Genomic DNA, 69809 nt, shown 5'->3' with positions numbered 1-69809 from the left:
GCTTGTCTTATGGACTTATCTGCCAATTGTAATGAGAACAAGGCAGGTTGTACCTCAATGATCCCCAACTTCTCCATTACAGAGAGTGGCATTAGATTTATCCCTGACCCAAGATCACATAGAGCTTTTTCAAAGCTCATGGTGCCAATGGAGCAAGGTATTAAGAACTTGCCAGGATCTTGTTTCTTTTGAGGTAGAGTTCTCTGAATCCAAGTATCTAGTTCACTAATGAGCAAGGGAGATTCACTTTCCCAAGTCTCATTACCAAACAGCTTGGCATTCAGCTTCATGATAGCTCCTAAGTATTGAGCAACCTGCTCTCCAGTTACATCTTCATTCTCTTCAGAGGATGAATATTCTTCAGAGCTCATGAATGGCAGAAGGAGATTTAAAGGAATCTCTATGGTCTCTAGATGAGCCTCAGATTCCTCAGAATCCTTAATAGGAAACTCCTTCTTGCTTGAGGGACGTCCCAGGAGGTCTTCCTCACTAGGATTTTCGTCCTCCTCCTCCCTTGTGCATTCGGTCACTTTGATTAAATCAATGGCCTTGCATTCTCCTTTTGGATTCTCTTCTGTATTGCTTGGGAGAACACTGGGAGGAGTTTCAATAACTTTCTTACTCAGCTGGCCTACTTGTGCCTCCAGATTTCTAATGGAGGATCTTGTTTCATTCATGAAACTAAAAGTGGCCTTTGACAGATCAGAGACTATATTGGCTAAATTAGAATTGTTTTGTTCAGAATTCTCTGTCTGTTGCTGAGAAGATGATGGATATGGCTTACTATTATTTAGCCTATTGCGTCCACCATTGTTAAAACCTTGTTGAGGTTTTTGTTGATCCTTCCATGAGAAATTTGGAGGATTTCTCCATGATGAGTTATAGGTGTTTCCATAAGGTTCACCTAAGTAATTAACCTCTGCTATGGCAGGGTTTTCAGGATCATAAGCTTCTTCAGAAGCTACCTCTCTAGTACTGTTGGATGCATGTTGCAATCCATTTAGATTCTGAGAGATCATGTTGACCTGTTGAGTCAACATTTTGTTCTGAGCCAATATGGCATTCAGAGTATCAATTTCAAGAACTCCTTTCTTCTGAGGTACCCCGTTATTCACAGAATTCCTCTCAGATGTGTACATGAACTGGTTGTTTGCAACCATGTCAATGAGTTCTTGAGCCTCTTCAGGCGTTTTCTTCAGGTGAATAGATCCACCTGCTGAATGGTCCAATGACATTTTCGAAAATTCAGAGAGACCATAATAGAATATATCTAATATGGTCCATTCTGAAAACATGTCAGATGGACATCTCTTGGTCAGCTGCTTGTATCTTTCCCAGGCTTCATAGAGGGATTCACCATCTTTTTGTTTGAAGGTTTGAACATCCACTCTCAGCTTGCTCAGCTTTTGAGGAGGAAATAACTTATCTAAGAATGCAGTGACAAGCTTATCCCATGAGTCCAGGCTATCCTTGGGTTGTGAATCCAACCATACTCTAGCTCTGTCTCTTACAGCAAAAGGGAAAAGCAAGAGTCTGTAGACTTCAGGATTAACTCCATTTGTCTTTACAGTGTCACAGATCTGCAAGAACTCAGTTAAAAACTGGTAAGGATCTTCAGATGGAAGTCCATAAAACTTGCAGTTTTGTTGCATTAAAGCAACTAGTTGAGGCTTAAGCTCAAAGTTATTGGCTCCAATGGCAGGAATGGAGATGCTTCTTCCATCAAACTTGGACGTTGGCTTTGTGAAGTCTCCAAGCATTCTCCTTGCATTATTATTATTATTTTCTTCTGCCATCTCTTTCTCTTGTTCGAAAATTTCTAGAAGGTCTCTTCTGGATTGTTGTAATTCAGCTTCTTTTAATTTTCTCTTCAGAGTCCTTTCAGGTTCTGGATCAATTTCAACAAGAGTGCCTTTATCCCTGTTCCTGCTCATATGAAAGAGAAGAAAACAAGAAAAGGAGAGGAATCCTCTATGTCACAGTATAGAGATTCCTTTATGTTAGTAGAAAAAGAAAGGGGGTAGAAGAATGAAGAAGGGGGTTCGGTTTTTAGATGGAAAGAGGTGAAGAGAAGTGTTAGTAATTAATTAATTAAATAGAAGAAGAAAAGAAGAGGGAATATTCGAAAATAATTTTAAAAAAAGAGTTAGTGATTTTCGAAAATTAGAGATAAATGTAATTGACCGTGGAAAGCTCCAATTCACGCGCACGCATCAGGCACGCGTGCACGTCGCTCATCGCAGCCATCTCCTTTAATTCTTGTGCTACAGAGACTCCATCAAATCTAACTAAATGCTACCTAAAATAAACAGTATTGCACAAAACTCAAAATAGCATCCATAGTGGCTAAAATATAATTAATTCTTAATTAAACTCAACAAATTAGATGCAAATTCACTAGGAAAAGATAGATAAGATGCTCACGCATCAATCGTAACAGCAAAGGCATCTTTCTTTATCAACGCAAATACACACTCGACCTCCTCAAGGATTTTGGCATGTTAGAATCTAAACCTGCTTCAACTCTTATGTGTTATAACACTCAGATCACCAAAGATTCAGGGAAAAGATTAGAAGACACATCCAAGTACCGACAACTCATTGGACGACTCATCTATCTAATAAATAGCAGACCTGACATCTCCTTCGTAGTTGGAAAGCTTAGCCAATACCTCAATTGTCCCACTGATTCTCACTTCAAAGCAAGCATACACCTTCTCATATATCTCAAGTTATCTCTAGCAGCTGGCCTTTTCTTCAGCTCAAATTTTGATCTTTCACTCTCTGGCTACACGGACTTAGACTGGGCCACATGCTTAGACACATGATGCTCGGTCTTTGACCAATGTTTCTATCTTGGTACCTCCCTTCTTTCATGGAAAAGCAAAAAGCAAGCTACGGTGGCTCGCTTATCTTCGGAAGCTGAATACCGGGCCATGGCTTTAGGCACGGTTGAAGGACAGTGGCTCTTGTACTTGCTCAAGGACCTCATAATTGACCATTCCAAGCTATTTACCTTGTACTACGACAATCAATCCACCCTCCATATCACAGCCAATCCGGTCTTCCATGAACACACTAACCACATTGAAGTCGATTATCACATCATAAGAGAAAAAGCTCAAGCTGGCATCCTCAAACTCCTACCCATCTCCTCCTCTAATCAAACCACTGATATTTTCACTAAAACTTTGGCTCTTGGACCTTTTAGCGATGCATATTCCAAGCTTGGACTAGTGAACATTCACTCTTCAGCTTGCGGAGAGATGTAAGAGGATGTATTATTGTTGCGTAAGTTAAACATTAGTTTAGTTACAAGTAGTAGTGACTCTTCAGCTAAGCTAGTTATAAAATATAAAGAAGCAAAGAGAAGTTCGTTAGCTTTATGTGTATATAAACCTTTTTTATTTTTCTCTGTAAAGTATGGTTTATTATTATTGAATTATGACTTTCGTTTTCTCTTTCTGATTCTCTCTATAACAGCTATCTCTCTCTTCTCTCTCTCTCATCTCTTTTCTCTTGGATCACAACTCCCCAAACTTTTACATTTAGGATAAAATTAAAACAAGTTCTAGATGTTGAGGGTAAGATATATATTTATTTTTAACTAAATTATTTATGATAAAAAAAAGTAAAAGAAATTATTTAAAATTGAAAAATGATAAATTTTGTGATAAATTGATCTAGCTAAATTAATTTAATAATAATTAGTTTCTGATTTAATCATAGTTATACACAATTTAAGGTGCAAAAGAGACTATTTAAGAGCTATAGAGGTCATTTAATTGTTTAGTTGATGGAAAAATGGAAAGATTAGAAACGGGAGAGAAAGGAGAAGGAAGTTAGAGGGAAAATTATTATATTTTGTGTTAATGTTAAAATTAGTCTATAAAATGTTATGCATAAATTAATTTGATCTATTTATAGTTGTAAGTTTTAGTTACACTTCATAATCGTCAAAAAATGACTGCGATTTAGATATGTTGTCATATAAATTATATATATTATTACACATTAGCATAAGTTTGAGTCTAAATAATTAACTAATTAATGAGTATTACTATATATATAAGTTTTTTTGGCATACAAATCATATAAGTCACTTACATAACACGCGCATAAAATTACGTTGTTTCTCTTTGTATTCCGTATTCTTTCTCATTCTCTTCATTTTTTTTCGCGTATTTCATTTTCATCGTGTGTTTTTTTAATTATTGTTGTTATTGCTACATTTTTTCTTTCCTAGTCTCCTCCTCTTTCTATTGATTTTGCAACATTATGTATTTTTTTTGTTTGATTTTTTTTCTCCCAAGAAGAATTATGAGAATATGAAATAAGAAGATGAAGAACAAGAACCACCAGAAGATGAGGAGGAGAAAGAGGAAGAGTTTTGAATTATGCAGAACTTATCAACACACATACACCAAAAGTTCTTAAACAATACACTCAAATATCTTCGTGTTACAACCAAATATCTTTGTGTTACACCCAAATTTGCTGCAAATATAGAAAAATATTTCTTCTAATGCTGCATTTTTTTCTTCTTCTTTTTTTCCTTATTTCTTTCTTTCTTTTAGTTAAATAAATATAAGTTTATTCTTTTTTTAAGTAATTTTGCAGCATTATGTTTTTTTTTCTTCTTTGTTTGATTTTTTTGTTTTTATTCTTATTAAAAGAGTAAAATAAGAAGAAACTTGAGAAGGTAAATTAAAAAGAAAAAGATGAATAAAAAAAGAAGATGGTGATGATGATAAAAAAAAGAAGAAGCAGCAGAAGATGAGGAGGAGGAAGAGGAAGATTTTTGAATTATGCAAAACTTATCAGCACACATATACCGAAAATTCTTAAACAATACACTCAAATATCTTTATGTTACACCCAGATATCTTTGTGTTACACCCAAAATTGATGCAAATACAGAAAAATATTTTCTCTAATGCTGCATTTTTTTCTTCTTCTTTTTTCCCTTATTTCTTTCTTTCTTTTAGTTGAATGAATGTAAGTTTATCATTTTTCAAGTAATTTTGCAGTATTATGTGTTTCTTCTTCTTCTTTGTTTGATTTTTGTTTTTATTTTTGTTAAAATAGTAAAACAAGAAAAAACTTGAGAAGATAAATGATGAGCAGATAATTTATACGCTTTTTGGCATTGTTTTTAGGTAGTTTTTAGTAAGTTCAAGCTACTTTTAGGGATGTTTTCATTAGTTTTTATATTAAATTCACATTTCTGGACTTTACTATGAGTTTGTGTGTTTTTCTGTAATTTCAGGTAATTTCTGGCCGAAATTGAGGGACTTGAGCAAAACTCTGAAAAAGGCTGACAAAAGGACTGCTGATGCTGTTGGAATCTGACCTCTCTGCACTCGAAATGGATTTTCTGGAGCTATAGAACTCCAAATGGCACGTTCTCAACGGCGTTGGAAAGTAGACATCCAGAGCTTTCCAGCAATATATAATAGTCCATACTTTATTCGGAAATTGACGACGTAAAGTGGCGCTCAACGCCAAGTACATGCTGCTGTCTAGAGTTAAACGCCAGAAACACGTCATAACCCGGAGTTGAACGCCAGAAACACGCTATAACTCGGCGTTCAACTCAAAGAAAAGCCTCAGCTCGTGGATAGATCAAGCTCAACCCAAGCATACACCAAGTGGGCCCCGGAAGTGGATTTATGCATCAATTACTTACTCATGTAAACCCTAGTAGCTAGTCTAGTATATATAGGACATTTAACTATTGTATTAGACGTCTTTTGACCACGTTTCATCTTTGGTCTCAGCTTTGTTTTATTTTTCATCTTAGGAGGTCATTGAGCACGTTTTAGAGGGCTGGCCATTCGGCCATGCCTGAACCTTTCACTTATGTATTTTCAACGGTGGAGTTTCTGCACACCATAGATTAAGGGTATGGAGCTCTGCTGTACCTCAAGTTTCAATACAATTACCATTACTTTATATTCAATTCTCTTTTATTCTTATTCCAAGATATACGTTGTACTTCAAATTGATGAATGTGATGATCCGTGACACTCATCATCATTCTCACCTATGAACGCGCGTGACTGACAACCACTTCCGTTATACTTTAGGCCGGGCGCATATCTCTTAGATTCCCCAACAGAATTTTCGTGGTATAAGCTAGATAGATGGCGGCATTCATGGGGATCCAGAAAGTCTAACCTTGTCTGTGGTATTCCGAGTAGGATCCCGAGAATCCGGAAAGTCTAACCTTGTCTGTGGTATTCCGAGTAGGATTCCGGTATTGAATGACTGTGACGAGCTTCAAACTCCTGAAGGCTGGGCGTTAGTGACAGACGCAAAAGAATCAAGGGATTCTATTCCAACCTGATTGAGAACCGACAGATGATTAGCCGTGCCGTGACAGAGCATTTGGACCATTTTCACTGAGAGGATGGGATGTAGCCATCAACAAGGGTGATGCCTCCAGACGATTAGCCATGCAGTGACAGCGCATAGGACCATTTTCCCGAGGGGATGAAAAGTTGCCATTGAAGAAGGTGATGCCCTACATACAGCTTGCCATGGAAAGGAGTAAGAAGGATTGGATGAATGTAATAAGAAAGTAGAGATTCGAGAGGATTCTAGCATCTCCACACGCCTATCTGAAATTCCCACCATTAATTTACATAAGTATTTCTATCCTATTTTATTTTCTGTTTATTATTAATTTTCTAACTCATCATAAATAAATTTAATCTGCCTAACTGACAAATACAAGGTGACCATAGCTTGCTTCATACCAGCAATCTCTGTGGGATCGACCCTTACTCACGTAAGGTATTACTTGGATGACCCAGTACACTTGCTGGTTAAGTTGAACGGAGTTGTGTCCACACATAGCCAATAGCCATTAAATAAATCTCATGCAAATATAAAGAGGGTCACAATTTCGTCCACCGAGTTTTTGGCGTCGTTGCCGGGGATTGTTCGAGTATGGACAACTGAAGGTTCATCTTGTTGCTCAGATTAGGTAATTTTCTTCTTATTTTCTTTTCAAAAATCTTTCTCAAAATTTTTCTTTTATTTTTCGTTTTTCCAAACTTTATTTTCGAAAAAAATTAATAAAAATCCAAAAAAAAAAATTAGAAAATCATAAAAACCAAAAATATTTTGTGTTTCTTGTTTGAGTCTTGAGTCAATTTTTAAGTTTGGTGTCAATTGCATACTTTTAAAATTTTTTTCTTGCATTTTTCGAAAAATCCATGCATTCATAGTCTTCTTCATGATCTTCAAGATGTTCTTGACAAGTCTTCTTGTTTGATCTTGATGTTTTCTTGTTTTGTGTTGTTTGTTGTTTTTCATGTGCATTTTTCTTTTGTTAGAGTCCATGCATTAAAGATTTCTAAGTTTGGTGTCTTGCATGTTTTCTTTGCATCAAAAATTTTTTCAAAAACATGTTCTTGATGTTCATCATAATCTTCAAAGTGTTCTTGGTGTTCATCTTGACATTCATAGTGTTCTTGCATGCATCTTGTGTTTTGATTCATAATTTTTATGTTGTGAGTCATTTTTATGTTTTTCTCTCTCATCATCAAAAATTCAAAAAAAATCAAAAAAATATATTTTCCTTATTTCCCTCCAAATTTTCGAAAATTTGAGTTGACTTAGTCAAAAATTTTCAAAATTAGTTGTTTCTTACAAGTCAAGACAAATTTTCAATTTTAAAAATCTTATCTTTTCAAAATCTTTTTCAAAAATTATATCTTTTTCATTTTTTTTATTTTTCGAAAAATTCAAAAATCTTTTTCTTATCTTTATATCATATTTTCAAAATTACACTAACAATTAATGTGATTGATTCAAAAATTTGAAGTTTGTTACTTTCTTGTTAAGAAATGTTCAATCTTTAAAGTTCTAGAATCATATCTTTTAGTTTCTTGTTAGTTAAGTAATTTTAAAAATTAAATCTTTTTCAAACATATCTTTTTATCTTTTATCTTATCTTTTTTATTTTATCTTTTATCATATCTTTTTAAAAAAAATTATCTTTTTCAAAATTTGATTTTAAAATATCTTATCTAACTTCTTATCTTCCTATCTTTTCAAATTTGATTTTAATATCTTTTTCAACTAACTATTTGACTTTTTGTTTGTTTCTTATCTTTTTCAAAACCACCTAACTACTTTTTCCTCTTCAATTTTCGAAAATATCTCACCCTTTTTCAAAATTCTTTTTAATTAATTAATTAGTTTTAATTTAAATTTAATCTTATTTCTTATCTCTAATTTTCGAAAATTTCTAACCCTTTTTAAAAAAAAATTATTTTCGAATTTTCTATCTCTTCTCTCTTATTCTATTTAATTATTTATTTACTAACACTTCTCTTCACCTCTCTTCACCTAAATATCCGAACCCACTCTTCTACATTCTTCTCCCCTTTCTTCTTCTACTAACATAAAGGAATCTCTATACTGTGACATAGAGGATTCCTCTTCTTTTCTTGTTTTCTTCTCTTTCATATGAGCAGGAACAAGGAAAAAGGCACTCTTGTTGAAATTGATCCAGAACCTGAAAAGACTCTGAAGAGAAAATTAAGAGAAGCTAAGTTACAATAATCTAAAGGTAACCTTTCAGAAACATTAGAACAAGAGAATGAGATGGCAGCCGAAAATAATAATAATGCAAGGAGAATGCTTGGTGACTTCACAAAGCCAACGTCCAAATTTGATGGAAGAAGCATCTCCATTCCTGCCATTGGAGCCAATAATTTTGAGCTTAAGCCTCAACTAGTTGCTTTAATGCAACAGAACTGCAAGTTTTATGGACTTCCATCTGAAGATCCTTACAGTTTTTAACTGAGTTCTTGCAGATTTGTGAGACTGTTAAGACGAATGGAGTTGATCCTAAAGTCTACAGACTCATGCTTTTCCCTTTTGCTGTAAGAGACAGAGCTAGAATATGGTTGGATTCACAACCTAAGGATAGCCTGGACTCTTGGGATAAGCTGGTCACAGCCTTCTTGGATAAATTCTTTCCTCCTCAAAAGCTGAGCAAGCTTAGAGTGGATGTTCAGACCTTCAAACAAAAAGATGGTGAATCCCTCTATGAAGCTTGGGAAAGATACAAGCAGCTGACCAAAAGATGTCCATCTGACATGTTTTCAGAATGGACCATATTAGATATATTCTATTATGGTCTATCTGAATTTTCGAAAATGTCATTGGATCATTCTGTAGGTGGATCAATTTACCTAAAGAAAACGCCTGCAGAAGCTCAAGAACTAATTGACATGGTTGCAAATAACCAGTTCATGTACACTTCTGAGAGGAATTCTGTGAATAATGGGACGCCTCAGAGGAAGGGAGTTCTTGAGATTGATGCTCTGAATGCCATATTGGCTCAGAACAAAGTGTTGACTCAGCAAGTCAACATGATCTCTCAAAGTCTGAATGGATGGCAAAATGCATCCAACAGTACTAAAGAGGCAGCTTCTGAAGAAGCTTATGATCCTGAGAACCCTGCAATGGCAGAGGTCAATTACATGGGTGAACCTTATGGAAACACCTATAATTCATCATGGAGAAATCATCCAAATTTCTCATGGAAGGATCAACAAAAGCCTCAACAAGGCTTTAACAATGGTGGACGCAATAGGCTAAGCAATAGCAAGCCTTTTCCATCATCTTCTCAGCAACAGACAGAGAATTCTGAACAAAATACTTCTAATTTAGCCAATCTAGTCTCTGATCTGTCAAAGGCCACTTTCAGTTTCATGAGTGAAACAAGATCCTCCATCAGAAATCTGGAGGCACAAGTGGGCCAGCTGAGTAAGAAAGTCATTGAAACTCCTCCCAGTATTCTCCCAAGCAATACAGAAGAGAATCCAAAAGGAGAGTGCAAGGCCATTGATGTGATCAATATGGCCGAATGCACAAGGGAGGAGAAGGACGAAAATCCTAGTGAGGAAGACCTCCTGGGACGTTTCTCAAGCAAGAAGGAGTTTCCTATTAAGGATCCAAAGGAATCTGAGGCTCATATAGAGACCATAGAAATCCCATTAAATCTTCTTTTGCCATTCATGAGCTCTAAAGACTATTCTTCCTCTGAAGAGGATGAAGATGTGACTGGAGAGCAAGTTGCTCAATATTTAGGAGCTATCATGAAGCTGAATGCCAAGTTGTTTGGTAATGAGACTTGGAAAAGTGAACCTCCTTTGCTCATTAGTGAACTAGATACCTGGATTCAGCAAATTTTACCTCAAAAGAGACAAGATCCTGGCAAGTTCTTAATACCTTGTACCATAGGCACCATGACCTTTGAAAAAGCTCTATGTGATCTAAGGTCAGGGATAAATCTTATGCCACTCTCTGTAATGGAGAAGCTGGGGATCATTGAGGTACAACCTGCCTTGTTCTCATTACAACTAGCAGACAAATCATTGAGACAAGCTTATGGAATAGTAGAGGACGTGTTAGTAAAGGTTGAAGGCCTTTACATCCCTGCTGATTTCATAATCTTAGACACTAGGAAGGAAGAGGATGAATGCATCATCCTTGGAAGACCTTTCCTAGCCACAGCAGGAGCTGTGATAGATGTCAACAGAGGTGAATTGGTCCTTCAATTGAATGGGAACTACCTTGTGTTTAAGGCACATGGCCAACCCTCTGTGACAAAAGAGAGTAAGCACAAAGAACTTCTCTCAGTTCAGAGTCAAGAAGAGCCCCCACAGCCAAACTCTAAGTTTGGTGTTGGGAGGCCACAACCAAACACTAAGTTTGGTGTTAAGACCCCATATCCAAACTCTAAGTTTGGTGTTGGGACTATACAACATTGACCTGATCACCTTTGTGGCTCCATGAGAGCCCACTGTCAAGCTATTGACATTAAAGAAGCGCTTGTTGGGAGGCAATCCAATTTTATTTATCTCATTTTTATTTTATTTTATTGTTATTTTGTGTTTTATTAGGTACATGATCATATGGAGTCACGAAAAAAATATAAAAATTAAAAATAAAATCAAAAATAGCAGAAGAAAAATCACACCCTGGAGGAAGCACAGACTGGCGTTCAACGCCAGTAAGGAGCATCTGGCTGGCGTTCAACGCCAGAACAGAGCATGAATCTGGCGTTGAATGCCAGAAACAAGCAACATTCTGGCGTTTGAACGCCAGGAATGTGCCTTAAGAAAAGCTGGCGCTGAACGCCAGTAACAAGCATGGAACTGGCGTTCAACGCCAGAAACATGCTACATATGGGCGTTGAACGCCCAGAACATGCTTTACACGGGCGTTGAACGCCCAGAACGTGCATCACCTCGGCGTTTAAATGCCAGAATGGTATGCAAAGGCATTTTACATGCCTATTTGGTGCAGGGATGGAATTCCTTGACACCTCAGGATCTGTGGACCCCACAGGATCACCTCAGGATCTGTGGACCCCACATGATTCCCACCTTACCTCCTAATCCTATTTACACTCTCCCCCATATCACATTTCCCAAAACCCTTCACCAATCACCTCAATCTCTCTTCCCCATCACCTATTCACCACTCACATCCATCCACTCTTCCCCATAAACCCCACCTACCTCCAAAAATTCAAAAATCTTTCCCACCCAAACCCACCCTAAAATGGCCGAACCTACCCTCTCCCCTTTCCCTATATAAACCCTTCCATTCCACTTCATTTTCACACAACACCCTCTTCTATACCTTGGCCGAAACCCACCCTCCCTCTTCTCCTCAATATTTTCTTCTTCTTCTTCTTCTCTTCTTTCTTCTCTTGCTCGAGGGCGAGCAATATTTTAAGTTTGGTGTGGTAAAAGCATAAGCTTTTTGTTTTTCCATTACCATCAATGGCACCTAAGGCCAGAGAATCCTCTAGAAAAGGAAAAGGGAAGACAAGAGCTTCCACCTCCGAGTCATGGGAGATGGAAAGATTCATCTCCAAAAGCCATCAAGACCACTTCTATGATGTTGTGGCAAAGAAGAAGGTGATCCCTGAGGTCCCTTTCAAGCTCAAGAAAAATGAGTATCCGGAAATCCGACATGAGATCCGAAGAAGAGGTTGGAAAGTCCTAACCAACCCCATGCAACAAGTCGGAATATTAATGGTTCAAGAGTTCTATGCCAATGCATGGATCACTAGGAACCATGATCAAAGTATGAACCCGAGTCCAAAGAATTATCTCACAATGGTTCGGGGGAAATACTTAGATTTTAGTCCGGAAAATGTGAGGCTGGCGTTCCACTTGCCCATGATGCAAGGAGATGAACGCCCCTACACTAGAAGGGTCAAATTTAATCAAAGGTTGGACCAAGTCCTAATGGACATATGTGTGGAAGGAGCTCAATGGAAAAGAGACTCCAAAGGCAAGCCAGTTCAACTAAGAAGACTGGACCTCAAGCCTGTGGCTAGAGGATGGTTGGAGTTCATTCAACGCTCCATCATTCCCACTAGCAACCGATCTGAAGTTACTGTGGATCGGGCCATCATGATTCATAGCATCATGATTGGAGAGGAAGTAGAAGTTCATGAAGTCATCTCCAATGAATTCTACAAAATAGCCGAAAAGCCCTCCACCATGGCAAGGCTAGCTTTTCCTCACCTTATTTGCCATCTATGTTACTCAGCTGGAGTTATCATAGAAGGAGACATCTCCATTGAAGAGGATAAACCCATCACCAAGAAGAGGATGGAGCAAGCAAGAGAGACCCTCCACGGTTCTCAAGAGATGCATGAGGAAGCTCATCATCAAGAAATCCCTGAGATGCCTCAAGGGATGCACTTTCCTTCCAACAACTATTGGGAACAACTCAACACTTCCTTAGAAGATTTGAGCCACAATATGGAACAATTAAGGGTGGAACATCATGAGCACTCCATCATTCTCCATGAAATTAGAGAAGATCAAAGAGCAATGAGGGAGGAGCAACAAAGGCAAGGAAGGGACATAGAAGAGCTTAAGGACATTGTTGGTCCTTCAAGAAGAAGACGCCACTAAGGTTGATTCATTCCTTGTTCTTATTTCTTTCTGCTTTTTGGTTTTTTATTTTGTATGTTTATCTATGTTTTGTGTCTCTACTTCATGATCATTAGTGTTTAGTAACTGTGTCTTAAAGTTATGAATAATTCCATTAATCCTTCACCTGTCTTAAATGAAAAATGTTTTAATTCAAAAGAACAAGAAGTACATGAATTTCGAATTTATCCTTGAATTTAATTTAATTATATTGATGTGGTGACAATACTTTTTATTTTCTGAATGAATGATTGAACAGTGCATATGTCTTTTGATATTGTTGTTTATGAATGTTAAAATTGTTGGCTCTTGAAAGAATGATGAATAAAGAGAAATGTTATTGATGATCTGAAAAATCATGGAATTGATTCTTGAAGCAAGAAAAAGCAGTGAAAAAAACAAAAGCTTACGAAAAAAATATAGAAAAAAAAGCAAGCAGAAAAAGCCAATAGCCCTTAAAACCAAAAGGCAAGGGTAAAAAGGATCCAAAGCAAAAGAGTGTGCTTAAGAGCTCTGGACACCACTAACTGGGGACTCTAGCAAAGCTGAGTCACAATCTGAAAAGGTTCACCCAGTCATGTGTCTGTGGCATTTATGTATCCGGTGGTAATACTGGAAAACAAAGTGCTTAGGGCCACGGCCAAGACTCATAAGTAGCTGTGTTCAAGAATCAACATGCTTAACTAGGAAAGTCAATAACACTATCCAAAATTCTAAGTTCCTAGAGAAGCCAATCATTCTAAACTTCAAAGGAAAAAGTGAGATGCCAAAACTGTTCAGAAGCAAAAAGCTACAAGTCCCGCTCATCTAATTAGAATTAATATTCATTGATATTTTGGAATTTATAGTATATTCTCTTCTTTTTATACTATTTGATTTTCAGTTGCTTGGGGACAAGCAACAATTTAAGTTTGGTGTTGTGATGAGCGGATAATTTATACGCTTTTTGGCATTGTTTTTAGGTAGTTTTTAGTAAGTTCAAGCTACTTTTAGGGATGTTTTCATTAGTTTTTATATTAAATTCATATTTCTAGACTTTACTATGAGTTTGTGTGTTTTTCTGTAATTTCAGGTAATTTCTGGCTGAAATTGAGGGACTTGAGCAAAACTCTGAAAAAGGCTGACAAAAGGACTGCTGATGCTGTTGGAATCTGACCTCCCTGCACTCGAAATGGATTTTCTGGAGCTACAGAACTCCAAATGGCGCGCTCTTAACGGCGTTGGAAAGTAGACATCCAGAGCTTTCCAGCAATATATAATAGTTCATACTTTATTCGGAAATTGACGACGTAAAGTGGCGCTCAACGCCAAGTACATGCTGCTGTCTAGAGTTAAACGCCAGAAACACGTCATAACCCGGAGTTGAACGCCAGAAACACGCTATAACTCGGTGTTCAACTCCAAGAAAAGCCTCAGATCGTGGATAGATCAAGCTCAGCCCAAGCATACACCAAGTGGGCCCCGGAAGTGGATTTATGCATCAATTACTTACTCATGTAAACCCTAGTAGCTAGTCTAGTATATATAGGACATTTAACTATTGTATTAGACGTCTTTTGACCACGTTTCATCTTTGGTCTCAGCTTTGTTTTATTCTTCATCTTAGGAGACCATTGAGCACGTTTTAGAGGGCTGGCCATTCGGCCATGCCTGAACCTTTCACTTATGTATTTTCAACGGTGGAGTTTCTGCACACCATAGATTAAGGGTGTGGAGCTCTGCTGTACCTCAAGTTTCAATACAATTACCATTACTTTATGTTCAATTCTCTTTTATTCTTATTCCAAGATATACGTTGCACTTCAAATTGATGAATGTGATGATCCGTGACACTCATCATCATTCTCACCTATGAACGCGCGTGACTGACAACCACTTCCGTTCTACTTTAGGCCGGGCGCATATCTCTTAGATTCCCCAACAGAATCTTCGTGGTATAAGCTAGATAGATGGCGGCATTCATGGGGATCCATAAATTCTAACCTTGTCTGTGGTATTCCGAGTAGGATCCCGGGAATCCGGAAAGTCTAACCTTGTCTGTGGTATTCCGAGTAGGATTCCGGTATTGAATGACTGTGACGAGCTTCAAACTCTTGAAGGCTGGGCGTTAGTGACAGACGCAAAAGAATCAAGGGATTCTATTCCAACCTGATTGAGAACCGACAGATGATTAGCCGTGTCGTGACAGAGCATTTGGACCATTTTCACTGAGAGGATGGGATGTAGCCATCAACAAGGGTGATGCCTCCTGACGATTAGCCATGCAGTGACAGCGCATAGGACCATTTTCCCGAGAGGATGAAAAGTAGCCATTGAAGACGGTGATGCCCTACATACAGCTTGCCATGGAAAGGAGTAAGAAGGATTGGATGAATGTAATAAGAAAGTAGAGATTCGAGAGGATTCTAGCATCTCCACACGCCTATCTGAAATTTCCACCATTAATTTACATAAGTATTTCTATCCTATTTTATTTTCTGTTTATTATTAATTTTCAAACTCATCATAAATCAATTTAATCTGCCTAACTGACAAATACAAGGTGACCATAGCTTGCTTCATACCAGCAATCTCTGTGGGATCAACCCTTACTCACGTAAGGTATTACTTGGATGACCTAGTACACTTGCTGGTTAAGTTGAACGGAGTTGTGTCCACACATAGCCAATAGCCATTAAATAAATCTCATGCAAATATAAAGAGGGTCACAATTTCGTCCACCAATAAAACAAGAAAAAAAAGATGATGATGATGATGATGATGATGATGATGATGATGATGATGATGAAAAAGAAGAAGAAGTAGCAGAAGATGCGGAGGGGAAAAGAAGAGTTTTGAATTATGCATAACTTATCAGCTACATAGACCTAAAATTCTTAAACAATACACTTAAATATGTTCGCGTTACACCCAAATTTGTTGTAAATACAGAAAAATATTTTCTTCAATACAGAACTTTTACATTACATTCAATTCAAACCATCAACGATGAAACATTATTCATCTACAAAATCATAACAAGATAACTAATGATGGAGGAGAAGGAGGAAAAAAAAAGAGAAGAAGAAATTATAATGGAAAAAGAAGGAAGAAGAGGAGAATGATGAGGATGTGATGTTGGTGATGACGATAACGAAAGAGAAAAAGAAGGTACATTAACGGCACAAAGAAAAACGTGCACATATGAATATAAATAACTAATTGTGTAGACTTGTATAAAAAAATAACTTATACGTGGAGGATAATTGTTAATTAATTAATTAATAATACACTAAAATTTAAAAAAGTGGTTAGATATGTAACTTGGTGACTACGGACTTAATTTTGATAAAAACAGCAAATTTATTTTTTTATATACATCCAATTCTTTACTTTTCTTATAAATTCTATGAATAAAAAATATATAAAAAAAAATCAAAAGTACCCTTGAATTTTCAAATATATATTGAGTCAACGATAAACCATTTAAAACCCGTTGATGTTGAACGAGAACCACATTTTTATTAACGCTATGAAGTAATGATGCTATTCATCGGACCTCGGTGATGTAATGGCTTTCTATTTTGAGCGAAAATGCGTTTTTAAGATATATATTAAAATTATTATTATTAAATTATTTTATTTTTTTAATAAATTCATATTAAATATATCCAAAAAATATAATATTATATTTTCCATAAAACCTTTTTTTAATTATCATTTTTAATATGTATTCTGACGACAAACTTTAGGTAAACTTTTTATTTATTGTAGTCTTTTTATGTAGAATGCACTCTCTAGCAACCTGTTTTTGTTTAAAAAATGCATTTAAATTAATTTATACTTAAGAGTGCTAATAATTTTTATTAAAATTTATCTTATTGAATCATATTAAAAATATTAATTTTATAACCAATTAATAATTTTTATTTCTCTTTGTTATTAGATAGTTAAATATTATATATAGATCGAATAAATTATTTTACAATATAAGAACAAAAGCATCAATATTTTTTTGTTTATTTTTTTTCTCTCGTCCAAATACAACAAATTTTTTATTCAACTATATATTTTAACATCATTTCAAAAGCTAACGAATTATAGCTTAAATAATATAGTCTCTCTATACTTATTTAAAAATCGCGAATTCGAATCTCCCTAATTTTAGTAAAAAAAAAAAACCACCTCAAAAAGGAAGAAAGTGAGCAAAGTAAACCCTAAATTCTATCATGAATGTATTATTTACGTGACATCAGTGTCAATCTACTTTATTTAATGGGTGTGTCCTACTATAATCTTTATTTATTAGCTTGTTGATTCTAAATTTATCAATTATAAGAGTATAATAGTCTCTAAATTTATTAACAAAATTGAAAAATAAAAAAATTTAATTGATCATCAATTCATCATATAGAGGAATACAAGATTTTCATCTTCGAATATATGAAAGAATTCTTTTATAAAGCTACAGGCACATCTCTACCCACCAATGCCATGGCACCATGTGACCATGATGAAGAAGTACGTCTTCGAGAATTCATTATTATTAATATCTTAAAAGATTTTTTCACATATTAAATAAAATGAAAGTTTCGACTTTCGAACCAATGGAAAACCTTTATATTATTATTATTATTCCAGGACCCAAAGAAAAACCTTGCAGAAAATAGATGGCTTTCAATTTTTTATTTTTTTGTTTTTAGGAAATGATAAATATAAATATTAAATAATAATAATTAGTTATGATAGTAGTTGATAACAAAAGAGAACAGTGTGTCATTGTTTCAGCTGAGACTATTCTTTCTCTTTTCTTGGAATCCCAACTACAGGCCCTTCTCCACTGTCGGGTAAATTTCTCAACTTTTTCGCTTTTTCTCACTGCCCTTTTGATTTTCCACTTTTCTTTTTTTTTTCTCATTTTTCTTCCTTTATAGATAATATCTTATATTATTAGTTCACTACTTTTGAGTTATTGTTGTCTGAGCTTCTGTTCTTCTTCTGTTGCTTGTTTCTAAGGTTGTAAGGTATGCAATTGTTGAGTTTTTTCTTGTGCTGAGAAGAAGAATAAGAAGAAAGGTGTTGTCAAAAGTGGAGAATTTCTCATAGGTTTGAATTCTTCAGCTCTTCTTCATGTTCAATGATGATGGCGCAGCAACCAAGCTTAACGGGTCAACTTGTGGGTTCAGAGATACATGGCTTCCACACATTGCAAGGTACTTGCTTCAATGCATTCTTCTTCACTCTATCACTCTTTTTTGGACTTGGATTATGCATATGACTTGGTTGACTTGACCCTCAAAACCTTCCTCAAGTTTCAATTTTGAAAATTCCCCCCTTTTGGTTGAAGTTTGAGCTGACTTTGGTTTCTGAAAGTGGAAGTTTGTGATTTTCAGTGCAACCTAGGAGTGGAGGCAAAAGGGGGATAGAGGAAGTGTGAAATTGTGTATTGTGGAGTGTGGACTCTTCACTCTTATGGTGTTTTTGAAAGCAACAACGGAATATGGTTTAGGAAGTACTGGTGGTTGTTTATACCTACTGGAGTTCAAAATCTTTTACTATGTCAGTAGTAATCATTGATGTTTTGACAAATTATTAAGGGGACTCTGGCAACTTCCCAAAGATTTTCTGTTGTTTCTGCTATTAAGGGCACTCTTTCAATGTTTTACACTGATGCTATAGTATTCTTTTACCCTAAAATAACAAAGCATTGTCTATGTGGGGTTAGTTTCATGAATCGAAAGACGTGATAGTGTTCTATAGTGAACTATGTCAATTCCACTAAAATAAAGTTTTGTGAATTCCATGTACTTTCTTCCATATGGGGGATATTTTTGTGGTATTCTTAAGTCAAAAATGTCTAGATTGAGCGACTGTTACTTGTTAGTTTCTCATTTGGCGATGAGCCGAATATGTCAACTTCATGATTTCCACAAGGTGTTCATACAGCATATTGGAACCTCGATTAAATTCTCATTGTGTGTTACCAATAGATGTCAAACTCGCATACTGCTATAGTTTTGTTAGGCTATACCATATTGGAAGGTAACTAATGAAAGGAAATGGTATGAAGGCCTAGCTCTGATGTTTGTTTCAATGCAGTTACGTGTATGAACTTGTATATCGTAAGATGGGATTGAAAGGAAGCTGAGCAACTGACTAACTGACAACACATATATTCATTGTGTATGATTTCTCTTGATTGTGTGCCAGCGGTCAACCTATTAATCATTTCTCTTGATTTGTTTTTCTCAATAGACCTGGATGTTGAAAACACCATGGAGGAAGCAAAGAGCAGATGGCTTCGTCCCAATGAGATTCATGCTATACTCTCAAATTCCAAATATTTCACTATCCATGTCAAGCCAGTGAATAAGCCCAAAAGTAATCATATATTATATCTATCGGCATCAGTTTTCTGTTTGTAAATAGATTTTAATATACCACATCGTTATTTGCAGCTTATTTGTAATTTTCGTAGACTTCTAGGCCCTTCATTCCTGTTGAAGCAATTCTTAGTGAATAGAAAAGATGTTTAATGTATTGACACATTTATGCATCTTCTAGTGTATTTGTCATGTTCATAAAGTCTCCCTAGAGTTGATTTCTGGTATTTCTCTTTCAAAATAAAGATATTTTACTTAGTTGTTTTACATTTAGGTAACAAGTTTTAACTACATTAGACATTGTATATGATTTTGAATAGGATGCAAACCACTAGTGATAATGTTTCTTGTCGTGCTGATAAACAGGTGGTCGTATTATATTATTTGACCGCAAAATGCTTAGGAACTTTCGAAAAGATGGGTACAACTGGAAGAAGAAAAATGATGGGAAAACAGTTAAAGAAGCACATGAGCACTTAAAAGTGAGAATTCTCATTTTCATGCATATTCATTTGTTGTGCTTTCTTCCGTGAATGATATTTTCTTGATGGAAATTTTGATATTTACTTGGTTCAGATATCTCTTATCATCTTGTGTTTGATTTAGGAGTAGGAATTAACTAATAAAGTAGTGTTTGACTATATAATACATTCTTTTTTGCATTCTAAATCTTCAGTTTGTGCAAACTTTACTTCTTTTTTGTTACACTTGAATTCTGATGCTAGATATACTCAGTAATGAATGATGCACATATTATCTGATCTTTTACATTCTTTTTGGTCATTCTGTTTTTCGTTGTATCTTTCAGGTTGGTAACGAAGAAAGGATACACGTATATTATGCACATGGCCAAGATAACCCAGGACTTGTTCGTAGATGTTATTGGTTGCTTGATAAGTATGTATATCTATGTTTAGCTTTATCACTTAAGCCCCCAAATCCAATATGTCATGCATGCCTATATTCTGAACTATGAATCAATATGCAAAGGAATTGGTGGTTATGTACTTTCTTGCATATTTTTCAATTAAACTTGAATAGAAGCACATAGAGTTGTCTTACAATTATATTTATTTTCATTTCAGGAGGCTGGAGCACATAGTCCTTGTTCATTACCGTGAAACACAAGAGGTTGTGTAAATCATTTTCCTTCTTGATTTGTCCTCTTTCTGAATCTATTTTTCTGTAAAAGTTTAACTAAAAAAGGATGCTTTTAAAAGAAGAGTCTTATTCAAATGCATCCTATGTTTATAAGAGAAAGAGAAAGTCTCACACACTAATGCTTAATGTGTCACATGCTATACCCCTTGATCTGGTTAATGAATATAATTAACATTTTATCATACAGTCACAAGTTTCTCCTGTCACACCTGTAAATTCTCATTCTAGTTCAGCCTCTGACCAACCATGGTTATCAGAAGAATTAGACTCAGGGACCAACACTGCTTATGCCAGTGGTAAGAAATACAATTCATACTCTTCAGGTTATCAATATGAACAACTTTTATTACATTTCTTTGAAGCGGGAGACCTTTTAAATGCAGATGTTAAGGGTTTTTAGTGGAAAAATATAGAAGGAAATTTATTGGAAGAGCACATGCAATGCACATATGTCTTTAGTGATCAAACATTTTTATTCCTCCCACTACCACCATTTGTGTTACTTTTAGTTTATGCTGCTATGTACCAGTGCTGCCATCTTGGTTTATGTAGTTTTTCTTCCCTTGACTAGGTATTATGTTTTCATTCCTTTTATAAACAGGATTTAATGACAATTTGACGGTTGAGAGTCATGAAATGAAGCTTCATGAGCTTAATACACTTGAATGGGATGACCTCGTGCTTTCAAACGACAACACCTCTACAATAGCCACTAGTGGTAATTGTTTGTGCTCTATTACTTGTTCGGAAAAAATCTTGTGACTCTATTACATCAAATTTATCTTTTTGCAGGAAATGTTCAATCCTTTAATCAACAAAACCAAAGTTTTCTGAAAGGGAGCTCTGGCAATGTAAGATGATATATTTTCTTTTAAAAAAGGAAGTGAATCACCATTAACAAAAGGATGAAATATGCTCTTAAAATAAAAGGAACGAACAAAATGAAATATTCAAGAATGCAGCAAAAAAGCTGCACAAAAACTACAAGAATCTGGGCTATTATTACTGCTTTTAAATTCATCTTTCGTATCAGTCATCCTCTTCATAGAATCTTTGTAAAAGGAAGGGCTTTATTGAATTTGATTGACATAATTTCGTAGATGCTTGGGCCTTTTGCATGTATAATGTCTCACTGCTGAATTTTATCTATTAGTATCAGTGAGTTCAAAATTGGTTTTCCTTCATAATTTTTGAAATCATCAACAATGACGAAGGCATGGTTGTTTGGTGTTCTTCCCTCCCCTCCCCCCCAACTGTGCACGCAGGGCCCTTGTTTATGTTGGACTAAGTATTACAACTATTTTATGGAGGCTGGAGAACCTGGTTTCATATATTATATATTTGTAAATAGACAGTAAAAGTACATAACTTTTTTGTTGGTATAGATTAAATTGTGTTGCTCATTTATTTCCTCTTGTTTTTCTACCAGGTAGCAAGCAATTTGGTTCCAGAAATTCATTCTTTCAGTAAGTTAGCTCAGCCAATTGTTGAGAGCAATAGTGTTCCTTACAGTATTCCAGATAGTGTTGATTTTCAGAGGACTTCTCCTATCTCTTTAGCTGGTGTTGATTCCTCGAACACTTTGGTAAATCCAACCTTGCAAAGTCAGGACAGCTTTGGAATGTGGATAAACAATATGATATCTGATTCGCCACCTTGTTCTGTTGAGTCAGCTCTTGAATCCTCAATTTCTTCGTCGGTTCAGGGGCAATATTCATCACTGGTGGCTGGTAATCAGCTATCTTCTCTGCCTGAACAAGTATTTACTATCACTGATGTGTCCCCGACATGGGCTTCTTCCACCGAGAAAACTAAGGTTTGCCTCTGCTATATAATATTTGCTTGCGAAATCTGGGTCTCCGTGAGGAGTATTGTTAAAAATGGCATTTTCAATGTGTTATCATGTGTAGCACAGTTATGACTAAACTCTCTGAGTCCCTTTGCTTTTTGCAGATCCTTGTAACTGGTTTATTTCATAATGACTATCAACACCTTGCAAAGTCCAATCTATATTGTGTCTGCAGTGATGCAAGTATTCCTGTAGAAACTGTTCAGCTTGGAGTCTACCGATGCTGGGTATCACCGCATTCTCCTGGATTTGTGAATCTCTACTTGAGCTTTGATGGCCGTAAACCAATTAGTCAAGTTGTTAACTTTGAGTATCGGACACCACTATTGCACGATCCTACTGCTTTTATGGAACAGAAATACGACTGGGAAGAATTTCGACTTCAAATTAGGCTTACTAATTTGCTTTTTGATACAAAAAAGAGCCTTGATATTTTCTCTAGTAAAGTGTCACCCAAGTCGCTGAAAGAGGCTAGGAAATTTGCCTTTAAAACATCTTTTATTTCTAAAAGCTGGCAATACCTGATGAAATCAACTGAGGAAAATACAATTCCATTTCCACAAGCAAAAGATGACTTGTTTCAAATTGCTTTGAAAAACAGATTAAAGGAATGGCTTTTGGAACGAATCAGCTTAGGTGTTAAGACTACTGAACATGATAAACAAGGGCAAGGAGTAATTCATTTGTGTGCAATTCTGGGATATACTTGGGCTGTTTCTTTATTTTCATGGTCCGGCTTGTCTCTTGATTTCCGTGACAAATTTGGATGGACAGCTCTACACTGGGCAGCATATTATGGAAGGTTTGATACACAAACCCTACTTGATTTAAGTATCAGCTCATCTGTGAGTCGGCAACCGCATTTTACCTAAATGGCTTCATTGTTTTCGTTTTCAATTATTTTGTTATAATCTATTGATGAATGATGAAAGTCAATGAACTTTTCATTGTTTATTCCATTTTGTAATTGTGTCTGCAGGGAGAAAATGGTTGGAACTCTTTTGTCTTTTGGGGCAAAGCCAAATTTGGTCACAGATCCAACTCCCCAAAATCCTGGTGGATGTACTGCTGCTGATCTTGCTTATATTAAGGGCTATGATGGGTTAGCGGCTTATCTTTCAGAAAAGTCTCTGGTCGAGCAAGTCAATGACATGAACCTAGCCGGAAATATCAGTGGCCCACTGGAAACCACCACAGTGGATATAGGAAACACTGAGAACCTTACCGAGGACCAACTCTATCTCAAGGAGACACTGGCATCTTACCGCACTGCAGCTGAGGCAGCAGCACGGATACAATCTGCATTTAGGGAGCACTCTCTGAAATTGCGATCTATGAAAATTGAATCTTTAAGTCCAGAGGATCAAGAACGCCAAATAGTGGCAGCAATGAAGATCCAGCATGCTTTCCGCAACTATGAGACAAGGAAAACGATGGCAGCTGCTGCTCGAATCCAATATAGATACCGTACATTTAAGTTGAGAAGAGAATTTCTCCACATGAAACGCCAGGTTATTAGAATTCAGGTATGAGCTGCTCTTTCTCCATGAAAATTGATTGTTTATTAACATGACTTGTTCAACAAGTCATGAGGGTATTCTCATCCAAGGACTTGTGCACATTTGACCGGTTGATTATTTTCCTTCTACGTTGCGTCTTATTATAGTTTACATTGAGGAGGAAGATTAATTGCATGTATTCCAATGCAGGCTGCTTTCAGGGGATTTCAAGCCAGGAAGCAATATCGCAAAATTATTTGGTCTGTTGGAGTGCTTGAGAAAGTAATCCTGCGTTGGCGTTTGAAGAGAAAAGGTTTCCGTGGTCTCCAGGTCAATCCTGACCAAGAAATGAAAGATGAGACACAGGGAAGCGACATAGAGGAGGACTTCTTTAGGACTAGTAGGAAACAAGCTGAAGAACGTGTTGAGAGGTCTGTCGTGCGTGTACAAGCCATGTTCCGTTCTAAGAAGGCACAAGAAGAGTACAGAAGGATGAAGCTGGCACATAATCAAGCACAGGTGACTTATATGTGCGAATTTTGTTGATATGATTTGATTTCACTTGTTTACTGAATTTTAGATTTGCTTTGTGCAGCTGGAGCTTGAATTTGAAGAACTACTGATTTGTGGAGATGACATGATAACGGAGAAGCAGTAAACTTGTTAAAAGAGTTCTGTAACAAACTAGTGATAGGTTGGTGCTATTTTGTATAGCTTGTATGTATATCTTGTAAATTTATCAGTGTAGATTTTAATTCATGAACCTTTCAAAACGCTTTGATGTATATTCAATGGATCATGTATGAAGCTTTCATGTGCAGTGTAATTTAACTCTATGGTGGGTGCTTCTGATGAAGATGTTTCTTAAGGAGCACCCCTTCTAGAGTTGAATAGATATCATTATTGTAAGAGCCGAATACCTGCATGATCTTACATGGCTCCTAAACCTATCCCTTCTGTCCAATTGTAGCATTAATATTTCTTACAACAATTAGAACAATTGATGGAAATTATGGTGATGATTGAATAAAATATGGTGGTTGGGTGTGCATCATATAATTTTTTGACAATTAATTTCTGATAAGATTTCGGCCAGCTACCAATTTGTTTCAATAGTTAGAATTATGTCGTCATGTGGAGCTAGGCCTTTGTTTAAACGTTGATGGAGTGGTAGTTGGCATTATGAGATATGTAATTGTTTGAGCAATATATAGGAGACATCACAAATGGGAACTATGAAAATGTTATGTCCATTGCATGGAATAAGGATTTAGCTATAACCTATAGTAGTTTTTATTAATGAGGCCCGGTACCAAACTACGATATTGAAGCAGTAAATTAGCAAGCATGTTTTCAGAAATATAAAGAATGAAAAAAAAAATAAGAAAAAAGGCAATACTACTCATTTAAGTATGAATTCTCCAGGGGTAACCACCACCCTGGAAACTACACAGCCAAATGCTGATATTCAATCCAGTTGAAGGTAAATCAACAACACTGAGGATACTTATTTGTCTATATCTTCTTTCATCATTTGATGTACTGAGAAAGCCACTTAAAGCCTTCGCCATACCCCATCTTGCGGACAATACTGCACATGAACACCTCCAGAGGGCGGAGGTTGGAGTCGGCAAGATTGACCTTTCCCTTGCCTGTGGTGAAGTTGGTCAGTCCCATGTGGTAACGCAGCTCCTCCTCCGATGCAGCATAAGGTATGTCAATCTTGTTTCCCAATATAAGGAAAGGTACTTTCGCCAGTGACTCATCTGCAAGAAGAGCATCCAGTTCCTTCTTTGATTCTGCAAACCGTTCCTTATCATATGCATCAACCAGATAAACCACAGCATCCACCTACATCAAATAAAATTTACAGTTCAACCTGCTAGTCCAAGGAGAAAAACTATATACTCCAAAGATTAGGACTAACTCGGCCTATGTTTACATAGCCGGTCCCAATCCCTGCGACAGCCAACATAAAACTGTGTCGCATAGCAACGCATGGCTAGGATGCAATGACGTCTCATGTAGGGTTGTGTAAGACCTGCAGCGAACGTAAAACTTTGTTGCATCCCAATGCATGAACATGACACTACATTTTTAAACCATGTAGCCAACCTCATCTAGTGGGAAAAGGCTTTGTTGATTAAATATTAGGATAAATAAATGTGAGATAATAGACATCACAGAACAAAAGCCAGTGGCACATTCCTTCTATCTATAAAATACTCCTTGAATTCAATTTTATCTGTCACTATTGCGGTCACTTTTCGCCACATACTTGGATCAATTTTAGCTCACAGCATGCATTCATGCATAAATTGGCTTAACTAGGAGGTTCCATTGGCTTAACTAGTCAAAATTGTAACCGAACAATTACTGAATTGTGGTTGAATTGAAAGGTATGTTATCTAAAAAAATAATAATTCATGGTCTAACCAGTTTAACTAGAAGGTTGGTCCAACTTTTAAAACAATGGTCAGAAACATAAAAAACAGGAATCACAATAAGAACTTAAATTTCCAAATTTTAAGCGAACCACCCTACACAATATTAATAACAAGACAACACAAATAGAAGAGTGGCATTGAAAGTTTGAAACTCATCATCAAAGCCACCAATGAGCATGGAGCTCAGCTGGAGGAGACTGCTATAAGCAACTATGTTATAAAGGAGAGCTTTGTGGTTCAATCCTCCAATACCTATGGTGACCCCATGAAAAAGGAACAAAGAAACTAAGAATTAACCTGAGCATAATAGTCCCTCCAGACTCTGCGAGCAATCTGGTGTCCCCCCAAATCAAAGGCTTTGAATTTGATCTTCCCAATACTCAACTCCTCCGAAGTTGGGTATTGAGTTGGTTGATGCTGAACTAACCTCTGCAACAACAACAACGACAACAAAGAAAACACACAAATTTCAAAACTTTTTCAACAATTGCTTCATAAATTGATCAATCAATTAATTAGTTAATTTGAAAAAGTTTAGATTAAATAAACCTACCTCGTCTTTGAGCATGTGAAGCAAGGTGGTCTTGCCAGCATTATCAAGCCCTAGGAACAATATTTTCGCTTCCTTTTGCCACAGACCCAGTGATGCCAAAATTCCATAGAACCAATCAAAAAGAAACATTTTTTTTCTCTCCGAAACAAAAAAAATTTCCTAAGCCTGAGAGTTTTCAGGCGACGACTTCGCCGGAATGTGCAACCGGCGACGGAAAGAAAGACACAGAAAACGAAAAGAGAAAAAAATTATATTTTTGTTCACTTGGGTAATTTTTTAGTCAAATTATTTTTTTTTTGGAATGTATATAGGTGACGCTGGGTACTGGTTACCGATGTGGCAGGTAAAGGTGACGCTGTGGTGTGACGTGTTTCCGTCGAATGCTTGACTTGGAAAGTTAAGGGGAATGATGAGGTGACTGGAAGAGCCGGTTGTTGGGCAGGTGTGCTACGTGTAAGCGTTTGGTTGGGTGGTACGCGTCACTGGGTTTGACACAGTGAGAGGGAGTGCTTGCGTGTATGAAGAGGGGGCGAATATATTTATTTAGCTAGAAAGAAAGGAAAGTACTAGAAAATAGTCAAATGCTTATTAAAGAAAAATAAGAAAGCAGTCAACCAGTTTTTTTTTTAATTTTTAATATTATTTGTCATCTAATGATCTAATTAAACAATAATTACATGAGTGGGATTCTAGATTTAGGTTTTATAATAATCCGTTCTGTTTTTGAAACTCGATCTTTCTATTGTAATAGATGATAGGATTTTGAGTTGAATTCCATTATTTTTCAAATGTAGAAGAATGAAAATAATAGATTATTGAAAGTCCTTGTAGAAGAAAAGGTTAAGTGAAATTACTAAACGGGATAATTAAAGATTACTTATTGAAAAGTGTAAATTCTTAGGTATCTTTCCACTTGAGTATGACTGAAATCTGTGTTGTTGTGGTAGCTGTGTGACCTGCAGAGGATTAGGGCATGGCATTGAAGTTGAAGTGTGGAAGAGTTCTTAAGAGGTTGTTTCCACTAAAGGAATGTAGGTATATGGCAAATCTATGGTTGCAGCTCCTGCAAATGTTATTTATATGTCGAGTATTTTGGGCCGTGATGGACCAAATCCTGTGCATAAGTGCGACTGGAAATGTGAAAACGAAAATATTTGTGGGAACATGTATCGCTGCAAGCTAACAGGGCTAACTCACATCTGTGATAAAAACTGTAACCAGAAAATTTTGTATGATAACCACAGCTCGCTTTGTAGAACAAGAAGTCAAATTTTCCCCCTTACACCAGCAGAAGAACAAGCAGTGAGGGGTGTTCGAAGAAAGCTCGATGCGGATAATTCATCGTCTGATGGCTGTGGTTTTAAGCGTAGACGGGATGCACAATTCCATACTTCTCCTTTCAAGAGATCTTTTTCTGCTGTCAGTCCTATCTGCAGCCAAGTTGGAGATGGCATGGAGATGAGCTAGATACATATTTCCTTCCTTTTTGGATCTTTTTTTCTTTTTCCCTTTTACTATCAGATGAGTATCAATTAAAGCACTTGATTAAATAGACTACATATTGGTGGACAACATGTATGTCCATCCATTTTGAGAACTCCTTATATTTTCAGTAATAATGTAATGTGGCACTTAAAGTAGCTTGACTGGTTTAGTATTCAGATGACTTTAGTTTCTTGCTTACCTTGGTGGGAAGTAGACATTTAGCTGGCTACAAGATGAAACTCAGACTTTATGATGCCTGGATTTGATTTAGGACCTGAAATGATATACTATGTATCAGCATTCAACAATTTACTTAACTGTAACCCTTTTCTAGCTGGCTGTTTTGTAGTTTCTAGCGAATATCTAATTGCAAAGCATAACTTTCCAAGAGTTGGTGCATTAATTACTAATACTACTGCTGTGAGTGGCACTATTTTATTTTAGATCTTGTTTATCTTAATTCCATTAGAATAGTGCACCATTGGCAGTCATGTCTATTAGGCTGATAATTCTAATCAGGGTAATTTTTGATAACCTTGATCAATGTAGGTAAGGTTCCTAATATGCTCAAAATAGTCAAGTACGAAGTATGTGAAAAACACTACTCTTTCTTTTTTTTTTGTTCATTTTTCCTTCCTGAATGTCTTCCTACTTTTGCAGACTCATCAGAGATGGAATAGCTTACATTTTTAAAATTGTCATTCTATTATCTTTTCTTTACATCCTCTGATTAATTGCTAGCTGTCTGAGTTTAATGTAACTTGTGCAGGTTCAGAAGCATGTACTATCAAGGAACTTTATAAACATTTGTATTGCAGATAAATATAGAATTGGTTTATATTAGAAAATGAAATATTGATACCTATCTGCTTATTTTCTAGATGTAGGAACAAGCATTGCCACTTATGCTAAAATTTGCATCTACTGGAGTTTGGGTAGGAGGATGATTATGGGGTTGTGAAGAATCTTGAGATTCCACAGGTGCTTCAGACAGGAAGTGACAGACAGATGGTTATGATGTCCTCACTTTGCAAGTTTTAATGAATCTGTTAAGATTTGAAAAGCTTGGAAAGTATGTACCCAGTTACATGGTAAATTGAGACCACATTTCATTATCCACCAAATCAGATTATCATCTATTGAGTGTGACATTTATTGGGCTAAAAGAGAAGGACTTGATCAAGGCAGACCTAGTTATTTGCAAATATGAGCACAGTGTATATATCAAACTTGCATTTCCTCTATACATTTGAGTATTGAAAAAGATTTACCCTGTATTTGAGCCTTAGGATATTTTCTTGCAAGTTTTTCATTGTCATATGGGCAGATTCAACTTTGTATTAAATGATATTATGTATTTTGAAATTTTGATGCCATAAATTTGTAATGGTAACCATGGCTGTTGCTTTTACTTTATCATTTTTGTAACATACCATTAATATTAATTAGTGGAACATTTAGAACAGTTGAGTTTCACTTGTGTATACAAAGTATTCTTATGTTATAAAGATAGAAAATTTATTAAGCCAAGGAAGCCAAAGCAAGTTGCCATTCAGAATAAATCTTAGCAAAAAGGTTTACCTAAATAACAAGTTTTGAATCCACCATAGACCAAAGATAGGTAAAATCTTAGCAAAAAGGTTTACTTAAATAACAAGTTTTGAATCCACCATAGACCAAAGATAGGTAAAATCTTATACAATTGCTCTCGTTGATAGTCGAACTAACTGAGCTACGAGAGTTTGTTAATATTTTTGTTTTGAAAATCCTATTTAATGTATTTAAAGGATTTTGAATATTTGCTTTGGAATTTGTTTTATGAATCAATTTAAGGACAAGTTACATAATCAAAATGAATTGGTTTTGAATTTATCCAATTACAACTTTTTGAAACGAAAGACATGTTTGTAACTTTTTTTTATCCTATGTAAACCGCTATTAGCTGTAGCAGTTTTAATTTAAATATAATCCGCTACAAGCTAGCGCAAATTATGTGAGAAAAGGTATTGAACAAAAATTGTTAGAGACTATAGTGGTTTCGGAAAAAATCTGTGGGAGGTTCTAACAATTCACGTGAAGCTGGTTATTCTTAGGTGAATTCTAATGTGTGAAATTTTTTATAATCTCTAGATGTGACTGAATTGACATTTGGATCTTCCATTATAAATATAAATAGTAAGATTAAATTGACTAATTCCATTTTAAATAAGCTATTAAGATACGAAAATGTTTGGAATAATAAAAATAATTCTAATTGACATAATTAGAAAATAAATTATTATTATTATTATTATTATTATTATGAGAGTTTAAGAAATAATGCTAAATAATTATCCTGTGATGATGATTTATTTGGAGCTTGAATAAGTAAAGTAACTAACTGTTATAATGATCTTTATCATTCGACACTAAACATGTATATTTTTTTAAAAAAATTAATAAAAAAATTGTTATAAAATATTTAAACAAATTATTCTATATTTCATTTTTTTGTAAATTTTTTTTATCCCAAAAGACATGCACAAATATATCACTATTATATAATGTTTTTTTTTTACTTAATTTGTTTGACTTTGTTTTTATATGTGTATACACAGTATATTGATATGAGCTTAGATCCGATTCGCACACTAATAAGATCGAATTGCGAATTTCAGGTAGATTTTCGCATATCCTATCAATCTGCAAAATATAAATAAATAAGTAATTTTTTTTATATTTTATTTCAAATAATAATTATTATATATGTCGTATTATTTTATTTTTATTATTTAGGAAAAGTATGTTTAATAATATTTTAGAAGTTAAAAAAGTGAAAAAAATATTGATTTTTTAATAAAAATAAGTTTTTTAAAAATATTTTATATTTTGCAAATATATCCGATTTGCAAATGTGCGGATCAGATCCAAACTAAAAAAACGTATAAATTGGATCCGATATTGAAATTTTGACGATCTGATTCACATTGCCTTGCTATTTGCATCTAATGCAGTTCTTATCTATTTAATAAATCCTCTTTTTAACTTAAGTTATCATAGATAGTATTTTAATTTATGTTCTATTAATTAGATCTCTAAATATCAATGCTCTAAAAATCGAACTGGACTGGCTGGTGAACCGGTTCAACCGGAGACCGGTGTGTAAAACGGTCCGGCCCACCTCTTAAAACCGCTTATACAAAAACCGTTCAGAAACCGATGAATTGGACGGTAACCGGTCGGTTGGACCGGACCGGAAACCGACCGGTTCGCATAAAGCAACGTCGTTTGCCCTTTTTTTTAAAAAAAAAAAACAAAAGTTAAAACCCAACCCCCCTCCCCAACACACACCAAACACCCCTTCCTTCGAACATCGAAGCAGCTAGCCCTAAGGTTCCCCAGACGGCCAGACCCAAAACCCAACTTCGTCGCCGGAACCGCCGCCGCCGTCCGTGGTTGTCTGCGTCTTCGCGGCCTCCTCCTTCCCCTGTCCCAAAGGCATACGGCCAGAGCTTCTCTTCTAGCTCGGCGCGTCATCCATTCTGCCGGTGAAGTTGCTGTTCGAGGCTTCCAGCTGCTGCGCCGTCGTCTCGCCGTTGACGTCCTGCTGTGGTGGAAGGTTAGTGGCACTGTGATTTCTGTTGAATACTTTGGATTATTAAATTTGAATGTCTCTAAAGTTTGAAGTAGTGATTTGTGATTTTGAATGTCTCTGATTACTTGATTATTTATTTGTGTTTTGAATATGAAATTTGTGATAAATGATAACTGATTTGTTCTGCTGCTGTTGCCATTTTTTTCTCAGTAAACTCATAAGCATTGAACTGTGCTGTTTTCCCTCAAATTAATTTTGGTTCATGTGATTTAATTGGTGTTTAGGGTACAAAGTGAAAAGCTATTTTTAATTGGATTTGCAAGGTGATTTTTGGTTGATTTTTTATTTAATTTGGTAATAGTGTTTATGATTGGGTTTATCTGGTTTTCATTCTTTTTGAATTTGGTAATAGTGTGATTATTTGTTGGTGTTTTGTAATATTTGTTGCTGAATGATGGTTGTTCGTTCTTGCCTCTGTTTAGTAATATTTATTGAAATTTCGTACATTTTCATTGCTACACTCTTCAACTATGGATTGTATTATATGCTGCTAGATTTGAACTCATCAAAGTTCCCTGAATTTAAGTTCTCCTTTGGAGACACATATTCAATTACCAGTGAAATGATAAACAATCCTGCATCACTTGGTAAACATGCATCTGCCTCTAGCTAATTCAATATAAATAGTGAATTTATTTATTTTTTTAATTCTTTACAAATTATTAAATGGGGAATTGGAATACAATTAATAATGTCGGTACAAAGTTTTGGGCTGACAAAATTTACCTTTGTTTCAAGGGTTTTATGTGTCACGGAATTTGCTAAGATTATTGTTATAATGGAAATTGTTAAAGTTTCAAAGGGTCATTCACAATTCCTTTGTGCTTGCAGCCTCTTAGCAACTTATGCCATAGTTAAGCATTACTTGCCTAGTCCAGTATGTATGCTCTTTGGTTCCCTAGAGCAAACATTGTGTGAATTCATGAATATTATAATGTTTCTTGGAGACATCTCATGTTAACAACAGAGACAAAAATTCACCTCACTGCACTATATAATCATGCATCCAAGCTCATATATATTTCCAGTTAGTTTGTAGTTGTGTACTATAAGTGATTTGTACATATCATCGTAAAAAAAAAAATAACTGGTTACAATTGTTTATTGAAAATGTGCAAATTTAAGTCATGAAAGTTGTTTGTATAATGTGAGATCTCAATGAATAAGTAGCTTTGCATTGTATTCAATGATTATTTGAACCTTCAGTGTTGTCTTATCTATTTTTATGCTATTAATTCATCTCTACATGTTGCTTGACATATTCTAAAATCAATCAAAAGGCACCGTTGTATCATGTCTTACCTATTTGTCAAGTATATTAATATATTTTGTAATATTAATGTATTTTTGTGATTAATTCCTATTATTTGTAATATTAAGGAGATGGATTCACCATTAGTATTACAAGGTTTGTTCAATTTGTTTGATCTTTTTTAATTCTTTACATTAGGAAAGAGATGAAAGAGATATTGTTGACTGAATGACAGTGTTGTTATGAGACAAAAAGTGGGTTGAGTTATAGTTTAGGATGTTTATTTATAATTTATTTATTATTTTATTCTAAAATGGTTTTTTCGGTTGAACCACGGTTGAACCGATTGGACTAGTAAACCAGTGAACCAGTGACTAGAGCGGTTCAATGACCGGTCCGGTTCTCAGAACCTTGCTTGTATATCATATATAATTGTGAGCTGCTGTATTTTTTATTTTCTGTTAAAAGATGAAACATGTTCTTTGTGAATATGAAGTTTAAGTTGGTCATTTTTTGTTGCAGTAATTTTAATCAAGTATATATTATGGTTAATTGGTTAGATTATTTTTCATTTAATTAACAGTATAACAATTTTGTCTCAAATTTTACAAAAGGAAAAAAGCTTTATGGCGCGGGGCAGGCTAAGATTTTCAGACTGCTGGCCTGCCCGGTTTAGTGGTGGGCTTCGGCACGGCGGGCTGGGGAGGGGAGGGGTGGGGCGTACATGCCTGTTTGCCACCTCCTATATCATGCAACTGACTTTAATGTTATACATGTATATATTACTTTTAGCAATCAACACAGAGAAACAGCAATGAGTGATTCAAGGGAGAGCTCCCCAGATTGGTTGCGTTCTTTTCAGGTAATTTGATCAGTTTCCATTGGGATAGATGATGAGTTACCATGCTTTACATCCTCAGATAAATTTTATTATTATTGACTAGGTGCCATCGCATTCGCCATTGATACTGTCATCTGATTCCAAGTCCTTACATGACGATAGCCTATCAATTGGGGATGAGACTGATGCTGAAGGATCATCTCTGGAGATCAGCAAGTGTAAGAGTAAGAATAAGAGTAAGAGCAGGAGCACTGGTCTTGGCAAAAGCCGTTATAAGTCTTCACCTAGAAAGACATTAGAAGTAGCTGCTGTTGAAATAGAAGGTTGTACTACGTCATCTAGAAGAAAGAAATCAGAGAAGCAAAATGCAGAAGGTATACTGATTTGTATTTGTGTTTAGAGTTCTGTATTGATGAGTAAATAGAGCATTTAAGTTCAGAGGTCTAGGACATGAGTGATGCAATCCTAATTAATTGTTTATTAACAGAACAGAAAAAAGGCTGTATAGATTATCTATACTAATTGCTGAGAGAGTCTCCCGCGTTTGATGCCTTCTCTATATTTCTAAAATTTTCCAAATTTTACTCTCAATATAAGTAAAATCTAGGGGATTTTTTTTGGAATCAATTAAACACAAAAGACCCATGACTTACACACATTGGAGCTATTATTTTTTTGTACTTCTAATTTAAAACCAATCTGCATATAGTTTTATTCCCCCCCCTAAAAACATGATATCATTAACATATCAGGCTTTGTTTCTATCTAGTGATAGCATGCAACAATCATTTTACAATTTGCTACTTTATTGAATTGTCGTTTGGTCTCTTATGATGCAGGAGACATAGAGGAAAGGAAGATTGGCATTGATTCAAACAATGACATGCATGTCGAGCATAAAGTAAGAACCTTGCCCCATTAATTCTTAGGTGGGATCAGTAGTTTTAGAGAAGCTATTGATATTTCATCCTTGAACATCAAGAGGATTCTAATCCATCAAGCATAGAATATCTAACCAGTATACCATTTTTTCTCGTCCTTAGAATAATTCTGTTTCCTACTACAACACCAATATGAGCATTGCAGGGTCGGATAGGTAAAGGATTAAGAATGATATATCACCAGAAAAAAGGAAGCATATTTTCCCTTGTATTTTATAAGAAAAATGTGTTTGGCTTGCTAACGCTTGGCTGCGATTACTTTCTGGTTGCTGATTAGTCAAATGTTTTTGCATAGGAATCTGTTTATCCAATTTTGAGTCTATCATCGGATTCTGAGTCGTGCCTTGATCATACCCCCAAAAAAGAAATTCGTAACAATCAGGTGGAAGCTTCTCAGCAACAAATACCTCAATTGATTAGTGAAGAAGCTAAGGATAAAATTATCCTTGGCAATGATGGAAAGTCTCCATCCAGAAAGGGTTCAAAAGGAAAGTCTTCTCAGAAACCAATTCATGTAGAAGAAGATCATTCACCAGTGAAAGGGAAGAAAACAAAGGGCAGTGCAAAGGAGAGAGGTATGGAATGGGTTAGTATGGGCATATAAGTTGTAAGATATCACTCCATTCTCTTTTTATGGATTTCTGACCATGTGCTTGTGGTTTCTACAAATGGGACAGGTAGTGGTGGAGATCTGGAGGCTGAGGAGGAAGAAACTTGTGAAAAGCTCATTGAGACAAATGTAAGAATGACTACAATAATTAATTAATTATAATGACTCACCACACTCCCATGACTTTGAAACTGAAATAAGTGATAGCCATCATAAGCTATCTTGTTATCTAGTCCAGCATCCTGATTTTGCGTGCTATTTGTAATTTGCAGGTCTCCTCTTCAAGGCTGCCTTTGGTGCTTTCTGAGAAAGTTCAACGCACAAAGGTAGGATAGCAACTATATGTTATGGATTTTTCTTTGCTGTATGTTGTGTTTTGTAATTGGAAGGGCCATGTTGTTATGTTCTCTTCTTAATTCATGAGAATGGAAAGGGTACCTGAGGAGGAGCTTTGGTTTTGCAGGCTCTTGTTGAGTGCCAAGGTGACTCCATAGATCTCAGTGGTGATGTGGGAGCTGTAGGCCGGGTTATAATTTCAGATTCTGCATCCAGAGATCAGGAAATGCACTTAGACTTGAAAGGTACTTTTTGTTTTAGCTCATATATTTTCTGATTCCCAAAGAAATCAGAGAGTTTCATCAATATAAAGACATGGACAAATATTTTCTTAATCATAATATTGTAGCGTGAGTATGTGAAGAAAAAACAGAGTACAGTTTAGTAATGTCAACTTACTTCTTATGGCAAAATTATTACATGTGGAGTTCCCAAAATACAAAAGGACTCATGCTTCGTATTTTAAAAATAGGAATATCGGAATCATAAGCACAGTACTTTCTTTTCTTCTTAATGACATATTATATTGTTTTTTTTATTTAAATAAAAATCATCATAAATATTACCTCAGTTTTTTAGCTTAAAAAGAGAGAAAAAAGAAAGAAAAAACTTCTCGTAATATATTTTCATTCCTTTCCTAAGTTATATGCCTTTATAATATGTTCATTATAAGTATATTTCGTTTTCTGTGTTAGTTTTAGGCAGTGACAAACTGTTTCTGATTGTTTGTATTGTTGCCATCATTTCAGGAACTATATACAAAACATCTATAGTTCCTTGCCGGACATTTTGTGTGGTAAGTAATTAAGTTGGATGTAATCTGCATTTAAAATTTTTATTTGTAATGTCCTTGTGGCTAGTTACCTTCATGATCGAGTTATATCAAACCTTTTCTGCTTGTATTTTTCAAACACTGATACGAGCTGGTTATTTGTTCAGGTTAGCTTTGGACAGTCCGAGGCAAAGGTCTGTTGATTATCTAATATTTTCGTATTTACTCACATATTTGAAAATTGTTTGACGCAATTATTACTATCCTGAGTTATAAATCTGTATTTATTGTCAAGGTTTCTCTTCTACTTTTTATTTGTGTTATTCATCAGTATCAGCCCTGACAAGGATTATGATAAATATCTGCTGTCATTATGTTTAACTGATATTTTGATGCTATTCTTAATATTTCTTCATCAGATAGAGGCCATTATGAATGACTTCATACAGCTGGAGCCACAATCTAATGTATATGAAGCTGAAACTATGGTTGAAGGTTATTTGCATCTACCAAATTGAGGCTTTTATTTCTGGTAGTTTTTCCTTTATATTATGAATAAACTCTTTACTCACATCTTAACCTTTCATGTGAGAAGGGACACTGGATGGTTTTGCCTTCGATTCAGATGAGGAAGCTGGCAAGATGCCAAAGGCCACCCAAACTGATCAAAATGAGCATGCTGAGGAAGAAACTCACAGTAAATCCAAAGGGAAGGGTGACAAGAAAACAGTAAGTTCCTAAAAAGTTTTCTTGGTTTCAGATTCTCCCTTTATAAATGAAAATGCTGCTGCATACATACTAAATTGTATAAGATTTGGATACAGGGTGCTGAAAAGAAAAGAGGTAGAAGTACTGGAGGAAAACCACAACCTAAGACAGTAAAGAAAAAAGCTCCAAAAAAAGCTCCAAATTCTAAGGCAAAGACGAAGAATTGAAGAATTGAGTTGAAGAAGTGTTCCATTTTGTATGTTGTAAACTTATACTCAATCCTTGGGTTAAAAGTACTAGTTGATGAAATACTTTGCCCATGTCAGAGATAATAACACTACAGCAGCAACAAATCCACCCCAGAAGAATTGGTACTTTTATGATTGGTGAATGAGTTCTTATCAAATCCTTCTTACATGTTCCTGTTTCCATAATACTCACATTGTAGTTTCTTTTCCAGTGAATTATTATTTGTTATCTCTGCTTTTAGTTAACTTGTATTAGCTGGCTAATATAATTTTTGAAATATTACTTTGTTAACTAAATTCTGCCAAACATGGGAGAATGAATTTCAGGATTCTAATTTTCCTGATTACATTGACTATGCTTGTTCCCCTCCAAAGAATGTCTTGCAAGATTGTAAATCTTGTTCGCTGATTGCTAATATTATTCTTGCTTGTTCATTTCAATCTCACGAGCAGGGATTCTTTTCTCCCTCTTTTGAGAAGCACTCCTGGAGTTTCTTGTCATTCCATATCAATAATGTTCGTGTCTTAGAAACACTGAGAAAGAAGATCGAGAATCAAGAGAATGATAGGCGCTGGTAAGGGCAAGAGAGTATTTGATGAGGAAGTAACTTGCTTACGCTTGGGCTTTCTAGGTGGTGGTGTATGATTTTGGTTTTTCATCCTGTGTTGTAAATTGTAATGTAAAATGTTAGTTAGTTATTGGATGGGTTTATCATGAAAATGTGGCAATAAACAAAAAGAGAAGGGAAACAAATCACAGTTGTGGAAGATGATGCATAGTTGTAAACCTGTAGGGACAAAAAACAATCTCATATTCACTAGCTTTGCAAGTGAAAGTGCTGGTTCCATCATCAAATGCATAACTATAAGCTCTAGGACACGCCTTCTTGAAGATAGTTGAATAAATTGTAGGCTGGCAACTCTTTGGGTTAGCATATTGTCCAGCGCAGCAGTACCGATCCGACTTGAATGCCTCACAAGCACTTCTGCACCCTACTACACCACGCTGGTTTCCTTCTTCACCAAGCACTTGAAGTTCTCTAGGGCAACCTATACCATTGCATTTTTTTATAATTCTATAAGGTACCCTTTTTATTCTCGCATGTTAGCTTTCAGCTGTATAGTTTATTTTCTTTATGTACTTTTGAACTCTTACCTCTGTTGATATCAGTCACGCATCCTGTAGCATTACAGGCTCCACCAGATACACCTCGTGGTAGAGCCACTAACGGCAAATTGTAGCCATCTACCATGCTGACATCGTAGAAATCTTGTCCATTGGCTCCGTCGAGTGTTATCTCAAACAGCGAGGTAGGAGGTGCTGCACCATTTCCATCACATTCCAGTTTTCCCCCACAGTCACCAGTTAGGCATTTGCCAGCTCCTGTGACATCAAATTTGCAACCCGTCCTTGCCCATATTCGTCCCGACCATCCTGGTACCGTGGTTAGTCTGACACTTTGGCCTGAGTCCAACTGGAATCCAGTCGTTGATAGTTTAGGGCTCCCTGAACCAGCAAGTGTACCAGGCCATATAGTATGAGGGCAGTTGTTGATTATGGTGAATGTGTAAGAGAAAGTGTTAGAGAAAAATGTTAAGAGAATAAGTAACCTAGGCCAGGGTGCCATAGTTGTGTATTTGAAGGATTATATTTGGTAGTAAAAGTTGAGTCCTAAGGGGGTACCTAGGGAATTGGTGCGAGAAAGGGAGTAGTCAATGGCCCCCCATTTGATATTTATAAGGATGTTGAAGGAGGTAATTGTATGGTATTACCGTATCCGTTATGCAATGTAGAACCAAATCGTTACGTTGCTTAAACCAATATTGTGGATTTTGCATTTCTTTTATTGTGGATGGCCTCTGTTGAAAGCAATTTGCTTTTTTTTGGTTTGCACCAGGGTATCCAACAGGCCGGAAGCCTAATGACTAATCCCTCGGGTACTGCAGAGGTACACAAAGTGGGCGATCCTCCCAAGCAAGCAAGCTCCATTCCCATTCTCCAATGAGTATCGAACCCGGGAGAAATGGTTAAGGGACACAGACCCTCATCTATTTGTGCCAACTTGCGTTGGTAGCAATTCTTTGCTTTTGCTGTTGCATGGGAAATTTCACAAACTTTTGGAAATCACGGATTTCCTCGTAGAATCGTGTATAGAACTTCCTAGGTTGAACCTTGTAAGAATTTGCATGGATTATTCGGTGTGTTTCCAAGTCCAAAGGTAGAAATAGAACTTTGACTTTTACCAAGGTCTTATAGGAAGCAAAATTATTTTTCAATGGTGAAAAATAGAAATTGACCTCAACCTCCCTCAACCTCGAGTATGCAAATTAAGCAGTTATCCACCGCGAAGACTAAGGCTGCGAGAGGATTTTCCCCGAGACAATTTTGTATATCTTAAACTTTTGGGTTAAGTACGATTTTTGTCTCTAAGGTATAGGTTGAAAATTTTTTTTGTGCCTAATCTTTTTTTATATACAAAATCGTCTCTAAGGTTTAAATTAAATTTTAAAATCGTCTTTTTTACTTAAATTTTAAAATTTTGGACCAAATTACCCATAACAAAAAATTATAAAATTAAAAAAAAATAAGAGAGGGAGAGTGTTTTTTCTCCTATGAAGGGGAAGAGAAGAAGAACAAGGGAGAAGGGAAGAAGAAAAAGTTGGTCATGATTCACCTCTGCCTCCGCTTTCACCGCTAAATATTTAAAACTAAGTTAAACCTTAGGGACGATTTTAAATTCAAGTTAAACCTTAGAGAACGTTTTATATACAAAAAAAAGTTGGGGATGAAAAAAATTTTCAATCTATATCTTAGAACCAAAATCGTACTTAACTCTAAACTTTTTGAGAAAACTTGGAGTTTTGGTAGTAAATTTTGCGCAAACTTATTATAAACAAATTTAAAAGCTTGCCTGGAAGAAATCCATTTTTCTAAGTGATATTTTGATTGAGAAGTAAAAATGAAGTGAGAATTTTTATAAATTCATTTTGTATGTAATTTTATCTATTAAATTTAGGGCAAGTTACATAATTAAATGAATTAGTTTGGAATTTATCCAATTGCAACTTTCTGAAACGGAAGACATGTTTGTAATTTTTTTACAAGGGAAAAGGTGTCGAATAGAAATCGCTAGAGGCTGTAGAGGTTGTAGTGGTTTCTAAAGGATTCAAGCAATGCATGAATTGTTACTGACTATATCGATTTATGAAGAAACGTTGGCATGTTTAATCTGTGGGAGGTTCTAGCGGTTTTTGTGAAGCTGGTTTCTCTATAAATACAAGTGCAAGACAATTGAAAAGAAGTGGAGATATTTAGAGATCTAATTAATAGAACATAAATTAAAATATTATCTATGATAACTTAAGTTAAAAAGAGAATTTATTAAATAGATAAGAACTGCATTAAATGCAAATAGCGAGGCAATGTGAATCAGATCGTCAAAATTTCAATTCAGTCTGGACTAAAATCATCGGATCGGATCCAATATATACGTTTTTTAGTTTGGATCTGATCCGCACATTTGCAAATCGGATAAATTTTGCAAAATATAAAATATTTTTAAAAAACTTATTTTTATTAAAAAATCAATATTTTTTCACTCTTTTAACTTCTAAAATATTATTAAACATACTTTTTCCAAATAATAAAAATAAAATAATACAACATATATAATAATTATTATTTGAAATAAAAAATATAAAAATTACTTATTTATTTATATTTTGCAGATTCATAGGATATACGAAAATCTACCTAAAATTCGCAATTCGATCTCATTAGTGTGCGAATCGGATCTAATCTCATATCAATATATTGTGTATACACATATAAAAACAAAATCAAACAAATTAAGTAAAAAAAAAAACATTATATAATAGTGATATATTTGTGCATGTCTTTTGGGATAAAAAAATTTACAAATAAATGAAATATAGAATAATTTGTTTAAATATTTTATAACAATTTTTTATTAATTTTTTTTAAAAAATATACATATTTAGTGTAGAATGATAAAGATCATTATAACAGTTGGTTACTTTGCTTATTCAAGCTCCAAATAAATCATCATCACAGGATAATTATTTAGCATTATTTCTTAAACTCTCATAATAATAATAATAATAATAATAATAATTTATTTTCTAATTATGTCAATTAGAATTATTTTTTTATTCCAAACATTCTCGTATCTTAATAGTTTATTTAAAATGGAATTAGTCAATTTAATCTTACTATTTATATTTATAATGGAAGATTCAAATGTCAATTCAGTCACATCTAAAGATTATAAAAAATTTCACACATTAGAATTCACCAGCTTCATGTGAATTGCTAGAACCTCCCACAGATTTTTTCAAAAACCACTATAGTCTCTAACAATTTCTGTTCAATACCTTTTCTCACATAATTTGCACTAGCTTGTAGCCGATTATATTTAAATTAAAACTGCTACAGCTAATAGCGGTTTACATAGGGTAAAAAAAAAGTTACAAATATGTCTTTCGTTTCAAAAAGTTGTAATTGGATAAATTCAAAACCAATTCATTTTAATTATGTAACTTGTCCTTAAATTGTTTCATAAAACAAATTCCAAAGCAAATATTCAAAATCCTTTAAATACATTAAATAAGATTTCCAAAACAAAAATATTAACAAGCTTTCGTAGTTCAGTTAGTTCGACTCTCAACGAGAGCAATTGTATAAGATTTTACCTATCTTTGGTCTATGGTGGATTCAAAACTTGTTATTTAGGTAAACCTTTTTGCTAAGATTTTACCTATCTTTGTGGTCTATGGTGGATTCAAAACTTGTTATTTAGGTAAACCTTTTTGCTAAGATTTATTGTGAATGACAACTTGCTTTGGCTTCCTTGGCTTAATAAATTTTCTATCTTTATAACATAAAAATACTTTGTATACACAAGTGAAACTCAACTGTTCTAAATGTTCCACTAATTAATATTAATGGTATGTTACAAAAATGATAGAGTAAAAACAACAGCCATGGTTACCATTACAAATTTATGGCATCAAAATTTCAAAATACATAATATCATTCAATACAAAGTTGAATCTGCCCAGACGACAATGAAAAACTTGCAAGAAAATATCCTAAGGCTCAAATACAGGGTAAATCTTTTTCAATACTCAAATGTATAGAGGAAATGCAAGTTTGATATATACATTGTGCTCATACTTGCAAATAACTAGGTCTGCCTTGATCAAGTTCTTCTCTTTTAGCCCAATAAATGTCACACCCAATAGATGATAATCTGATTTGGTGGATAAAGAAATGTGGTCTTAATTTAACATGTAACTGGGTATATACTTTCCAAGCTTTTCAAATCTTAACAGATTCATTAAAACTTGCAAAGCGAGGACATCGTAACCATCTGTCTGTCACTTCCTGTCTGAAGCACCTGTGGAATCTCAAGATTCTTCACAACCCCATAACCATCCTCCTATCCAAACTCCAGTAGATGCAAACTTTAGCATAAGTGGCAATGCTTGTTCCTACATCTAGAAAATAAGCAGATAGGTATCAATATTTCATTTTCTAATATAAACCAATTCTATATTTATCTGCAATACAAATGTTTATAAAGCTCCTTGATAGTACATGCTTCTGAACCTGCACAAGTTACATTAAACTCAGACAGCCAGCAATAAATCAGAGGATGTAAAGAAAAGATAATAGAATGACAATTTTAAAAATGTAAGCTATTCCATCTCTGGTGAGTCTGCAAAGTAGGAAGACATTCAGGAAGGAAAAATGAAAAAAAAAAAAGAAAGAGTAGTGTTTTTCACATACTTCATACTTGACTATTTTGAGCATATTAGGAACATTACCTGCATTGATCAAGGTTATCAAAAATTACCCTGATTAGAATTATCAGCCTAATAGACATGACTGCCAATGGTGCACTATTCTAATGGAATTAAGATAAACAAGATCTAAAATAAAATAGTGCCACTCACAGCAGTAGTATTAGTAATTAACGCACCAACTCTTGGAAAGTTATGCATTGCAATTAGATATTCGCTAGAAACTACAAAACAGCCAGCTAGAAAAGGGTTATAGTTAAGTAAATTGTTGAATGCTGATACATAGTACATCATTTCAGGTCCTAAATCAAATCCAGGCATCATAAAGTCTGAGTTTCATCTTGTAGCCAGCTAAATGTCTGCTTCCCACCAAGGTAAGCAAGAAACTAAAGTCATCTGAATACTAAACCAGTCAAGCTACTTTAAGTGCCACATTACATTATTACTGGAAATATAAGGAGTTCTCAAAGTGGATGGACATACATATTGTCCACCAATAGGTAGTCCATTTATTCAAGTGCTGTAATTGATACTCATTTGATAGTAAAAGGGAAAAAGAAAAAAAGATCCAAAAAGGAAGGAAATATGTATCTAGCTCATATCCATGCCATCTCCAACTTGGCTGCAGATAGGACTGACAGCAGAAAAAGATCTCTCGAAAGGAGAAGTATGGAATTGTGCATCCCGTCTATGCTTAAAATCACAGCCATCAGACGATGAATTATCCGCATCGAGCTTTCTTCGAACACCCCTCACTGCTTGTTCCTCTGCTAGTGTAAGGGGGAAAATTTGACCACTTGCTCTACAAAGCGAGCTGTGGTTATCATACAAAATTCTCTGGTTACAGTTTTTATCACAGATGTGAGTTAGCCCTGTTAGCTTGCAGTGATACATGTTCCCACAAACATTTTCGTTTTCACATTTCCAGTCGCACTTATGCACAGGATTTGGTCCATCACGGCCCAAAATACTCGACATATAAATAACATTTGCAGGAGCTGCAACCATAGATTTACCATATACCTCCATTCCTTTAGTGGAAACAACCTCTTAAGAACTCTTCCACACTTCAACTTCAATGCCTTGCCCTAATCCTCTGCAGGTCACACAGCCACCACAACAACACAGATTTCAGTCATACTCAAGTGGAAAGATACCTAAGGATTTACACTTTCCGATAAGTAACCTTTAATTATCCCGTTTAGTGATTTCACTTAACCTTTTCTTCTACAAGGACTTTCAATAATCTATTATTCCCATTCTTCTACATTTGAAAAATAATGGAATTCAACTCAAAATACTATCACCTATCACAATAGAAAGATCGAGTTTCAAAAACAGAACGGATTATTATAAAACCTAAATCTAGAATCCGACTAATGTAATTATTGTTTAATTAGATCATTAGATGACAAATAATATTAAAATCAAGGTTGTGAGAACCGGACCGGTCAATAAACCGGTGAGGTCACTGGTTCAATGATTCACTGGTTCGACCGGAGTTCAACCGGGATTCAACCGGTTTAATTAAATATTAAATAAAAGGCAGTGAAGGAGGCTCGGCGTTCTCTAGTAAGCTGCATAACCTACACTCAATAGTGAAAAAAACCAGTTATGTTGCCACTTCTTAGAAAAATTATGTGTGTCCTTATTCATTATCATCTCAAAATGACAATATCTTGTATCAGCTTCTTACCTTTTGTTCTAGAACCACCAAATCCTTCTTTAATTTTGAGATCGTCGAATTCTTCCTACGTATGATGTCTTCTAGTTCAGTAGCCCTCTGTTTTAAACAGTATCATAAGTGATTAGTAAACCAGACAAAAGGTGAATTTGAATGCAATGTGAATGAGTATTATCACCTTGTAATTAGCAGTCTCAGAGGATTTCATGAAGTAGCAAACAAATTCATGAAGCCATCAAACAAATTCATGAAAAAATAACCTCAGAATCATGAAGCCAGCAAACAAACAAATAATGAAGCCAGTAACAAAATCATGAACAGAGAACAAATAAATCAAGCACAGAAAATCAAAATCAGAAGGCAGCAACAAAATCAATTTTACCATACCACCATCAACAATTCAGATTCAATGAAAATCAGCAACCAAAATTAACAACTCAATCAGAAAAACCAGCATAAAGCCATAAACAACTCAGAATTAACATAAACAACTCAGAATCAGAAAAAATTCTAGCATTAACAATGTTCATCAACAACGCAGAATCGGAAATATCAACGACCAACAACTCAAAAATCAGAATAAATAAAATTAACAAAATAACCAAAAATAAATTGAGGCGGTAGTGCTTACCGGCGGCGAGGGAGGAAAGAAGGTGATGGCGCGGTGAATACTCCACAGCCGAGCAGAGAGACACGTCGCAGTGAGAAAGAGAGAGACAGAGAGAGCTCGAAGCCTCGAATAGAGAGAGAACTCGAAGAGAGAGATGGGCACCAACAAATCGAGCATAGACGACAATGGAGAAGCCCTTCGCGGCGGCGTCACCAAAAGTTCCGAACAAGCACTCGACGTTGAGGAGAAGAGGATCGAGAAGCGAGCAGACCTTCCACGAGCGAAGACGGCACCCAAGTCTGTCTCTGCCGGCGGCAACAACACCGTCTATTGGAAGAGAAGAGCTCGGCGATGGGATGGGGTTGGGTTCCTACCGCCGTTAGGGTTTGAGTTTGCCCAGTGAGAGAGAGAGAGAGAAAGGGGCAGGGGTGGGTGAGGGCCTGAGGGGTTATTAACGTTTTTTTTTAACAATATATATATATATATATATATATATATATATATATACTGAACCGGAAAAAAACCGAGCGGTTTTGGTAGTTTACCGATTAACCACCGGTTTGACTGGTTTTTAAGTCGGTTTTTATAGGACGGTTTTTCACAGCAACTGAACTAGACAATTAATCGATTTCTGGTTAATCCGGTCGAACCGGCCGGTCCGATTCAGTTTTCAGAACAATGCCTTTTAGAACTAATTTATTTGATGAAGTATGTATATATATATATATATATATATATATATATTTTTGTGAATATATCCGTCAGAATTTAAAATTATTATCATAATAGTATATTATTTACTCATCTCTTTTCCAAGTTATAATAAGTTAATAATTGTTCGGTTGCTCGGGTCCGAAATGAATTTAGTACTTTGAGAGAGTTGAGCGAGACTCTTCTGAGCTGACGAGAGCTTTGAGAGCACAGGTGAGCGAGTCCGTACAAGAGGCGGTAATTAGGGTAAAGGGAGTGATGTACTTGGGGGGTAGGGCCCTCTCATTATATAGTCTGTACTAGAGTGGGTCCCACATGTGCAGACCCTCTTTCTTAAAAGTTTTCTTTCCAGCTGTCCAGGGGTTCTGATGAGGTAGAGGAGTGAGGCGAGTTGGCGGGTCAGAAAACCCGTCGGGTCGGCTTGCAGGGAACACCCGAACCCAATTTGCTGGTGGGCTGGGTCGAATCAGTGCCTCCAACGCGTTAATCACTAAAATAGGTGATTGGCGCGTTAGTGTAACTCGCCCCTTCTCTGGTTGAGCTCCCCGTAGATCGGGAGTCCATTGATGGAGGACGCGTAGCTTGGCGTGCGTGTTTTGCCCCCACGCGTAGTTTGGCGTGTCGCTTCGACCTTCACGTCGAGCATTTAAAGCTCATAATGATGGATTTGAAAACCCAGGAAAAAGACTATTGTGCCCCTGTCTTTTCGCGCTTCCTTTTTTTACGGTTACCATTATGATTTTCTCAAAACTACCATCTTTTTCATTTACTTCCACATTTTCATTCCCCTTTTCATCTGCTTCTGTTTATTACTTCATTTTCCGGATCACTCTCAAAGAAACTTTTGCAAGCAGTTCTTCATCTAATAATTATCTTCTTTCTGCACGTTTCTCTGTAAGTGCTTCACGCTCCTTTTGCTATTTCATTGCTTAGTTCCTTCTTGTTCTGTTTTGCGACTGTCACTTTCGTGATGCATGCCATTTTCTCTTTTTCGCCTTGGTTCATGTTTGCTTGAATAAATATAGTCCATGTTAGATAGTTGCTAGGGGGTACAATTCAGGCGTTTATAGTAAATCCAGGCTTTAGATACTAGCGCAGAAATTATAGATCAGTGATATATTTAGTCGTAGATCCGTTTTATTTATTTTTCGACTTAGCGATCTCCCGGGTTAACTTGAGTGGTGCCCCCGCTGTAGGTATGGCGCGACACCAGCACCGAACGTTATTGATTTTTACGTTTGGGTGACCTCGGATGTGAAGGACACACCGTCTTAGGTAACTAGGGAGGAGCTCCAGGCTCTTCGGGACGCGGGTTCCTTATGCGGGGGAGGTCCCAAGGAAGCACACTACCAGGTCTATGTCCCCGGCAAACGTGAGAGGGTGTGCCATAAAAACATGGCTTCCCCCCAGGTGGTCGACTGGCTGTGGGTATATAAGCCTATGTTCACCATGCTGGGTCTCCGGCTTCCTTTCTCCCCCTTCATTATGTCACTACTCAACCGCTGCGACGTTGTCCCATCACAGCTTCATCCAAATAGCTGGGCCGCTGTTCGGTGTTTCGAACTGGTGTGTGAGTACTTGGAGAACCCGGCCTCTGTAAATGTCTCCTCTATCTCTTTCTTCTAACGAACCCCTCTCGCACAGGAAAAGACGAAGAAAGGGCATATGCCCTTTCGGGCCGTTCAAGGCCATAGAATATTTGGTCTCCTCGAAGATTCTTTCCATCACTTCAAGAGCACCTTCTTTAAGGTACGGCCTGCCCCGGGTCATCACCCTTTATGGCTTACCCTACAGGGGGAAAGAAGGTCCCGACCTACTGGAGTTTCGGGGTGGACTCGAACTATTTGATAGAAGAAACTTACGAGGGGATGAGTGAGGAGAACCGCCGGATTGCTGACATACTGTCGGTGATTTTTGGTTCCAAGAATCTGAATCCTCACTGTGATGGGGGACCGGGAAGTCGGTCGTACTCATGTCGGTAGGTTATCGCCTTGTTTTCTTAGACCCTTCCTTTCCGTTTCTTCTGGTTTTTCTTATTGCTAACTTTGGTATCTTACTTGTGTTTCCTCTGCAGTTTCCATGGCTGACGGGAAGACCACCATGTCCGATCTTATGGCCCACTTCCTTGGAAGTGATGACGACGATTCCTCGGCTACCCATTCAGACAACCTAGGCTTCGATGCCGTTGGTGAAGGGAGCGGCCAAGTTGCTGCAGGAGGTTAAGACGACTCCTAGCCTTCCAGGAGCACTCAGGCTGAACACCCTCCGGAGAACGCGGCTGTGGAGGAGCCGATCCTGGAGTAGGAAATTGGCCTCAAGGCTGATCCCAATTTGACCACCGTGCCCAATCCTAAGAAACAAAAGGGACCTGCTGGGGAGACTCTTAAAAGTAATGGAGAGGAGTTTTGATGCTGGGGGCTTTATTGACTTTCAACTCCTCCCGGGGACCGAGGAGTTCTTTCGGGAGGAGGACCTTGCTGCCCAAGCAAAGTGGGTTTATCGCAGCCTCCTCCGGGCTACTGCCATTGCCCGGAAGGTGGAGCCCATTTTGGCCAGCGCCAGGTTCTAGAGGGAAAGCTTCATGCTGCCCAAAAAGATATTGCCGACCTGACAGCCCGGGAAGGGTTCCTCAAGACTTAGCTCGCCGAGAAGGATAAGAAGGCGGAGAAAGATGCCACCGAAATCAACAGGCTGGTGGGGTGTGGTAAACGAAATTATAATCACACTTTTGCAATTCCGCACAACTAACCTGCAAGTGCACTCGGTCGTCCAAGTAATACCTTACGTGAGTAAGGGTCGATCCCACGGAGATTGTCGGCTTGAAGCAAGCTATGGTCATCTTATAAATCTCAGTCAAGCGAATTCAAATGGTCATGCATTTTGATAATTAAAAGATAAAGGAAACATAAAATAAAGATAGAAGTACTTATGTAATTCATTGGTAGGAGTTTCAAATAAGCGTATGAAGATGCTTTGTTCCTTCTGAATCTCTGCTTTTCTATTGCCTTCATCCAATCATGCGTACTCCCTTCCATGGCAAGTTGTATGTTGGGAGATCACCGTTGTCAATGGCTACCGTTCGTCCTCTCAGTGAAAATGATCCGACTACGGGTTACGTAGGGCTAATCATCTGTCAGTTCTCACTTGTGTTGGAATCAGATCCAATGATCCTTTTGCGCACTGTCACTGCACCCAACAGTCATGAGTTTGAAGCTCGTCACAGTCATCCCATTCCAGATCCTACTCGGAATACCACAGACAAGTTTTATACTTTCCGGATCTCAAGAATGCTGCCAATTGATTCTAGCTTATACCACGAAGACTCTGATTTCACGGAATTGAAAGGCTCTATTGTCAGGAGAGGCAATCATGCATCGTGAACCAGGAACCCAAGAGATACACACTCAAGCTCTCGCAGATAGAACGGAGGTGGTTGTCAAGCACGCATTCATAAGGGAGGATGATGATGAGTGTCACGGATCATCACATCCATCAGGTTGAAGTACGAGTGAATATCTTAGAACAAGAATAAGCGTGAATTGAATAGACAACAGTAGTAATTGAATTGATTCATGAGGAACAGCATAGCTCCACACCTTAATCTATGATGTGTAGAAACTCCACCGTTGAAAATACAAAAGTGATGAAGGTTCAGGCATGGCCAAATGGCCAGCCCCAAAACGTGATCAAGAGATCAAAAGTGATCCAAAGATAGTCTTAAAAATGATCTAAAGATAAAAATACAATAGTAAAAGGTCCTATTTATAATGAACTAGTAGCCTAGGGTTTATAGAAATGAGTAAATGATGCAGAAATCCACTTCCGAGGCCCACTTGGTGTGTGCTTGGGCTGAGCATTGAAGCTTTCACGTGCATAGGCTATTTTTGGAGTTAAACACTAGCTCTGGTGCCAATTTGGGCTTTTAACTCCAATTCTGATGCCAGTTTGGGCGTTTAACTCAAATTCTGGTGCCAGTTTGGGCGTTTTACGCCAGAATTTTTATGCTGACTTGGAACGCCAGTTTGGGCCATCAAATCTCGAGCAAAGTATAGACTATTATATATTGCTGGAAAGCCCAGGATGTCTACTTTCTAACGCAATTAAGAGTGCGCCAATTGGGCTTCTGTGGCTCCAGAAAATCTACTTAGAGTGCAGGGAGGTCAGAATCCAATAGCATCTGCAGTCCTTTTTCAGCCTGTGAATCAGATTTTTGCTCAGGTCCCTCAATTTCAGCCAGAAAATACATGAAATCATAGAAAAACACATAAACTCATAGTAAAGTATAGAAATGTGATTTTTTCATAAAAACTAATAAAAATTAACTAAACCATACTAAAAACATACTAAAAATAATGCTAAAAAGCGTATAAATTATCCACTCATCACAACACCAAACTTAAATTATTGCTTGTCCCCAAGCAACTAAAAACAAAATAGGATAAAAAGAAGAGAATATACAATAAATTCCGAAAACATCTATGAATATCAGTCTTAATTAGATGAGCGGGGCTTTTAGCTTTTTGCTTTTGAACAGTTTTGGCATCTCACTTTATCCTTTGAAGCTCAGATTGATTGGCATCTATAGGAACTCAAAATTCAGATAGTATTATTGATTCTCCTAGTTCAGTATGTTGATTCTTGAACATAGTTACTTTATGAGTCTTGACCGTGACCCTAAGCATTTTGTTTTCTAGTATTACCACCGGATACATAAATGCCACAGACACATAACTGGGTGAACCTTTTCAGATTGTGACTCAGCTTTGCTAGAGTCCCCAATTAGAGGTGTCCAGAGCTCTTAAGCACACTTTTTTTTTGCTTTGGACCACGACTTTAACCGCTCAGTCTCAAATTTTTCACTTGACACCTTCACGCCACAAGCACATGGTTAGGGACAGCTTGGTTTAGCCGCTTAGGCCAGGATGTTATTCCTTTAGGCCCTCCTATCCATTAATGCTCAAAGCCTTGGATCATCTTTACCCTTGCCTTTTGGTTTAAAGGGTTATTGGCTTTTTCTGCTTGTTTTTTCTTTTTCTCTTCTTTTTTTTTTCGCATATAAATTTTTCTATTCACTGCTTTTTCTTGTTTCAAGAATCAATTTTATGATTTTTCAAATTATCAATAACATTTCTCCTTTTTCATTATTCTTTCAAGAGCTAACAAATTTAACATTCATAAACTTCACTATAAAAATATGCACTGTTCAAACATTCATTCAGAAAACAAAAAGTATTGCCACCACATCAAAATAATTAAACTATTTTAAAATTTGAAATTCATGTACTTCTTTTTCTTTTTTAGAAAACATTTTTTTCATTTAAGCGAGGTGAAGGATTCATAGGACATTCATAACTTTAAAGCATAGGCACTAGATACTAATGATCATGTAATGAAGATGCAAACATAGATAGCACATAAACCATAAAAATCAGAAAAATAGAAAGATAAGAACAAGAGAATCAAAGAACGGGTCCACCTTAGTGATGGCGGCTAGTTCTTCCTCTTGAAGATCCAATGGAACGCTTGAGCTCCTCTATGTCTCTTCCTTGCCTTTGTTGCTCTTTCCTCATGGCTATTTGATCCTCTCTAATTTCATGAAAAATAATGGATTGCTCTTTGTGCTCCATCTTTAGTTGCTCCATATTGGAACTCAAATCTCCTAAAGAGGTGTTGAGTTACTCCCAATAGTTGTGTAGAGAAAAATGCATCCCTTGAGACATCTCAGGGATTTCTTGATGAGGGACTTCCTCATACTCTTGTTGAGGTCCATAAGTGGGCTCTCTTATTTGCTCCATCCTCTTTTTAGTGATGGGCTTGTCCTCTTCAATGAGGGTGTCTTCTCCTATGACAACTCCAACTAAATTGCATAGGTGACAGATGAGATGAGGGAAGGCTAACCTTACCAAAGTGGAGGTTTTGTCAGCCACTTTGTAGAGTTCTAGAGATATGACGTAATGAACTTCTACTTCCTCTCCAATCATGATGCTATGAATCATGATAGCCCGATTTATAGTTACTTCGGATCGGTTGCTAGTAGGAATGATGGAGCGTTGGATGAATTCCAACCATCCTCTAGCCACGGGTTTAAGGTCATGCCTTCTCAATTGAATCGGCTTGCCTTTAGAGTCTCTTCTCCACTAAGCTCCTTCCACACATATGTCCATGAGGACTTGGTCCAACCTTTGATCAAAGTTGACCCTTCTAGTGTAGGGGCGTGCATCTCTTTGCATCATTGGCAAGTTGAATGCTAACCTTATATTTTTCAGACTGAAATCTAAGTATTTCCCCCGAACCATTGTAAGCCAATTCTTTGGGTTCGGGTTCACACTTTGATCATGGTTTTTGGTGACCCATGCATTAGCATAGAACTCTTGAACCATTAAGATTCTGACTTGTTGAGTGGGGTTGGTGAGAACTTCCCAACCTCTTTTTCGAATCTCATGTCGGATCTCCGGATACTCATTCCATTTGAGCATGAAAGGGACCTTAGGGATCACCTTCTTCTTGGCCCCAACTTCATAGAAGTGGTCTTGATGGACCTTTGAGATGAATCTCTCCATCTTCCATGACTCAGAGGTGGAAGCTTTTGCCTTCCCTTTCCTCTTTCTAGAGGTTTCTCCGGCCTTAGGTGCCATAAATGGTTATGGAAAAACAAAAAGCAACGCTTTTACCACACCAAACTTAGAAAGTTTGCTCGTCCTCGAGCAAAAGAAGAAAGAAAGGAGGAAAAGAAGAAGAAAATTGAGGAGATGGAAAGTTACGAGTGGTTCGGCCAAGGGGGGCAAAGAAGTATTTATAATGTGTAAAAATGAAGGAGGGATGAGAGGTTTATATAGGAGTGGAGTGAGGGGTGGGGTTCGTGTATTAGGGTTGGGTTTGGGAGGGGAAACGATTTGAATTTGAATTGTGAGGTGGGTAGGGTTTTTGGGGAAGAGTGGGTGGAGGTGATTGGTGAAGAGGTGATGGGGAAGAGAAATGGAGGTGATTGGTGAAGGGTATTTGGGGAGGGTGTTATGGGAAGGTGTGAAGAAGAGAGAAAGATAGAGTTGAGGTAGGTGGGGATCCTGTGGGGTCCACAGATCCTGAGGTGTCAAGAATTTTTCATCCCTGCACTATTTTGGCATGTAAACGCCCCTTTGAGTGCCAATCCTGGCGTTAAACGCCAGGTTACTGCCCATTTCTGGCGTTTAACGCCAGCTTTTCTCCCCTTTCTTGCGTTAAACGCCAGCTTGTTGCCCTTTTCTGGCGTTAAACGCCAGTCTGGTGCCCTTTTCTGGCGTTAACGCCCATAATGGTGCAAGATTGGGCGTTTAACGCCCATTCTGCTACCCTTACTGGCGTTTAAACCCAGTAAGCTCCTCCTCCAAGGTGTGCTATTTTTAATGTTGTTTTTGAATTTGCTTTGATTTTTGCAGTTGTTTTTGTGATTTCACATGATCATCAACTTAAAGAAAACATAAAATAACAATAGAAATTTAACAAAGATAAGTAAAGATTGGGTTGCCTCCCAACAAGCGCTTCTTTAATGTCAATAGCTTAACAGTGGGCTCTCATGGAGCCTCACAGATACTCAGAGCATGATGATGGCCTCCCAACACCAAACTTAGAGTTTGAATGTGGGGGCTCTGTTTGACTCTGCATTGAGAGAAGCTTGTCATGCTTCTTCTCCATGTATGTAGAAGGAGATCCTTGAGCCTTAAACACAAGGTAGTCCTCATTCACTTGAATGACCAACTCTCCTCTGTCAACATCAATCACAACTTTTGTTGTGGCTAGGAAGGGTCTGCCAAGAATGATAGATTCATCTCTATTCTTTCCAAGGTCCAGGATTATGAAGTCAGCAGGGATGTAAAGGCCTTCAACCTTCACTAAAACATCTTCTACAAGTCCATAAGCATGTTTCCTTGAATTGTCTGCCATCTCTAGTGAGATTCTTGCAGCTTGCATCTCAAGGATCCCTAGTTTCTCCATTACAGAGAGGGGCATGAGGTTTATACTTGATTCTAGGTCATACAGAGCCTTCTCGAAGGTCATGGTGCTTATGGTACAGGGTATTAAGAACTTTCCAGGATCCTGTTTCTTCTGAGGTAATGTCTGCCTAATCAAGTCATTCAGTTCATTGGTGAGCAAGGGGGGTTCATCCTCCCAAATCTCATTACCGAATAACTTGACATTTAGCTTCATGATTGCTCAAAGGTACTTAGCAACTTGCTCTTCAGTAATATCTTCATCCTCTTCAGAGGAAGAATACTCATCAGAGCTCATGAATGACAAAAGTAGGTCCAATGGAATCTCTATGGTCTCTTTATGAGCCTCAGATTCCCTTGGTTCCTCAAAGGGGAACTTCTTTTCGTTCAGATGACATCCCATGAGGTTTTTCTTACTGGGAATCATGTCCCTTCTCACTCTCTCCAGGTTCGGCCATGTTGGTCATGGTTATGGCCTTGCACTCTCTCTTGGGGTTTTCTTCTGTATTGCTTGGGAGAGTGCTAGGAAGAGTTTCAGTAATTCTCTTACTCAGCTGACCCACTTGTGCCTCCAAATTTCTAATGGAGGACCTTGTTTCAGTTATGAAACTTTGAGTGGTCTTAGATAGATCAGAGATTATGGTTGCTAAGTCAGAGAGGCTCTGCTTAGAATTCTCTATCTGTTGCTGAGAAGATGATGGAAAAGGTTTGCTATTGCCAAACCTATTTCTCCCACCATTATTATTATTGAAGCCTTGATTAGGCTTCTGTTGATCCTTCCATGAGAGATTAGGATGATTTCTCCATGAAGGATTGTAAGTGTTTCCATAGGATTCTCCCATGTAATTCACTTCTTCCATTCCAGGATTCTCAGGATCATAAGCTTCTTCTTTAGAGGAAGCTTCTTTAGTACTGCCGGATGCAGCTTGCATTCCAGTCAGACTCTGAGAAATCATATTGACTTGCTGAGTCAATATTTTATTCTGAACCAATATGGCATTCAGAGTATCAATCTCCAGAACTCTTTTCTTCTGAGTTGTCCCATTGTTCACAGGATTTCTTTCAGAAGTGTGCATGAACTGGTTATTTGCAACCATTTCAATGAGTTCCTGGGCTTCTACAGGCGTTTTCTTCAGATGAAGAGATCCACCAGCAGAGTTGTCCAATGACATCTTGGACAATTCAGACAGACCATCATAGAATATGCATATGATGCTCCATTCTGAAAGTATGCCAGAAGGACACCTTCTGATCAATTGCTTGTACCTTTTTCAAGCTTCATAGAGGGATTCGCCTTCCTTCTATCTGAAGGTTTGTACTTCCACTCTAAGTTTACTCAATTTTTGAGGTGGAAAGAACTTTTCCAAGAAGGCATTGACCAGCTTTTTCCAAGAGTTCAGGCTTTTTTTAGGTTGTGAGTCCAACCATGTCCTAGCTCTGTCTCTTACAGCAAAAGGGAAAAGCATAAGTCTGTAGACCTCGGGATTAACTCCATTGGTCTTAACAATGTCATAGATTTGCAAAAATTCAGCCAAAAACTAATGACGATCTTCCAATGAAAGTCCATGAAACTTGCAATTCTGTTGCATCAGAGAAACTAATTGAGGCTTAAGCTCAAAGTTGTTTACTCCAATGGCAGGAATAGAGATGCTTCTCCCATAGAAGTCGGGAGTATGTGCAGTAAAGTCACCAAGCACCTTCCTTGTATTGTTGGCATTGTTGTTATTTTCGGCTGCCGTGTCTTCTTTTTTTTCAAAAATTTCTGTCAGGTCCTCTCCAGAGAGTTGTGCTTTAGCTTCTCTTAGCTTCTTCTTCAAGGTCCTTTCAGGTTCAAGATCAGCTTCAACAAGAATGCCTTTGTCCTTGTTCCTGCTCATATGAAAGAGAAAAGAACAAAAAAGTATGGAATCCTCTATGTCACAGTATAGAGATTCCTTGAGGTGTCAGAGGAAAATAGGAATAAAGGGATGAGGTAGATAGAGGAGAATTCGAACATATATATAGAAGGAGAGGGTCCGAATCGCTAGTAGAGGAGAAGTGTTAGTCCTTAAATAGAAGGAGGTGAGAAGGGGGGATTTTCGAAAATAAATAAAAAAATTTAAAATAATTAAAAGGAATTTTGAAAAAGTAGTTGGTGGTTTTCGAAAATTAAAAGTGAGAAAGTAGTTAAGTGATTTTGAAAAAGATTTTGAATTTAGAAGTCAAAAAGATATGATTGAAAATTATTTTGAAAAAGATGTGGTTGAGAGGATATGATTGAGAAACAAAAAAAAAGATTTGATTTTTAAAATTAATGACTTGGCTAATAAGAAATTTAAAAGATATGATTCTAAAATTCAAACATTGAACCTTTTTTAACAAGAAAGTAATAAACTTGAAATTTTTGAATCAAATCATTAATTGTTAGCAGGGATTTTCGAAAATAGTGAGAGAAAAATGGAAAAGATTTGATTTTGGAAAGGATATGATTGAAAAAGATATGATTTGGAAAAGATTTGATTTTGAAAAATTATGAAGATTTGAATTAAAAACTAACTTACCTCCCTTGTGTGTCCTGACGTTAAACGCCCATTTGGCTACCTCCTTGGGCGTTAAACGCCCAACCAGGTACCTTGGCAGGCGTTTACCCTGGCTGGCGTTTAAACGCCAGAATTCCTTATTCACTAGGTGTTTTGAACGCCCAGCTTTTTCTCTGTGATTCCTCTGCTGTATGTTCTGAATCTTCAATTCTCTGTATTATTGACTTGAAAAGACATAATTTTGAAAAAAATTTTGAATTTTTAATGATGAGAGAGAAAAACAACAAAATAAGATAGAACATGAAAAATCAAGATCAGAACAGATAATGCGTGCAAGAACATCTTGAATGTCAAGATGAACATCAAGAACACTCTGAAGAACATGATGAATATCAAGAATATATTTTTGAAGATTTTCAAGAAAACAGAGACACGCAGGACACCAAACTTAGAAATTGACACTAGACTCAAACAAGAAACACAAAATCTTTTTGGTTTTTATGATTTCATTAAATTTTTTTGTATTTTTCAAAAATTATTTGGAAAAAGAAAATAAGGAATTCAAAATTCTTAATGAGAATTCCACGAATCGTGCAATGTTAGTTTAAAACTCCGGTCCAGGAATTAGACATGGCTTACTAGCCAGCCAAGCTTTCAGTGAAAGCTTCGGTCCAAAACACTAGACATGGCCAATGGCCATCCAAGCTTTAGTAGATCATTACATTCAACAGCAAGATTGATAAAAATTAACAAGCTCTTGCATTGTGATGATAAGTGAAACCTCGGTCCAAAAGATTAGACATGGCTTCACAGCCAGCCAGACATCACCAAATCATCATGAAACTCTAGAATTCATTCTTAAAAATTCTGAAGAGCAAAATAAATTTTATATATTTTGGTTTTTTTTTTCGAAAATAAATTTAAAAAGCTTAAACATAAAATAAAATTACCTAATCTAAGAAACAAGATGAACCGTCAGTTGTCCAAACTCGAACAATCCCCGGCGATGGCGCCAAAAACTTGGTGCATGAAATTACAATCACACTTTTGCAATTCCGCACAACTAACCAGCAAGTGCACTGGGTCATCCAAGTAATACCTTACGTGAGTAAGGGTCGATCCCACGGAGATTGTTGGCTTGAAGCAAGCTATGGTCATCTTGTAAATCTCAGTGAGGCGGATTCAAATGGTCATGAGTTTTGATAATTAAAAGATAAAGGAAACATAAAATAAAGATAGAAGTACTTATGTAATTCATTGGTAGGAGTTTCGAATAAGCGTATGAAGATGCTTTATTCCTTCTGAATCTCTGCTTTCCTATTGCCTTCATCCAATCATGCGTACTTCCTTCCATGGCAAGCTGTATGTTGGGGGATCACCGTTGTCAATGGCTACCGCCCGTCCTCTCAGTGAAAATGGTCCGGCTACGGGTTACGTAGGGCTAATCATCTGTCAGTTCTCACTTGTGTTGGAATAAGATCCAATGATCCTTTTGCGCACTGTCACTGCGCCTAACAGTCATGAGTTTGAAGCTCGTCACAGTCATCCCATCCCAGATGCTACTCAGAATACCACAGACAAGGTTTAGACTTTCCGGATCTTAAGAATGCTGCCAATTGATTCTAGCTTATACCATGAAGACTCTGATTTCACGGAATTGAAGGGCTCTGTTGTCAGGAGAGGCAATCATGCATCGTGAACCAGGAACCCAAGAGATACACACTTAAGCTCTCGCAGATAGAACGGAGGTGGTTGTCAAGCACGCGTTCATAAGGGAGGATGATGATGAGTGTCACGGATCATCACATCCATCAGGTTGAAGTACGAGTGAATATCTTAGAACAAGAATAAGCATGAATTGAATAGACAACAGTAGTAATTGCATTGATTCATGAGGAACAACAGAGCTCCACACCTTAATCTATGATGTGTAGAAACTCCACCGTTGAAAATATAAAAGTGATGAAGGTCCAGGCATGGCCGAATGGCCAGCCCCCAAAACGTGATCAAGAGATCAAAAGTGATCCAAAGATAGTCTCAAAAATGATCTAAAGATAAAAATACAATAGTAAATGGTCCTATTTATAATGAACTAGTAGCCTAGGGTTTATAGAAATGAGTAAATGATGCAGAAATCCACTTTCGGGGCCCACTTGGTGTGTGCTTGGGCTGAGCATTGAAGCTTTCACATGCATAGGCTATTCTTGGAGTTAAACACCAGCTCTGGTGCCAATTTGGGCATTTAACTCCAATTCTGGTGCCAGTTTGGGCGTTTAACTCCAATTCTGGTGCCAGTTTGGGCGTTTTACGCCAAAATTTTTATGCTGACTTGAAACGCCAGTTTGGGCCATCAAATCTTGGATAAAGCATAGACTATTATATATTGCTGGAAAGCCCAGGATGTCTACTTTCCAACACAATTAAGAGTGCGCCAATTGGGTCTCTGTAGCTCCAGAAAATCTACTTCAAGTGCAAGAAGGTCAGAATCCAACAGCATCTGCAGTCCTTTTTCAGCCTCTGAATCAGATTTTTGCTCAGGTCCCTCAATTTCAGCCAGAAAATATCTGAATTCACAGAAAAACACACAAACTCATAGTAAAGTCTAAAAATATAATTTTTGCATAAAAACTAATAAAAATATAAATAAAAATTAACTAAAACATACTAAAAATAATGCTAAAAAGCGTATAAATTATCCGCTCATCAAAGCTCGACCTTTCCCTTTCCAAAGATTTGAATACCGCTCTGGGTAAGGCTATCTCCACGAAGTCCAACGTCAAGGAGTTGGAGAAAAAATTGAAAGAGCTGGAGGAAAAGCATGAGGAAGTCGAGAGGTCGGCTCAAGCTGCTCATCCGGAGGTTGCCTTCTTGAAGAGGAAGAACAAGGACATTGTGAGGGACGCCAAGAAGGTCATCATGGCAACTGAGGAGGGGATCAAAGCTCAGATTACTATGTTGGCATCCGATATCGATACTTCCTCGGTTGGGGCCTTTAAAATGGTTCAAGATGGCAAAATCGTGGACATTCCCAAGAAGGCGAGAGCTCTTTAGTAGCTGTGACTTGTTTTACGTTTCTGTAACTTGAACTTTTCTTTCGGGCTGATGTGTTGGCCTTGTTGTAATACTTTGACTTGTCGGGCCGATGTGTTGCCCTTGTTTTGTAACTTTTGCCTTATTGGGCCGATGTGTTGCCCTTGTTTTGTTGCGCTAGCTCGTCGTATACATACTTTTTAGCCGATTAATTACCTTCTAAATGTATTTTATTTTCCTTATTGTCGAGTCGGTAGGCTTTTTGTAGGCCGATTTAGTTACCTTTGAAAAATAATTGAATGTTGCTATTTGCTAGCCTTATCGTTTGGCCGGTAGGCCACGTATTTTACTTACGGCACTTTGCACCAATTAGGGCTTCCGGGGCGATCAGTCCTGGTTAGCCTTGTGAAAAGTAAAGGTATAACCCTTAAAATCAGCAAAGAGACGTAATGCAATGTTTATGGAATTTAGAATGAAACAAAACATAATAGCGAGTGAGATAAACCATGGTAACAAACAAATAACAAAAACTAGATGACAGATTAGAGTCGAGATGAACGAAAAAGCGGAAACCCGTTAAGTCGTCAGGTCGCCTTTCAAGAGTAGAATCTTTTCAAGTTCACTATGTTCCATGTCCTGGGTACCTCGCTTCCATCCCATTTCTCCGCAACACTAGGTTGCCTGGCTCGAAGCTCCTCTTCAGCACTTTGGCGTTGTATCTTAAAGCCACTCTTTGCTTCAGCGTTGTTTCTGTCAAGTGAGCCATCTCCCTGGTTTCATCAATCAAATCCTTCTCCACTGTTTTGTCTACACCCCCAAGGAGTAGTCTCGGGCTTGGTTCCCCGATTTCAACTTGAACGACCGCGTCGACCCCATAAGTAAGCCGAAACGGGGTTTCCCCGATAGAAGATTTGGGTGTCGTCCAGTACGACCATAAAATCGAGGCAAGCTCGTCCACCTAGAGACCCTTCTTCTGGTCTAATCGTTTCTTCATGCCACGAAGGATGACCTTATTTGCAGCTTCCACTTGGCCATTACTCTGTGGGTGTTCTACCGACGAGAATTTCTGCTTAACTCCCAGTCCTGAGAGGAACTCCCCAAACTTTCTGTCCGTGAACTGTGTCCCATTGTCCGAGATGACGACCTCTGGGATTCCAAACTTGGAGACCACCTGTTTCCATATGAACTTCCGAAAATTTGCCGAGGATATACTGGCCATCGGTTCTGCCTCGATCCACTTAGTGTAGTAGTCGATCGCTACGAGTAGATACTTGACCTGCCCAGGACCCACTGGAAACGAGCCCAAAAGGTCAACCCCCCCCAATTGGGCGAAAGGTCATAAGGCCAGCATCGAATTCAACTCCATCTTTGGGGAATTGTGGAAGTTAGCATTCTCCTGGCACTTCTTGCACCTTTTTACAAATTCTTGAGCATCCGATATCATGGAGGGCCAATAGTATCCAACTCTGACCAGCTTTCTGGCTAACGTCTTTCCCCCAATATGGTGGCCGCAGCATCCTTCGTAGACTTCGCTTAGAATGTAGTCCGTCTGATCGGGGCGTAAGCACTTCAACAGTGGCTGATTGAGCCCTCGTTTGTACAACTGGCCCTGTATCGCTACATACTTGGTTACTTCCTGCCTTACTATCCTGGCGTTCTGCTCGCCTTCAGGGAGCTTGTCGTTTTCTAGGAAATGGAGGATTGGATCGATCCATGGGAGGGAGTCATTGCTTGTGTGACACAGAGGGTTACCGATGGCTCCTTTATCAGCCTCTGGATCAAAGATTGGTTTCTCGTCCTTGGCTTTATGCTTGCTAACTTTGACAAGAGGTCGGCCCTCGCGTTTCTTTCTTTGGGTACATGTCGAATCGTGACCTCTTCAAAATCTTCACACAACTTTTTTACCATCTCCAAATACTACTAGAGTAGGGAATCTTTGGCCTGATAGGTCCCGTTAACCTGGGAAGTAACAATCTGAGAGTCACTGTTGACTTCAACCCATGATGCCCCGACCTCTGTGGCCAAGAGCAGGCTACCTATCAAGGCTTCATATTCCACCTGATTGTTAGATACCGGGAAATCGAACTTAACTGATTGCTCGTAAGTCATCCCGGCCGAGCTTTCGAGTATTATCCCTGCCCCTCCGAACGCCTGGTTGGAAGCCCCGTCCATATGAAGTTTCCACCGTATGTTTGTGTCCTCAGGTGGATCCCCAACTACCTCTACCAGGAAGTCTACCATTGCCTGGGCCTTGATTGCATGCATGGGATCGCAGTGCAAATCGTACTAGGACAGTTCAATTGCCCAAGCCATCATACGGCCCACTAAATCGGGTTTCTGTAGAACCTGTCTGATGGCTTGGTCGGTTCTGACAATGATAGGTTAATAGGGCATAGGCCAGCTTTTCTAGCTTGGTGTACCTCAGCTCTGCACCTTGGAGTGCCTTGCTGACGAAGTATACTGGTTGCTGAACCTTGTCTTCCTCTCGAATGAGGACAGCCGCCAGGGCTTGATCTGTGACTGCCAGGTATAAAAACAACGGCTCCCCCCTCTTTTGGCTTGCCAAGGATAGGAGGTGCTGACAGTATCCTTTTGAAGTGGTTGAATGCTTTCTCGCATGCTGGGGTCCATTCGAAGGCTATTCCCTTCTTCATCAGATTAAAGAACGGGAAGGCCTTTGCTGCCGAGGTGCCGAGGAAGCGGGATAGAATAGTAAGCGTCCCTGCCAACCTTTGAACATCATTGACGTAACCCGGACTCGTTATCCGTAGGACAGCTTCGCACTTCTCCGGGTTGGCCCGTACTCCCCTCTGTGTTATCATAAAGTCGAGAAACTTCCTAAATTCCATGGCAAAGGCGCACTTAAGGGGGTTGAGTCTCATGTTGTGCTTACGAAGGGACTCAAAGACAGTCTCAAGGTCTCTTACCAGATCATTCGGTTCACTGGTCTTTACGAGGATGTCATCGATGTATACCTCAACTGACTAGCCGATGAGGCTGCTGAAGACTTTATTCATCATCCTTTGATAGGTTGCCCCAGCATTTTTCAGTCCAAATGGCATCACTTTGTTATAGTAAGTCCCAGTTGGCATTATGAACGTCGTCTTTTCCTCGTCAGGCTGGTGCATGGGTATTTGATTGTACCTGGAATAAGCATCCATGAAACTCAGGAAACGATATCCCGATGCTGCGTCGACTAGGGCGTCAATGTTTGGAAGGGAATAAGAGTCTTTAGGACAGGCTTTGTTGAGGTCCGAGTAGTTGATACACATTCTCTACTTCCCGTTGGCTTTCTTAACGAGGACTATGTTGGACAGCCATGCCGAGTACTCGAGCTCTCTTATAAACCCGACATCTAGCAGGCTGGTCATCTGCTTGGCCACCTCGTTCATTCTTTCCTGCGATATTTTCCTCCTCCGCTGCGCTACGGGCTTGGCATCCGGCTTTATGGCCAGCCAGTGGGACATAAAGTTGGGGTCCACTCTTAGCATATTGGTTAGGGTCCAGGCAAAGAGATCATCATTTGCTCTTATAGTCTTCATAAGAGGCTCCTTTAGGTGGTGGGGGAGATTTCTATTCATGAAAGTAAACTTTTCCTTCGAGTCCCCAACTCGAAACTTCTCTAGGTTGCCCTAGGGCTCTGGCCTCGAGTTCTCATCTAGCCTTGCATCTAAATCGGCCAGAAAAACACCGGCTGCCTCCTTCAACCTCTTTCTCAGGGAAACACTGGTGTTATCGCATGCGACGGTCGTTTCCAAATCACATCTTATGGATCCGACGACCACATCATCTGTGACGAATTTCATGATCAGAAACTTAGTGCATATTACAGCCGAGAATTCATTGATTGTCTTTCTCTCCATAATGACGTTGTAAGCTGTAGAGTCTTGTAAGACGACGAACTCTGCAATTACTGACTTCTTTGCTTCATTCGACCCTACACAGACCGGGAGGGTGATCACTCCGTCGGGCCTTATATAGTTGTCCCCTAGGCCTATGATCTCGTGTTGGTAGACCTTGAGGTCAGCCTCCTTGAGCCTCAGGGCATCAAATACGTTTCTGAACATGATGTTTGAGTTGGCCCCCGTGTCAACAAGGATTCGTTTGACTAGGCCTGTGTCAATCCTCACTGTAGTCACCATAGGCGGGTTCTCCGGGAGGTCGTGCAGCCATTGGTCCTCTGAGCCGAATGACATCCTGGGTGGGTCCCTAGACAGGATCCTTGGATTCCCTGACAATGCAGCCAAGATTTTAACATCCTTCCTTGTTTCTGATTTTGATTTGGGGGGCGAGTCTCGCCCAACCACTACATTGACAACTATCGTAGGGGTGCTATCCGTGTTCTCCACGCTACCTTGCCTTTGCTTCACAGCCCGACTGCAATCCTCCTCAGACTGTTCGCGCTCCCGTCTTCGCGGTTCCCTGATGAATTGGGAGAATTCAGCTAACTTTCCCTCACGAATAGCTTGCTCCAGGGCGTCCTTGAAGTCGAAGCAGTCTTGCGTCTTGTGGCGGAAGCCTTTGTGATAGTCACTGTACAAATTCTTGTTCCCCCTGTCTTGTCCTTCAACAGCCGAGGCTTTGACAAGATCCCTTTGTCCGTTATTTATTGGTCACCTCCGTTATAGGGGCTGTGAGGGGGGTATACTTTGTGAACTTTCTCACCCGAGAAAACGATTTGGGTAGCTTTGTCGACGCTCCTACCCTAGGGTCTCCCTTTGTTTTTCCGAGTAGACGGGTTTCCTAGGATGGGGGTTAGCCGGCAGCCGTTTATTGGCTGCCACCACCTGACTAACTTCCTCATCATTAATGTATTCTTTGGTTACATTCTGAATTTTTTGCATCGTTCAGACGGATCTAGTGGTGAGGTGCTTTCTGAAATCCTCATTTAGTAGGCCGTTTGTCAAACACAAACTGGCCACCGAGTCCGTTAGGCCGTCTATTTCTAGTCACTCATCGTTGAACTTGTCTAGGAACTTCCTGGTCGGTTTTCCAGTTTTCTGGGTGATCCCTAGCAGGTTGATTGGGTGCTTCGCTTTGACAATACGCGTGGTGAACCGGGCTAAGAAGCTGCGTGATATGTCCGCGAAGGTCGTAATGGACTCTTGTGGGAGCGTGTTGAACCACCGGATCGCCGGGCCTGCCAGCATCACCGGGAATGCACGACACCTCACTGTATCGCCTACCCCTTCGAGATCCATCCTGGCTTCAAAAGCCATCAGATGTTCTTAAGGGTCCTTGGTCCCGTCGTACTTCATGTCCGTCGGTTTGTCGAAGTGTTTGGGTAGGCAAACTTTGAGGATGGAGGGGTGGAAAGGGGTTGCCCCTATGATGACGGGGACCCGTTTTTTCCTTCCTCCGTTTCCCCGGTGTTCCGTGGGTCACTTGAAACTGTAGGTCGATCTCGGATGAGATCTTCTGTACTGGACAGAGTTGACGTGCCCGGCTGGTGAAGGGCAGCCGAAACGGTTGGGTCTGACTTGTTGAACTGAGTGATGCAGCTGATCTTTTGTCACCGGAGGGTGGGGGGTACCTGCAAGAGACTTCGATGCTTAAGTTAGCAAGGGTATTAAGCAGGTTTTTAGTAGAATCAGAGTATGAGTTATACCTATCCAGTGTATTTATAGAGGTATGGAGTGACCTTTTTAGATAAGATAAGTTAGTTATCTTATCTTATCTTATCTTTGAGCGAGGTCATCTTATCTTCAAGGGAACCGCCCTTATCTCTAGAGGCTTGGGCTGCCTTAGGATTTTGGTCGTGTTCCTTTGTTGGGCTCTTATTGGGCTTTTCCTGGTGATTTGGCCGAACTCTTTGAAAAAGAGGTCGAACGGTCTGACCTGAAGAGGTCGGTCGTATCGTCAGTAGAACATTCCGGGTCGGACAGCTCGACCCAGGGTATGAACAGTGCCCCTGCTCGAGCTCGGTCTTTCTTTTAGAGGTCGAGTCTTAGTTTTGGGACTTCGATCCTTCTCTGGTAAAGCCGAACTCGAGCATTTGTCGACTTCCTTCTTTGTAGAGTCTTCATTTTTGAATGCGGAACGTTTTCCCTCTCGCTTAGAAACGCGCGTTTTAGCGTTCTAGTTTTTTTGGGAATGTGCAAGGGTTTAATACCCTCATTAATTGATTTTAAATGCCCCGTTCCTCTTGGCTCTTTTGAACTTTACACCAAAAATAGTTTCTCTTCTCTGTTTCTTTTGCTGTAACTTCTCCTCTTCTTTCTCGCTTTCAGTTTTTGCTTGAGACTTGCATTTTTGCGTTTCTTTCTGCGACATCATTTGGTGATTTTCTTGGTGTTTTTCTTTGCTCGAAAGGCGATTCAGTCTCTCCGTCTTCTGTCTTCTTCAAAGTTTCTTCCTTTGTTCAGGTTGGTTCTTCTTTTCGTTGTTCTCATCATTTTTTCTGGTAAAGCTTTGATTCTGACTAAATGTATGTTTGGAAAGCTTGAACTTTTTTGTAGTCTTGTGTTTGTTCGTCACTGTAATGTGTTTTTTCTGGCTTTCTTTTCGTCTTTATGCATACTCCTGGTACTTCTGTTGAGGCTTTTTAGGGCTTTGCATGTTTTGCTGCTGCTTCTGGTTGTTCTTTGATACTTGAGTTTTGTGAAACTGCACTTGTTTGCTTCTACAAAGATTCCCCCTTGATTTTTGCCCTGTTGATAGCTTTCCTTGCTGCTGAACTTTGTAGAAAATAACGATACTTGTTTTGATTTTCTTTGTTTGTTTGGGGGGATTTTATTTCTCTGAAAAAAGGTTGCGTCTTTGATGATTTCTTCCCTGATATATTTTGTTGCTTGGTAGCTTCGTTTGTTAATTAAACTGGGATGGTGAGTTTGGAAGGTGGTTATTTTGATGGCTTTACTTGGTTTGTGGCTCATAGCTTTCTTCTCAAAATGTCGCTTTAGTTCAAAAAAGGATTTATTGTTTTCCTATTAGGACGTATCGAGATGTAGGCTTGTGGGTTTTCCTAAATCCTTGTCCTAATAACTGCCTCGAAAGGATGCCCCTGGGGTTTCCTTTTGTTGCTTGTACTGCACTGGATTATGTTGGCCGAGTTGTTTTGATTTCGTCCGAGATGTTTTTTAGTAATCCAATCTTCTTTTCTTGTTTGTAGGACTAGTTGGCCATGTCTTCTCGTAAAAATATTGTAGAGACGTCCTTTAAGGTCCCTGAGGGAATGTTCGATTGGTTGGATTCCCTTGTTCTAATGTGTGTTTCTGTGGTAAATGCTGAATTCTGTGTGGAGCTTACGAAACATCACCGCCTCTGTAAGAGTAGAGATCAAGAAAGGAATTATGAATTGGTAGCACCTGACTCCGAGGAGAGGGTTTGCTTCCCTGCCCTGACCCAGGGGGAGCGCCCTTTCTTTTATGCTTACGACTATTTTTCAGCCAGTTAGACATCATTTTTCCCTTTACTTCCTTTGAGACCGATTTGTTGTGGTCGTGTAATGTAGCTCCGTCCCAGCTTCATCCGAACTCCTGGGGCTTTATTAAGATTTTTTAGCTTCTTTGCCAAGAGTTGGATGTTACCCCTTCTCAAACTCTTTTCCTTTATTTGTTTGTTTTAACTAAGCCCGGAATTTCTTCAAAAAAGAAAGCCTCGTGGGTTTCTTTTAGATCTGCACAAGGACATAAGGTTTTTACCATGTATGACGAGTCCTTTAGGGACTTCAAGAATTATTTTTTCAAGGTCCGAGCCGTTGAGGGAGCTCACCCCTTTTTTCTGGAAGCGAATGATGAGCCATCCTTCCCTTTGCGTTAGCAGCAGAATGTAGTAGTATCCCGATATACGTGGGAAATGCTCGATGAGATTGAGCAAGCTTTTGTAACAGTTTCGGAGGACCTTTGGGGGGAACCTCCTCATCTGGATACTAAAAAAATCCTTGGGGGACCCCTCCCTTGTCCGAACTGCATTGGGTATTACTTGATACATATTGCTTCTTGTTTTTACTTTGCTTTCTTCTTCTTTCCTGGTTTGTAAAACTGCTGATTTTTATTTTTCAGAGATGGCCAAGAATAACGATGCCATGAAAGCTTTCAAGAAGGCAAGGAAGGCTACTGCATCTCAGAACATCTTGACCAAGACGGATGGGGAAGGGTCTTCTCAGATAACGTCGAAACCGTCCGTGCCGAGCTCTCCTGGTCCAAGAAGAATGATCCCTACTCCTCGAGTCCGTGTAGTGGATCCTCCGCAGTCTTCTGCTGCTGCTGCATCTTCTCCTCTGACCGTTCCTCCTTCCAAAAGACCTCGGACTGTTGAACCCTTCAATCTGGATGCGCCTGATTTTGATCCTATTGGCTTTGTCGACCAGCAGATTGGTCCTTATGGTGCCCTCTCTATGAATGATGTTTCCCTCCTTCGTCATTTAGATTTTATAACTCAGAGTAACATCAAGATGGCGCATATGGAAGCCGCCCTGTACCGAACTGCCCAAGACCTTCCTCTGCATGCTACCAAAGCCTTTATGAAGGAGGCTAAGCGGGAGTTCAACCGGATGAAGGGTTTGAAGGAGGAGCTCGAAGTAAAAGTGACCAAACTGGAGAAGGAGCTGGAGGGCGAGAAGGCTAGTTTTGTTGCCTTGGCGGCTTCTGTGAAGTTGGCTAAGGACACGGCATTAAGGCACAAAGAAAGCTACATCACGACCTACCGGGAAGTGATACATCTCAGGGAGGCGTTAGAGTCGGCCCGGGTTGATTATACCGAGCTTCAGGGTCACCTTGTAGGCAGCATAAATGTTGCTTATGAGAACTTGAAGGAGCAGGTTCGAGTTTTTGCCCCTGAGGTCGACCTTGCTCTATTCAGTCTGGATAATGTTGTGAAGGATGGCAAGATTGTCCCTGACGACCCTGATGATGATGATGCTGATGCTGAACCTCCCTCTGTGCCTTCCACCAAAGCTTCTGTTGTGCCGACTTCTTCAGCTCCTTCCTCCGAGGTCGTTCATCCTGAATCAGATCCTGATTACCAAATCTTGAACAGGGATGACGGGACAGTGGATGCCGTGCCTCTTCAGACTCGCACTCCTTCACCCCGTGCTAATGCTGCCGAGAAGCCTTCGGATCTTAACTGAATTTTCTAATTGGTTGTGTAGATAGCCCGGCTTGTGGGCCTTTAAACTCTTTATTTTGTAGATGATGTTTCTGACTTTTGCTACATTTCTGGTTGCTTGTTTAGCAACTTTATTTTGAAAAACAAAGTAATTTCCAAGCTCTTGGGGCTGGTTTTGGTAGCCTCTTGAGTTTGTTATTATTATAACTTGTGTTTTTCGTAACATATCTGTCTGCACTCGTCTTGGTACCTTTCTAGGTTTTGGGAGTGTTGGGACTTTTGTTGTCTGACCTCTTCGAATTGGCTTGATTCCTTTGAGCCTTTGCCTGATGTTATTTCTAGTAATTCGTTTTATTTGGACCTTGTTCAGGTCTTTATTAGGAATTACTTTGTATAATGCTAAGGTTTTCGGGAGGCCGATTTCGTCATGTCGATTCTGTCCAAGTTGTTTGTCAATAACCCTCTTTTTTTTTTGGACCTTTGTTTAGGCCTCTTTCGGGGGCTACTTTTGTAACCTTTATGTTTTGGGCCGACTTAATCATGTCGGGCCCTTCCAAGTTATTTTTGTAATCCTCTTTCTTGGACCTTGTTCAGGTCTCTTTCAGGAATTACTTTTATAACTTTTATGTTTTGGGCCGACTTCATCCTATCGGGCCCTTCTAAGTTATTTTTGTAATCCTCTTTCTTGGATCTTGTTCAAGTCTCTTTCAGGGATTACTTTTATAACTTTTAT

General features: G+C 38.0%; 6 protein-coding genes, 1 non-coding gene and 1 pseudogene across 17 annotated transcripts; 3 read left to right on the top strand and 5 right to left on the bottom strand.

Moving 5' to 3' along the window:
• Nucleotides 1-9014: 9014 nt before the first annotated feature.
• Nucleotides 9015-9118, bottom strand: LOC130977904 (small nucleolar RNA R71). The gene has a single exon (XR_009085575.1). It is a non-coding gene; the product is annotated as a small nucleolar RNA R71 (small nucleolar RNA).
• An 8453-nt stretch (nt 9119-17571) lies between these two features.
• On the top strand, nt 17572-24923 carry LOC130974314 (calmodulin-binding transcription activator 5-like). 3 transcript variants are annotated; one of them, XM_057899131.1, is made up of 14 exons: nt 17572-17809; nt 17979-18175; nt 19218-19343; nt 19712-19827; nt 20154-20242; nt 20431-20476; nt 20694-20802; nt 21108-21224; nt 21299-21357; nt 21936-22322; nt 22460-23157; nt 23335-23881; nt 24065-24373; nt 24450-24923. In XM_057899131.1, the coding sequence occupies exons 2-14, from the start codon at nt 18100-18102 to the stop codon at nt 24510-24512; spliced, it is 2742 nt and encodes a 913-aa protein (XP_057755114.1). In that variant the 5' UTR covers nt 17572-17809; nt 17979-18099; the 3' UTR covers nt 24513-24923. The 3 variants fall into 3 exon arrangements, with proteins under 3 accessions (XP_057755114.1, XP_057755116.1, XP_057755115.1); XM_057899133.1 differs by having other exon boundaries at nt 17765-17809; nt 18084-18175; XM_057899132.1 differs by lacking the exon at nt 17572-17809 and having other exon boundaries at nt 17882-17986; nt 18084-18175.
• A 165-nt stretch (nt 24924-25088) lies between these two features.
• LOC130974317 (GTP-binding protein SAR1A-like) lies at nt 25089-27118 on the bottom strand. Its single transcript, XM_057899139.1, has 3 exons — nt 26855-27118; nt 26599-26730; nt 25089-25705 (listed from the first exon to the last, which is right to left on the bottom strand). Exons 1-3 carry the CDS (start codon nt 26981-26983, stop codon nt 25385-25387), a joined length of 582 nt encoding a protein of 193 aa, XP_057755122.1. The 5' UTR covers nt 26984-27118; the 3' UTR covers nt 25089-25384.
• Nucleotides 27119-27883: 765 nt separating this feature from the next.
• On the top strand, nt 27884-29574 carry LOC130974320 (uncharacterized; annotated as a pseudogene).
• A 2074-nt stretch (nt 29575-31648) lies between these two features.
• Nucleotides 31649-40460, top strand: LOC130974315 (DNA-binding protein BIN4-like). Of its 5 annotated transcripts, none has more exons than XM_057899137.1 (15): nt 31649-31937; nt 34018-34087; nt 34170-34440; nt 34906-34967; nt 35303-35582; nt 35685-35746; nt 35890-35943; nt 36081-36198; nt 36703-36749; nt 36893-36919; nt 37145-37220; nt 37321-37454; nt 37538-37804; nt 38135-38764; nt 39580-40460. In XM_057899137.1, the coding sequence occupies exons 2-13, from the start codon at nt 34040-34042 to the stop codon at nt 37658-37660; spliced, it is 1302 nt and encodes a 433-aa protein (XP_057755120.1). In that variant the 5' UTR covers nt 31649-31937; nt 34018-34039; the 3' UTR covers nt 37661-37804; nt 38135-38764; nt 39580-40460. The 5 variants fall into 5 exon arrangements, with proteins under 5 accessions (XP_057755120.1, XP_057755121.1, XP_057755117.1 ...); XM_057899138.1 differs by lacking the exon at nt 39580-40460 and adding an exon at nt 38868-39100 and having other exon boundaries at nt 37550-37804; XM_057899134.1 differs by lacking the exon at nt 39580-40460 and adding an exon at nt 38868-39100.
• Nucleotides 38436-39309, bottom strand: LOC130974705 (pathogenesis-related protein 5-like). The gene is made up of 2 exons (XM_057899564.1): nt 38838-39309; nt 38436-38731 (listed from the first exon to the last, which is right to left on the bottom strand). Exons 1-2 carry the CDS (start codon nt 39307-39309, stop codon nt 38436-38438), a joined length of 768 nt encoding a protein of 255 aa, XP_057755547.1.
• Nucleotides 40461-42602: 2142 nt separating the features above from the next.
• On the bottom strand, nt 42603-46252 carry LOC130974319 (uncharacterized). Of its 5 annotated transcripts, none has more exons than XM_057899143.1 (4): nt 45823-46252; nt 45204-45290; nt 44956-45093; nt 42603-44603 (listed from the first exon to the last, which is right to left on the bottom strand). In XM_057899143.1, the coding sequence occupies exon 4, from the start codon at nt 44534-44536 to the stop codon at nt 44099-44101; it is 438 nt and encodes a 145-aa protein (XP_057755126.1). In that variant the 5' UTR covers nt 44537-44603; nt 44956-45093; nt 45204-45290; nt 45823-46252; the 3' UTR covers nt 42603-44098. The 5 variants fall into 5 exon arrangements, with proteins under 5 accessions (XP_057755126.1, XP_057755128.1, XP_057755125.1 ...); XM_057899145.1 differs by lacking the exon at nt 45823-46252 and adding an exon at nt 45370-45807; XM_057899142.1 differs by lacking the exon at nt 44956-45093 and having other exon boundaries at nt 42604-44603.
• Nucleotides 46253-63660: 17408 nt separating this feature from the next.
• LOC130974704 (uncharacterized) lies at nt 63661-64872 on the bottom strand. Its single transcript, XM_057899563.1, has 2 exons — nt 64733-64872; nt 63661-64621 (listed from the first exon to the last, which is right to left on the bottom strand). Exons 1-2 carry the CDS (start codon nt 64870-64872, stop codon nt 63661-63663), a joined length of 1101 nt encoding a protein of 366 aa, XP_057755546.1.
• Between the last annotated feature and the right edge of the window lie 4937 nt (nt 64873-69809).

The sequence above is a fragment of the Arachis stenosperma genome, chromosome 4 (genome assembly GCF_014773155.1).
Source record: "Arachis stenosperma cultivar V10309 chromosome 4, arast.V10309.gnm1.PFL2, whole genome shotgun sequence".
In the NCBI taxonomy this organism is placed as follows: Eukaryota; Viridiplantae; Streptophyta; class Magnoliopsida; order Fabales; family Fabaceae; genus Arachis; species Arachis stenosperma.
The sequence above is the reverse complement of the archived record's forward strand: the minus strand, read 5'-3'. Positions and strand labels throughout refer to the sequence as shown.

Coding starts and splice junctions, on each gene's coding strand:
- LOC130974315 (XM_057899137.1), top strand. CDS start 34,040: ATGAGTGATTCAAGGGAGAGCTCCCCAGATTGGTTGCGTTCTTTTCAG. Junction 36,199..36,702: donor AATGCACTTAGACTTGAAAG/GTACTTTTTGTT, acceptor CCATCATTTCAG/GAACTATATACAAAACATCT. Junction 36,920..37,144: donor TTGGACAGTCCGAGGCAAAG/GTCTGTTGATTA, acceptor TTTCTTCATCAG/ATAGAGGCCATTATGAATGA.
- LOC130974314 (XM_057899131.1), top strand. CDS start 18,100: ATGATGATGGCGCAGCAACCAAGCTTAACGGGTCAACTTGTGGGTTCA. Junction 21,358..21,935: donor TGAAAGGGAGCTCTGGCAAT/GTAAGATGATAT, acceptor TTTTTCTACCAG/GTAGCAAGCAATTTGGTTCC. Junction 24,374..24,449: donor TGGCACATAATCAAGCACAG/GTGACTTATATG, acceptor TGCTTTGTGCAG/CTGGAGCTTGAATTTGAAGA.
- LOC130974317 (XM_057899139.1), bottom strand. CDS start 26,983: ATGTTTCTTTTTGATTGGTTCTATGGAATTTTGGCATCACTGGGTCTG. Junction 26,731..26,854: donor TTCACATGCTCAAAGACGAG/GTAGGTTTATTT, acceptor TTGTTGTTGCAG/AGGTTAGTTCAGCATCAACC. Junction 25,706..26,598: donor GGAGGGACTATTATGCTCAG/GTTAATTCTTAG, acceptor TATTTGATGTAG/GTGGATGCTGTGGTTTATCT.
- LOC130974705 (XM_057899564.1), bottom strand. CDS start 39,309: ATGGCACCCTGGCCTAGGTTACTTATTCTCTTAACATTTTTCTCTAAC. Junction 38,732..38,837: donor CGTGACTGATATCAACAGAG/GTAAGAGTTCAA, acceptor GCAATGGTATAG/GTTGCCCTAGAGAACTTCAA.
- LOC130974319 (XM_057899143.1), bottom strand. CDS start 44,536: ATGGAGGTATATGGTAAATCTATGGTTGCAGCTCCTGCAAATGTTATT.
- LOC130974704 (XM_057899563.1), bottom strand. CDS start 64,872: ATGCAAAAAATTCAGAATGTAACCAAAGAATACATTAATGATGAGGAA. Junction 64,622..64,732: donor AAACAAAGGGAGACCCTAGG/GTAGGAGCGTCG, acceptor TAACGGACAAAG/GGATCTTGTCAAAGCCTCGG.